We start from the raw sequence: 71,367 nt of genomic DNA, 5'->3' as shown, positions 1-71,367 counted from the left end.
CCAACCTTTTGCAAGCTTTCCCGTTTTGTGTATGTGTCTGGTCCTTATAGACAGATTCAAGAAATAGAATAAATCAATGAATAAATGAGTGAACAAATCTCTAAGCGCTAAACATAAATGAACTGGGGAAAGGTCGTTTTTGCCTTTAGATTCAGGTATTAGTTGCGTGTGTGCACGTTTTGTCAAAAAGCATGATATAGAGCCGTGAGACCATTTCAAAATAAAGGATAAAGATGCTTGTAATCCCCGCGCTTGGGAGGCTGAGACAGGAGGATCGCAAGGGTTCGAAGCCAGCCTCAGCTACTTAGTGAGGCTCTCAGCAACTTAGTGAGACCCTGCTTCCAAATAAAATATAACATAGGTCTGGGAGTATAGCCCGGAGGTAGAAAGCCTCTGAGTTCCACCTCCAGTACTAAAAGAGAGAGAGAGAGAGAGAGAGAGAGAGAGAGAGAGAGAGAGAGAGGGACTGCTGTTTCATTTTCCCACGTTTAACTGGAGACATCCTTTGTGCCCACGTCTCCTCTCTTGGTCGACTGAACAAATCTTCCCACGGCCATTTGCACCAATCCCGTTCCTCAAACGCTTCAATTTCCTTCACTACAAGACTGAGGCAAGAGCTGGAATGGGACACATGAGAAGCACTTGCAAAGAGCTGCCTAGTTGTTTCTGGGCACAGCTGGGAAAAGAATTTATTTCTTCCTTTCACCTCTTTCCATCAGACCTTTTTCCTTTCGGGCACTTGAGAATGAAGCTATCTACTGGGGTTTTCGCTGCTCTTTGATCTCCACAGCTGCAGCCAACACAAAGAAATAAAGCAGCCCCCCAGGAAAGGCCCCAGCATTCCGCTGTGAGGACGTGCAGGGAGCCGCGTTCTTTTGTAAATTGCCCCTCTGCTGTTAGGTGCGATCGGTCCAGGAGGTGACATCTGCCCCGCCTATCTCATCTCACCACTAGCTAACTAGCCCCACTATCAGGAGGGTCATCGCAAAAATAGCTGCACGCCTCACCGGGGCTCCGGAAAGACCCGGAGAACAGAGCTCCAGGCTGAAGTCCTCCTGTGTTTACCCGGTACGCAGAGGAGACAGAAGAGACACCGAAAGATTCCCCTTCTCAAGAAAAATGACCTTTCTGCTAGAGAGAATGAGTAAAACATGGGGAAAGAAGCCAAAGGCCAGAGAGACAAGGAGATAAGAAAGTGTACCTTTGCTTTCTTCATGTGGGCGAGGGAGTGAGCACAAGAGCATTTGGCCTCTGAGCTACACCCCCAGCCCTTTTTAAAAATTTTTATTGTATTCGTGGTATTGGGGATGAAACCCAGGGGGCAATCTTTCTCTGAGCTACACTCTCAGCATTAATTTTATTATTTATTTTGAAACAGGGTCGCACTAAGTTGTGGAGGGCCTCAGTAAGTAGCTGAGGCTGGCCTCAAACTGTGATCCTCCTGTCTCAGCCGCCTGAATGCTGGGATTATAAGCCTGCGCCACCATGCCCGGCTTGTCAATATTAGCTGAGGCTATCCTTTTTTTTTTTTTTTTTTTTTGGTACTGGGGATTGAACCCAAGGGCATTCTACATCCCAGCTATAACCTCAGCCCTATTTGTGTGTGTGTGTGTGTGTGTGTGTGTGTGTGTGTGTGTATGTGTGTGTGTGTGTGTGGTATTGGAAGTGGAGCCCAGGGCCTTTTTTTTTTTTAAACCTCTGGGCTATACTCCCAGACCTATTTTATACTTTATTCGGAAAATGGGTCTCAATAAGTTGCTGAGAGCCTCACTAAGTGGCTGAGGCTGGCTTCGAACCCGTGCGATCCTCCTGTCTCAGCCTCCCAATCGCTGGGATTACAAGGGTGCGTCACCATGCCCGGCTTTATTCTTTAACAGGTTCTTCCTAAATTGTGGAGAGCCTCACTAAGTTGCTGAGGCTGGCTGAGAACCTGTGATCCTCCTGTCTCAGCCTCCCAAGTGCTGGGATTACAGGCTCTGTTAAATCTTTTCAAGTTTGCTTTAAATAAATGTCTCACTACATTGAAGTAATTACTGACAAGATCAAATTTTGTTTTGCTAAGCCGGGTGTCGTGGCGCAGGTTTGTAATCTCAGCAATGGGGAGGCTGAGACAGGAGGATCGTGGTTCGCGGACAGCCTCAGCTATTACTTAGGCCCTTTGCAACTCAGTGAGACCCTGTTTCAAAATAAAGAGTAAAAAATAGGGCTGGGGGTGTAGCTCAGAGGTAGAACGCTCCTGGGTTCCATCCCCAGTACCACACACATACACAAATTGTTTTGCTTTGACAAATGAACGGTGTTAAATTGGACCTTTTTCTCATACCATAGATAAAAACCAAGGCACTGACTCCAGGGGCTTTCTACCTGAGCTACATACCCCACTCTTTTGCTTTGATTTACTTATTTTGGTACTGGGGATTGAACCCAGGGACATTCTACCTCCAAACTATATCCCAGCCCTTTTTATTTTTTATTTTGAAACAGGGCCTACCTAAATTGCAGAGGCTGGCCAAGTGCTGTGATTACAGGGCTGCACCACCAAGCTCAGCTTTTTTGATTCCTTTAATCAAATGTTCCGTATAGCGCCCAGAACTGTCACAGCAACAGGTGTGGAGGGCGCCAGCAGGTCATGGCACTCGGAGCCTCGGTCTGTTGTTGGAGAAGGACGCCCAGTAGGACTACAGGACTCGTTAACTCCACGGGGACACTGCATAGATGCAGATTATAAATCAGGCATGGTGGCACACGCTTATAATCTCAGCATTTGGGAGTCTGAGACGGGAGGTTCAGGGTTCAGCTACATTGTGAGGCTCTTTGCAACTCAGTGAGACCTTGTTTCAAAATAAAGAATACAATTTAGGGCTGGGGGTATAGCTCAGAGATAGAATGTCCCTGGGTTTCATCCCAGTACCACCAAAACAAAAACCCCCAAAACCAAAATTAATAATAATAATTAAAAAAAATAGGCTTAGTTCAGAGGTAGAATGCCCCATCCCCAGCACCACAAAAATAAATAAATAAATAAATAATACAAAATAGAGCTGGGAGTGTAGCTCAGAGGTTGAATGCCCTGGTTCAATCCCCAGCAGCCCCCCCCCCAATAATAAATATTGGGCTGGGGGTATAGCTCAGAGGTAAAATGCCTTTGGGTTCCATCCCCAGCACCACATAGACACACAAAGACTGCAGATTCTGCCTGACGGTGTCTGCATCGTCTACATCACAGGCTCTGAAAGGTGCCGCCCTGGGCTGCCATCTAGCTATGGCATAGCTGGGGACAGATACATACTTAATTCAGCAGGAGGCAGGGGTGAGGGAGTGAGTAAGAAGATTTGCCCTTCGAGAAGCTCATTTGACAAGACCTGAAGGCTACGTAGTAGTTAGTCTGGCCAAGTAAGATGGAAGGAGATCAGAGAACAGCGTTGGGCTGGAGTGCGGTGAGCGCAGGGGCCTGAAGGGCGAATGTGGTGGGCTGCGGCCTGGAGACCAAGGAGGCCAAGAGGCCTGGGGTGGACAGGAGTTATCACAAAGGGCCACAGGTGCCAGCTCCGCCAGGGCAAGGTTGGCCTCTGTTCTAAGTACAGCAGAGCTAGTAGGTGGAGTGTGATGCCATGGTCAGATCTTAAGTTTAGAAAGATCACTGACCGCCTGTACAAATAGTACAAAGGCCGTTACCCCACAGGATGCCGGTGGTTGGGACTGAGGGCTGGCTGTAGGCTCAGAGGATCAGATGGCAAAAAGACAGAAGCAGCACATACAGCCAGGCACAGCGGTGCACAGCGGTGATGCCAGTGCTTGGGAGGCTGAGACAGGAGGATCACAGTTTCAAGGCCAGCCTCGGCAACTTGGCAAACCCGTCAGCAACTAAGGTAGACCCTGTTTCAAAATAAAAAATGAAAAGGGCTGGTGGTGTAGCTCAGAGGTAGAATGTCCCTTGGTTCAACCCCAGTACCAAAACCCAAAATACACCCACAGTCACCCCCCACACACACCATCTATGGCAAACTTTTTTTTTTGTGGTACTGGGGATTGAACCCAGGAGCATTCTACATCCAAGCTACACTCTCAGTCCTGTTTAGTTATTTATTTGTTTATTTATTTGTTTATTTATTTGTTTGTTTTTTTGGTGGTACTGGAAGTAGAACCCAGAGATTTTCTACCTCCGGGCTACACTCCCAGACCTATTTTCTATTTTATTTGAAAACAGGGTCTCACTGAGTTGCTGAGAGCCCCACTAGTAGCTGAGGCTGGCCTTGAACCTGTGCAATCCTCCTGTCTCAGCCTCCCAAGCGCGGGGATTACAAGCGTGCGCCACCACACCTGGCTTTTTTAATTTTTATTTTTTCTGGTCCTGGTGATGGAATCCAGGGGCTTTCTACCTCTGAGCTATACCCCCAGACCTATTTTTTTTTGTGTGTGTGGGGGTCTGGGGATGGAACCCAGGGGCATTTGACCTCTGAGCTCACCCCCTGCCCAATTTTTTTTCTTTATTTTGAAACCGGGTCTCACTGAGTTGCAGAGGGCCTCAGTAAGTAGCTGAGGCTGTCCGTGAACCGCGATCCTCCCCTCCAGGTCTCAGCCTCCCAAATGCTGGGATTACAAGCGTGCGCCACCACGCCTGGCTGTATTTTTTCTTTATTTTGAAACAGGGTCTCACTGAGTTGCAAAGCGCCTCACTCAGTAGTTGAGGCTGTCTACAAACCTCGGTCCTCCTGTCTCAGCCTCCCAAATACTGGGATTATCAGTGTGCTACCACACCTGGTTTATTCTTTATTTTGAAACAGAGTGTCACTAAACTGCAGAGGGTCTCACTAAGTAGCTGAGGCTGCCCGCCAGCCTGCAATCCTCCTGCTCGGCCTCTCAGGTACTGGGATTACAGGCACTTGCCACCACACCTGGGTCAAACCGTATTTTTCAAGTTAACTTCCTTGAGAGGCCAATCTTGTGATTTCTTATTTGATTTTGATTTTCCTCAATGTAGATGGAAAAGATAAGGCATAGAAATAGTAGGGTAAAGCAGGAAAAGCGGCATAGAAACTGACCTTGCGACATCCATTCAATAAATATTTATTGATCAACTATTGTATATCGGGCTATCTCCGCATTATTCTCTGTACATACCTAGAGAGATATCGTGTTCTTATGGCTTAAAACCAAGCCTAAGCTTCTAGGATGTGCTATCTGCTCATGTAGAACAGCTTTTCTGGGCAGCCTTCCTTGTAGGAGCAAGTGTGTGCAGTCTGTCAGCTAATCCCGTTCATTTTCATCTCTGATTGTCTCCTATCACTTTCCTCCCCTGCAGCTTTTATCTCACACAGCCACTCTGGAGCCACAGATAAGACTGGAAAACCTCAGAACAAAAGATATTTGGAATGTTGAGTACTCAAGACAAGGAGAGGTGTCTGGGAGACAGACACGTGCAAAATAGGTGAACACGGAGGCTGATAACCTCCTGGCAGGAGGTCCAAGAACCCTGTGTGGAAGTCCTTGCTTGGCCTGGAGGCAAAAGTCAGGACTCCAGCTCAGAGCTGGGGTCCAGGAGCTCCAGGGATTAGGTGATCAGGGTCCTTTTCAGTTCTGATATTTTATTTTACTTTATTTTATTTATTATTATTATTCATTATTATTATTTGTGGCACTGAGGATGAAACCCAGGGGCATTCTACCCTTGAGCTACACCTCCTGCTCTATTTTTTTTTTTTTTTTTCAGTTCTGAGGATGAAACCCAGGGGCATTATACCTTTGAACTATACCTCCAGCCCTATTTTTTTTTTTTTTTTTTTTTTTTTTTTTTGCGGAGGGCCTCACTAAGTAGCTGAGGCTGTCCGCAAACCGCGATCCTCCAGTCAGCCTTCCTAATGCTGGGATGACAAGCGTGCGCCACCACTCCCAGCTATTTTTTTATTTTTGAAACAAGCCCTTGCTAGGTTGCTGAGAGTTTACCTAAGTTGCTGGCCTCAAACCTGCCATCCTCCTGTGTCAGGTTTCACTGTGCCCAGCTCGCGTCTGCTTTAATAAAGTAATTTTCCCCATCTTGAACTTTCTTGGATCTTCTCTCCTAAAGCTGGTTTTCTTAAAATGTGCCTGGTTTGTTCCTTTTTCTTCTCTACTTATTCTCCTCCGCCCATTACTTTCTCTTAGTTGGGAAAGAAAAGCAGATCTCTACCTCACCTTTAACCTTTGACCCCGAGGCTCCTGAGCCGGAGCCCCTGACAATCCGCACAGCACAGGTGGGAATTATTAACAGGTAGCACCTTATCTTATCCAGGTGATCTTTCCTGTGTGGGTGACAGCAGTGTCTCCAGGCAGCCTGTTATATGTTCACATTCTTGGTTCTGCCTGACCTGCAAAAGCTCAGCAGGGTGGGACCAGGAGACCTGTTGTGTGTGTGTGTGTGTGTGTGTGTGTGTGTGTGTGTGTGTGTGTGTGTGTGTGTGTGTTGTTAGGATTGAACCCAGGGGCGTTCTACCTGGGAGATACACCCCCAACCCTATTTTTACTTCTATATTTTAAAACAGCGTCTGAGTGGCAAAGGGCCTCACTAAGTAGCTGAGGCTGGCCGCAAACCGTGATCCTCCTTTCTCAGCTTCCCAGATGCTGGGATTACAAGTGTGAACCATCTCACCCAGCTACCCCTAACCCTAAATCTTTAATTTTAAAACAGGGTCTTGCATGCCTATAATCTCAGTCCTTGAGAGGCTAAGACAGGAGGATGGCAGATTCACAGCCAGCCTCGGCAATTTAGGGAGATCCTATTTCTAAATAAAAAATAAAATAGGTCTGGGAATATAGCTCAGAGGTAGAATGCCCCTGGGTTCAATAAACAAACAAACAAAAAAATACCCAAACAAATCAGGGTTTTGCTAACTTGCTGAGAGCCTCGAATCTGTGATCTTCCTGTCTCAGCTACCCAAGTACTAGCATGACTAGTATGTGCCACCGTGCCAGGCCTAAGTGATTCTTTTTTGTGTGTGTGTGGTACTGGGGATGGAACCCAGGTGCATTCTACCTCTGAGCTACACCCTCAGTGCTATTTTTTATTCTTTATTTTGAAACAGGGTCTTACTAAGTTGCAAAGGGCCTCACTAAGTAGTAGCTGAGGCTGTCTGCAAACCTGCAATCCTGTCTCAGCCTCCCAAATGCTGGGATTATAAGAGTGTGTCCCATGTTCAGCCCCAAATGGTTCTTTTTTTTTTTTTTTTTTGTGGGTCTGGGGATGGAACCCAATGGCATTCGACCTCTGAGCTACACCCCCTGCCCTATTTTTTATTCTTTATTTTGAAACAAGGTCTAAGTTACCGAGGGCCTCAGTAAGTAGCTGAGGGTGTCTGTGAACCATGATCCTCCTGTCTCAGCCTCCAAATGCTGGGATGACAAGCATGTGCCATCACGCCCAGCAAGTGTGCCAAAGTTTTAGGAGCATCATTTGGTCAACAGACCTTAAGCAAAGTTCCATAGTATATCTCTTTAGCCTAGAATTAAAAAGTAGGATGATTTGAAAAAAAAAAAAAAAAAAAGCAGGAAGCCAGGTGTGGTGGGACATATATTCCCAGTACTTGGGAGGCTGAGATAGAACTGCAGGTTCTCAGCCAGCCTCAGCTACTTGGTGAGGCCCTCAGCAACTTAGACCCTGTTTCAAAATAAAAAAATAAAGAATAAAAGCTGGGCGTGGTGGCGCACGCTTGTAACCCTGTGCTTGGGAGGCTGAGACAGGAGGATTGCACAGGTTCAAAGCCAGCCTCAACTACTTAGTGAGGCTCTCAGCAACTTAGTGAGACCCTGTTTCCAAATAAAATATAAAATAGGTCTGGGAGTATAGCCTGGAGGTAGAAAAGCCCCTGGGTTCCACCCCCAGTACCACACAAAAAGAGAGAAAGAAAGGAAGAAAGAAAGAAAGAAAGAAAGAAAGAAAGAAAGAAAGAAAAAAAACAGGACTGGAGGTGTAGCTCAGAGGTAGAATGCCCATGAGCTGAATTCCCAGTTACTTACACACACACACACACACACACACACACACACACACACACACAAACACAAGAATATTCAAGTTTGGTTGGTGTAGCTCAGAGGTAGAATGCCCATGAGCTGAATTCCCAGTTACTTACACACACACACACACACACACACACACACACACACACACACGAATATTCAAGTTTGGTTGGCATAGAAATATATATTAACACTTTAATTTGAAATTTAAAAAGGTAGACTTTATCTGTAAAGTCTAATTTGCTCATGGGCTTACTCATGAACCATGGCTTCACACTTAAGTTTGTATTTCCATAAATTGAATAAGCTATTTCTGTACTCCAAGATTTTTACAACAACAACAACAACAACAACAACAACAACAACAACAACAACAGTTAAAGTCTACACGGCCTTGGTGTGTGATTGTACAGCTTGGGGAGAAGCAGAGGCTGAAACCCTTCTGTGCAGTTCTTTGGGCTAAGCAGAGCCAAACCCAGCCCCAGCACTGGGGCGGCCTTCAGTGGGGTGGGGGTGCAGGAGCACAGGCTGTCTCTTTGAACAAAGACACCATTCTTTTTCCCTACTGAAGCTCTTTTCCTAATTAACACAGAGGCTCCTGGGGAGGGGAACCATGGCTTTGAAAGCATGCATTAGATAGGGTACACAACAGAAGTTAATCCCTAGCAAGTGTGTGTGTGTGTGTGTGGGGGGGGGTACTGGGGAATGGATCCAGGGGCCTGAAAACTCCAGGATACACCCCCAGACCTATTTTATTTTTTTATTTGGAAACAGGGTCTCACTAAGTTGCTGAGGCTAGCTGAATCTGTGGGATCCTCCTGTCTCAGCCTCCCAAATCCTGGGATTACAAATGTGTGCCATCATCCCCAGACCTAGCACATTTAAACATCATTTATTATTATTATTATTATTATTATTATTATTATTATTATTTTGTGGTACTAGGGATGGAACCAAGGGGCATTCTTGCATTGAGCTATGCCCCCAGCCTTATTTATTTATTTATTTATTTTGCGGGTCTGGGGATGGAATCCAGGGGCATTTGACCTTCGAGCTACACCCCCTGCTCTAAACATTATTATTATATTATTGTTGTTGTTATTTCTAACAGGGCGTGATGGCACACTTGGAATCCCAGGACTTGGGAGACTGAGAGGAGGATAGAAAGTTCACAGCCAGCCGGGAGTGGTGGCCCACGCTTGTAATCCCCGCGCTTGGGAGGCTGAGACAGGAGGATCGCACAGGTTCGAAGCCAGCCTCAGCTACTTAGTGAGGGTCTCAGCAACTCAGTGAGACCCTGTTTCCAAAATAAAACATATAAATGGGTCTGGGAGTATAGCCCGGAGGTAGAAAGCCTCTGGGTTCCACCCCCAGTACCACCAAAAAAAAAAAAAAAGTTCGCAGCCAGCCTCAGCAACTTAGTGAGAACCTTGGGGACTAAGTGAGCCCTTTTTCAAGGTAAGAAGTAAAACAGGGCTGAGGGTGTAGCTCAGAGGTAGAATGTCCTCAAAGCCCAGCACCAAGAAATAAAAACTAAAAACATAAAAAGGGCTGGGGATGTAGATGTAATGCCTGGTGCGGCGGTACACACCTGTTATCCCAGTACTTGGAGGCTGAGACAGGAGGATCTCAGGTTCCAGGATAGCCTCAGCAATTCAGTGAGACGAACAGCAAGCTGGGGAAACTGTTTCAGAACGTAACATAAAATGCCTGGGAGTGTAGATTGGATGTGGAATGCCCGTGGGTTCTTTCTCTCAAATGTTCTCTAATTTACTGTCTCCTCCCAAAGGCCTCGCCAGCGGGTCCTGGTGCCACCCACCAGTTGGCACCCCAAGGTCTGGGCTCAGGGATACCAGGCAGGCTGCCGGCGGCCAGCGCGGAGCGGGAGCACGCAGACACACACCGCCCCCTGGCGGCCGCGGCCGCAGCTCCGCAGGACCGCGGATGCTGCCGGCACCATAGCAACGCGCGGGAGGCTGGTCCGCCCGCCAGCGTGGGTGGGACCCCGCAGCTCCTTCCTTGGCAACGGCGTTTTCTCTGCCTGTAATTTTCTTTCCAAGTTTCCTTCCCTCAGCGTTCTTTTCATCCTTCAAAGCCCGTCGCAAATGCCATTTTCTTCTGTGATCCCTTTCTTATCTTTCAAGTGGGAGCAACTCATTCATCTCCAAGTACTGGATTACGTTCTGCATTTCATCTGTTCAGTATTTCTTTTGAAACGCCCCATTGCCGGCGCCAAACCACTTCTCATCCCCCAATCGCACACAAACAGCTCCTTTGAAGTACACGCCATCAGGACATTGCGATCATCTCTGGGTCGCTTCGCCTCTTTCCCTGACGATTTTAAAATCTGACTCATCCTCTTGGTTTACGCCGCCCCTACTGTCGTCATTCCCGGGCCCTCGTCCATGGCAGAAACTCAGCTACTAGGCTCCTCCACCACGCATCTCCAGCCCCTTCAGTTACTTATCCCCATGGTAACACCCAGCCCTGGTCATTGATAACAAACACACACCTTCCAAAACCTCCACCAATTTTTTTTTTTTTTTTTTTTTTTTTTTTGCGGGTCTGGGGATGGAACCAGGGACATTTTACCTCTAAGCCACACCCCTTCCCCTATTTTACTCTTTATTTTGAAACAGGGTCTCACTAAATTGCGGAGGGCCTAAGTAGCTAAGGCTGTCCACGAACCGCGATCCTCCGGTTTCAGCCTCCCAAATGCTGGGATTACAAGAGTGTGCCACCACGCCCAGCTTCTCAGGGGCATTCTACCTACGAGCTATACCTCCACCCCTATATTTTATTCTTTATTCTGAAACAGGGCCTGAGTTGCAAAGGGCCTCATAAGTAGCTGAAGCTGTCCTCAAACTGCGACCCTCCTGTCTCAGCCTCCTACATGCTAGGATTACAAGCGTGGCCACCGCACCCTGCTCAAAACCTCTACTTCTTGCCTCTCACGCTGGTGGTCATTTCCTCTCCCCAAATTTCATGATAGAAACAGAATCTCTAAGTCTCTAAGTCTCTTTCTCCCCCACTTTCTTTTTTTCTTTTTCTTTTTGTGGTGCTGGGGATTGAACCCAGGTGCATTCTACCTCTGAGCCACATCTTCAGCCCAATTTTTTGTCTTGTGTGTGTGTGTGTGTGTGTGTGTGTGTGTGTGTGTGTGTGTGTGTGGTACTGTGAATGGAACCCAGGGGTATTTTACCTCCAAGCTACACCCTCAGCCCCTATTACTTATTTTTATTCTTTATTTTGAAGCAGGGTCCCACTGAGTTGCAAAGGGTCTCACTAAGTAGCTGAGGCTGTCCTTGAACCGCAACTCTCCTGTCTCTGCCTCCCGAATGCTGGGATTGATTACCTGTGCCACCATGCCTGGCTTGTTCTTTATTTTGAAACAGAGTCTAAGTTGCAGAAGGCCTAAGTAGCTGAGGCTGGCTTCAAACCTGTGATCCTCCTGTCTCAGCCTCCCAAGTACTGAAATTACAAGTGTGCACCACCACGCCCGGCTCTCCAGCTCTGCTCACTACGCTTGCCTGTGCTCGCAAACTAAATCAACACAACTGGAGAAGAATTCAAATCATGGAAACTTGTCTCATGTAAAAATTGGGATACGATGTCAAGCTCAAGCAGTCCCTCAGCACCGCCCTGCGAAGCTTCACTTTCCTAATTAATTCCCGCCCTGTGCCTAAAACAAAAATTTTCCACCTTCTCCTTTGCTAAATCTCCAACGGCCCTTCCTTTCCCATGCTCAGCTGGTAATCTCATTTATTATTTCACAAGAAAACAAAAGCAAAAGAAGAGAATTTCCTTATCTTCCTATTTTCCTAAACATCTTCTGGTTTAATTGTACCCATGTGCACGTGCTCAAAGCCGGGTGTGGTGGTGCACACCTGTCACCTCAGCACTTGGGAAGCTGAGACAAGAAGCTCACAGGTTCAAGGACCTGTGAATGTAGCGAGACTCCCTCAATCTAGAGAGATCCTGTTTCCAAACAATAAATAAATAAATAAAACACGCTGGGCTTGGTGGCACATGCTTGTAATCCCAGTGCTTGAGAGGCCGAGACTGGAGCAACACGGGTTCAAAGCCACCTTGGCAACTTAGGCTCTCAGCAACCTAGTGAAACTCTATTTCCAAATAAGAAATAAAATTGGGTTGGGGATGTAGCTTGGAGGTAGAATGTCTCTGGGTTCAACCCCCAGTACCTATATATATATTTTTTCTTTCAAATACATATATCGATTTTCTTTTATATATATATTTCAAATATATATATATTTCTTTCACACTCAATTCCCGAGTTCTCCTCAAGGCCCATGGATTTAAGTACTATTCATATCCTCAGTCTCCTTTTCTGAGCTGCAGCCTTCATCTGCAAGAATTCAAGGATGGCTAGCAGCCATGCCAAGCTGAAGAGGGCTCCAGGCTCCTGACCTCTCCCGCTCTAAGGGCACTTCACTTCAACTTGCCCATCTCCAAGACTTAAACCAAACACAAAGGAACCAGTCTTCATCGCCACATTTCCTTCATGCCTCTGCCCAATTCTTTGGCAAGTCCTGCCTGATGACTTGGACCACTTTTCCCTGCCCGTCACGACCGCCGCCAGCATCTGTACTGTGGGTTTAGAGAAATGACTGATTCCTCTGCTCCAGTTTCCCTGCCCCAACAATCCATTCTCTAGCAACAACAGCAAGAGATTGCTTAGAGTAAATTTAGCTGCGCGTGGTGGCGCACTCTTGTAATCCCAGCATTTGGGAGGCTTAGACAGGAGGATCATGGTTTATAGACAGCTTCAGCTACTACTTAGTGAGGCCCTTTGCAACTCAGTGAGACCCTGTTTCAAAATAAAGAATAAAAAATAGGGCTGAGGGTGTAGCTCGGAAGTAGAATGCCCCTAGGTTCCATCCCAAGTACTGCAAAAAATAAAAAATAAATAAAAATAGGGCTGGGGATGTAGCTCAGGGGTGGAATGTAGAATGCCTCTGGGTGGTTCAATCCCCAGTACTGCAAAAAAAAAAAAAAAAAAAAAAAAAAAATTTCTCCCCTGATCAAAACTTTTCAGTGGCCTATTATTTATTTATTGTTACTGGGGATTGAACCCAGGAGCATTCTACCTCTGAGCAATACCCTTCGCCCTCTTAAAATTTTTTTTTTTTTTTTTTTGCGGGTCTGGGGATGAAACCCAGGGGCATTTGACCTCCGGGCTACACCCCCTGCCCTATTTTTTATTCTTTATTTTGAAACCGGGTCTCACTGAGTTGCAGAGGGCCTCACTAAGTAGCTGAGGCTGTCCGCGAACCGTGATCCTCCAGGTCTCAGCCTCCCGAATGCTGGGATTACAAGCGTGCGCCACCACGCTCGGCTTTAAAATTTGTTTTTAATTTTGAAACGGAGTCTCACTAAATTGCTAAGGCTGGCCTCAAACCTGCGATCCTCCTGTCTTAACCCCTGCCCCAAGTGCTGGGATTACAGGTGTGCACCACCAAACCGGGCTATCATGTTGAGATCAAAACCTACATCTCTTCACAGACTCAGGCTCTGTATGATCTGGCTCCAAGCTGTCTCCCCGGCTGCATTCCCTAGGCCTCTTCCCCTGGTGTATCCATCCCTACTTGTTGAGGCCTTCATTAAGTAGTTGAGGCTGGCCGCAAACTCACCATCCTCCTGTTTTAGCCTCCCATACTGGGATTACAGGCAGGAGCCGCCATACCCAGCTTCAAGGGGACTTTCTTTTTCTTTTTCCCTTTTCCTTTTTTTCTCCTTTCTTTTGCGGGTCCCCTTGAAGCTGGGGATGGAACCCAGGGGCATTTGACCTCCGAGCTACACCCCCTGCATTATTTTTTATTCTTTATTTTGAAACAGGGTCTCACTAAGTTACAGAGGGCCTCACTATTAGCTGAGGCTGTCTGTGAACTGCGCGATCCTCCAATCTCAGCCTCCCCAGTGCTGGGATTACAAGCATGGCCACCACGCCCAGTGTTCCAAGGTGATTTTCTCAATAATTATACACAAAACAGTTGTGTATAGTTACTTACTGAGGTCTGTTTGAAATGACAATTCTGAACATAATTTTTTTTTTTTCCCTGTAGTGCTGGGGACCGAATCCAGGTGTGGTCTACCTCTAGGCTAAACCCCCCAGCCCTTTTTTATTTTTAAATTTGGAAAAAGGTCTCACTAAGTTGCTGAAAGCCTCACGAATTTGCTCAGGTTACCCTTGAACCTGTGACCCTCCTATTTCCGTCTCCCAAGTACTGGGAATACAGGCATGTGCCACCACACCTGGCCTGAACGTGAGTATTTTATCATTCTGATTGTCCTGGATAATACATAGCAAAGCACAAAAACTCCACAAATGGCAAATACTAGTTAACTGTGAATTTAAAAAATATGGAAATGCATCCAGTCGATCGGCTGTAACAGTCTCTCCCACCCAACTTGTGTACGGCTCGCATTACTGAGCCGAGGTTAGGAAGAAGATAGGAATTAGGTATAACGGGGGCAAATCCATTTGACACCGATGTGACATCAGCTCTTAATACTCACAACGGGTTTCTTGTTCTCCATCTCTGCTATTCTAAGAATTTTCTCTCCGATTCCTCTTCAAGGTACAGCTTCCTGTAAATTTTAATTGGCTTGTTACTTATTCGCTCTAACTAATTGGGTTCCCTCAGAGAAGTAGCTGTGATTCACCCCCCTGGCCAACAGAGCTCTCCAGTAATTACTCCTGGACGGCCAGATCTTCCATAGGATCTTAGATTTACTCAGTTCTGGGCTTCTCAATAAAGCCTTTCCCACATGTTCAGTAGCTGGGGGAAGAATTTCCATCAAGGGTTCTGGGGCAAGGAAAGGGAAAGACAGCGGAGAATGGTCAAAAAGGCACTCTATTTTGAATAGTTTCTCTGTCATGAACTAGTACAGTTTCCCCATTTGGGTTGGATTAGGGGATTTTGCTGAGTAAAACCTGATGATTTAATCCTAAAATTTAAAACAGGCAAGCCAGTGCGCTTGGAATCCCAGCATTCGGGAGGCTGAGACGGGAGGATCGCGGTTCGCGGACACACTCAGCTATTTAGTGAGGCCCTCTGCAACTCAGTGAGACCCTGTTTCAAAATAAGGAATAAAAAATTGGGCAGAGGGTGTAGCTCGGAGGTCAAATGCCGCTGGGTTCCATCCCCACACCCGCAAAAATAAATAAACAGGCATGGTGGCGCATGCCTGTAATCTCAGTACATGGGAGGATGAGACAAGAGAATCGCAGGTCCATAGCCAGCCTCGGCATCTTAGTGAGACTCTGTATTGTTTGTTTATTTATTTATTTATTTATTTATTTATTTATTTATTTATTTATTTATTTATTGGGTCTGGGGATGGAACCCAGGGGCATTCGACCACCACACTACACCCCCTACCCTATTTTTTATTCTTTATTCTGAAACCGGGTCTCACTGAGTTGCAGAGGGCCTCACTAAGTAGCTGAGGCTGACCGTGAACCACGATCCTCCAATCTCAGCCTCCCAAATGCTGGGATTACAAGCGTGCGCCACCACACCCATTTATCTTTATTATTTTGAAACAAGGTCTCACTAAGTTGCAGAGGGCCTCACTAAGTAGCTGAGGCTGGCTGCGAACCGCGATCCTCCGGTCCCAGCCTCCCAAGTACCGGGATGACCAGTACCCTCCAGCCCCTCTCCCCAGCCCTGTATAATATTTTCCTTCCTAACATTTGCCAGGGCCTGGCAGGCAGGTGACCTAAGCCTGAGCATTTGCAGGTGTCTAGGGGGCTGAGGGGCCCCGCACCCCGGGCAGGGCTGGGGACACAGTAGGGGCCCAGCAAGCACTGTCCCCCGCCCCGGGCAGCCTCCCTGGGTGCGTCCCCCACCTGCGGGCCGCCATCCCTACCCCAGGGCTGCGGTTGGGCCTGCGGTTGGGGCCCTCAACCGCCCATCGCCCAACGCCATCGCTGCCTCCCGCGCCTCTGCCCAGCCTGCTCCCGCGCCGCCCCCGTCGCCACCCCGCGAAGGCGGCGCCCCGGCCCGCAGCGGGGACCCCACGGCCCCCAGCCGCGCCCCGCCGCTCACCTGCGCCCCAACGGCCCACCCGCAGCCGCGGCGCCCCAGCGGCATCCGGGAGCGCGGCGGTTCCCCTTTAAGAGCTGCCCGCGAGGGCGGGGCGCGGGCGCAGCCGGCGGGATCCCAGCCCCTGCGGCTGCGGGACCGGCCGGGGTGGCGCAGGTTCGAGGCCAGCCTCCGCCACTTGGCCAGGCCCTCCGCAACGTGGTGAGACCTGATCTCCAAGTAGAAATAGCAACGTTGTGGGACCCTGTTTCCAAATTTAAATTAATTAATAAATGAATAAGCCGTGCGTGGTGGTTGCAAGCCTGTAATTCCAGTACCTGGGAGGCAGAGACAGGAGGATCGCTGGTTCAGGTTCAAGGTCAGCCTCATCACAGAGTGAGACGCTGTTTCAAAATAAAAATAAAATAGGGCTGGGGGGTTGTAGCTCGGAATTAGAATGCCTCTGGGTTCTAGCCCCAGTACAAACGCGCGCGCGCATGCACACACACCAAATACCTTGGTTGGGCGCAGCAATGCACACCTGTATTCCCTAGCTACTTGGGGGGGCTGAGGCAGGAGGATTGAAAATTAGAGGCCAGCCGGTGCAATTTAGTAAGATCCTGTCTCAAAATAGAGATAAATAAATAAGAAAAACTGGGCTGAGAACTAGGTGTGGAGGCCGAGGCTGGAGGATTGTAGGTTCAAGGACAGCCTTAGCAACTTAGTGAGGCCCTGAGCAAGTTAGTGAGGCCCTGTTTCAAAATAAAAAAATAAAATAGGGTTAGATGTAGCTCAGAGGTAGAACACCCCTCCATTGAATCCTCAGCACCACAAAAAAAAGAAAGAAAGAAAGAAAGAAAGAAAGAAAAAAAAAAAGAAAGAAAATAAGGGGTGGGCTGGGGCTGTGTAGCTCAGTGGTAGACGGTCCCTCTTTCAAACCCCAGTACAGGAGGCAGAAATAAAAAAAAAGAAAAAGAAAAAAGAAAAAAAGGAAAAGAAAAGCCTAAAGGCTTGAAGTGTTGATTTGTGCAAGTTCTCAATTTTGTTCAACAGCATTTTATAATCACTATACAAATCACTGGTAGGCATTGGGCAGACCTGGAGAAATGTCTTTGCCTACCAGGAGTTCAGAGGTTTTTTTTTTTTTTTTTTTTTTTTTGGTGGTACTGGGGATTGAACCCTTCTACCTCCGGGCTACACTCCCAGACCTATTTTATATTTTATTTGGAAACAGCGCGATCCTCCTGTCTCGGCCTCTTACAGGCGTGTGCCACCATGCCCGGCCAGAGAGGTTTTTGTTTTTACCAACACACATACCCTCATAAGGTTCTTGTGGGCATGGGGGTGCTAGGATGATCAACTGTCTAGGTTTTCTAAGAACTGAGGGTGGTCCTGGGCAACTTGGGATGGTTGGTTACTCTTAACTCTGAGCTACACCCCCTAGCCTTATTATTTTTATTTATTTATTTTTTTGTGGTACTGGGATGGAACCCAGGGATATTGTAGCTCTGAGCTACACCTCCAACACTACTTTTTATCCTTTATTTTGTTGTATGTATGTATGTATGTATTTATTTATTTATTTATTTATTTTGCAGTACTGGGGCTGGAACCCAGAAGCATTCTACCTCCATGCTACACACCCAGCCCTATTTTACTCTAGCAAAAGCTCAGCCTTGATGCATCTTGGAGCCTGTTGAAGATGCTAACATGTCTGGCACACAGGAGATGCTCAATAATTGCAGCGAATATTTGTTGAATAGAAATGGGGGCTTTTAATAACAGAAATTAAGGCATCTATTCAAGTGAAGCCAGTTGTTGGTTTTATTTTTGGTTCTGGTGGAACAGGAATGGTAGTAAATATGGACTTGGAATAAGTTGAGAAAGGCTTTGAATGCCAGATTGAATAGTATATATTTTTTCTATAGATTGCACCCACAAGGCTTTAAGTGATATTTATTTATTTATTTTTGTGGTACTGGGAATGGAACCCAGAAGCATTCTACCTCTATGCTACGTCCCCAGGCCTATTTTTATTCTTTATTTTGAAACAGGGTTTCACTGAGTTGCAAAGGGCTTTGCTAAGTAGCAGCTGAGGCTATCTTCAAACTGTGATCTTCCTGTCTCAGCCTCCCAAATGCTGGGATTACAAGCGTGGGCCCCCATGCCCAGCTTCTGTATTTTGAAACAGAGTCTCACTGAGTTGCAAAGTGCCTAAGTAGCTGAGGATGAAGCTGGGTGTGGTGACGTATGCTTGTAATCCCAGCATTTGGGAGGCTGAGACGGGAGGATCGCAGTTCGAGGACAGCCTCAGCTACTTAGGCCCTTTGCAACTCAATGAGACCCTGTTTCAAAATAAAGAATAAAAAATAGGGCTGGGGTGTAGCTCGGAGATAGAATGCCCCTGGGTTCCATTCTAGTACCCTCCAAAAAAGAAGAAAGAAAAGAAAAAAGAAAGAAATCAGGCTGGGATATGTAGCTTCAGTCCCCAGCACCCCCCCCCCCCCACACACACACATAAAAAATAAAAAATAGGAACGTACTGAAAAAATATTACTTGTTAATTTGTACACCGTAGAGATCTGAAGAGTAGAGGTGAGACAAGGCTATGGAATCTTGTGGGTTTTTTTTTTTAGGCATGGGGAGTTGAACCTAGAGGCATTCTACCTTTGAGTTATACTCTTAGCCCTATTCTACTCTATTTTTTATTTTCTGTGTGTGTGTGTGTGTGTGTGTGTGTGTGTGTGTGTGTGTTACCAAGGATAATACCCAGGGAATTCTACCTCTGAGCCACATCTCCAGCCCTATATTTTTATGATTTATTTATTTATTTTTGTGATACTGGGGGTGGAACTCAGGGGCTTTTCTACCTCTGGGCTATACTCCGAGACCTATTTTATACTTTAATTGGAAACAGGCTCTCACTGAGTTGCAAAGGGCCTAAGTAGCTGAGGCTGTCTTTAAACCGCTCTCCTCCTGTCTCAGCCTCCGTAACTCTGGGATTACAAGCGGTGCGCTATCCCCCTCAGTTGAACTGTCTCTTTAGAAGTAATTCACCAGCCGGGCGTGGTGGCGCACGCTTGTAATCCCAGAGTTCGGGAGGCTGAGACCGGGGAATCGTGGTTCGTGGACAGCCTCAGCTACTTAGTGAGGTTTCAAAATAAAGAATAAAAAATAGGGCAGGAGGTGTAGCTCGGAGGTCGAATGCCCCTGGGTTCCACCCCAGACCCCTTAAAAAAAAAAAAAAAGTAATTTACCTGCTCGGATACTCTGACCCAGGGTCAACTTAAAACTAAGATCAGAGCCTCAGCTTTCTCATCCTTCTCTATGGACGCATCAAACCCTACATTTTCCTTCCCTCCATCTCATTCATTCTCTTAGGTAATATAAGTAAATAAGGAATCTGGGGCCAAAGGACCAGAAATATTATAAATCTTCCCCGAAGCCTGGGGACGCGCTGACTTCGAAGAAGTAAACAGGAAACCATCGATCTCACACAGGAAATGACCTGCACTAGGGCAACGAAGGCGCGGATTTCCCTCCGTTTTCCCGCAGTTCTCTTCCAAACTCGTTTCCGGGTTTTAATCCGCTCGGTCCTTCCCCACGATAACAGAGTCGGGCCGACAGCGCCGTCCCACCCTGGACTTGGACCAGAGGACTTCCAAGAGGCCCGCCCCTCGGTGGACATCTTCATGCCTTGCTTGACGTCACTGTCGATCTCAGCCAATCAGTCGCTGCGGTAGGCGGTACCAAAATAATCTCCACTTCCTCCCCGAGTGGCCACGCCTCCCCGGGCGTCATCCCGTGATAGACTACGCACAGAGCCAATCAACGCGCAGCCTTGTGCCCAGCCCACCCTAAACCCAGCCAATTGGAGCGAAGACGCGGAACCCGGGGGCGGAGAATGGAAAACTTGCCCCCTCTTTTGGAAAGGCTCCGCCGAGGTGCGTCCCGAGCCAGTGAAGTTACAACTTTGTGCTCGCGCTCGCCGCTCGCCGACCCGTAGGCCTCAGGTGCCCAGATCGGTCCCGCTCCGACCCCACCCCAAGATGGTCCCCGCGGCTCACATTCCACCCCGCCCGCCTGTCCGCACAACTCGCCCCCATCGCTCGAGTCCTGCGGGAAAAGCCCCCACCCCGAGGGCCGGGGCTCCCCGCGCGCTTCCCCGGCCCGCAGCGCAGGGGAGGCAGAGACCTCAGCCTCCGGCGCCGATCTTTCCATCCAGCGCGGCTCTCCTCCCTTCCCCACGTTCCCGGGCCGGCTGACACCGGGTGGGAGGAGCTGTGGGCTGCTGGGTTTGGGGAGAGGCTGCAGCTTCTTAAGGTGGAACCGAGCGGCGGATGGCTGGGCCTCGCCGCCGGGATGCGCCGGCCTCCTGCCTCCCGGCCTCGCTTCCCGCGCGGCTTCTCATCTCTAGCGCCCAGCCTTGGCTCAAGTATTGTTTTTAAGGATCTTAATTAGGTTGAGTAAAGACTATAAAATTAATGTAGAAACTTTATTTTTGTTTTTTATTTGTATTAATTAATTTTTTTTTTTTGCGGTACTGGGGATGGAACCCAGGGATATTCTACCTCCGAGCTACACACCCAGCCTTATTTATTTATTTATTTATTTATTTATTTATTTATTTATTTATTTATTTATTGCTTGCGGGTCTGGGGATGGAACCCAGGGGCATTTGACCTCCGAGCTACACCCCCTGCCCTATTTTATATTCTTTATTTTGAAACCGGGTCTCACTGAGTTGCAGAGGGCCTCACTAAGTAGCTGAGGCTGTCCCCAACCGCGATCCTCCGGTCTCAGCCTCCCAATGCTGGGATTATAAGCGTGTGCCACCACACCCGGCTTGTAGAAAATCTTAAACAGCTATTTATGGGAAATGCAAAGTGTATGGCAGAGAACATTTTCTTTATTCTTTAATCGCTTCTGTTGTTGCTTCAATCTTTTCTCCGGAGATGACTTTTTGAATATAGTGACATTTTTCTGATGTATAAATATAAGCTCAAATTTTGTATGATAAATATCCCAAATGAATCATTTGTACGTTGACTTAGTCCCCCCCCAGCGAGAGTTGATCACAGCCATTAAAGCAAGCGGGACCCCTGTGCTTGGCGGCTGCAGGTGCACGCTCTCGGGTTGCTGGGGGTCTTCAAGAAGCTGGAAGAGTGAGGTGGTCTATTAACAGGACTCTGTGTCTTGGCTCTGGTTCAGTCTTCTCATTGTAGAATGGGGATAATAATCTACTTTCTAGGTTTAGTGGGAATACTAAAAGACAGTGTGGCCAGGTGTGGTGGCACACGCCTGTCATCCCAGTGCATGGGAGGATGAGAGGAGGTTCAAAGCCAGCCTCAGCAACTTAGCGAGACCCTGTTTCCAAATTCAAAAATAAAATAAAATAGGGCTGGGAGTGTAACTCCTAGATAGAATGCCCCTGGGTTCAATCACCAGTACTTCCCCCCCCCCCCAAAAGAGGAGTGGGTCCTTATATTTTTATTTTTTGCATATTCCAGTGGCTTTTTTTTTTTTTTTTTGTATGTGTGTGTGGTGCTGGGAATGGAACCCAAGAACATTCTAGCTCTGATTTACAACCACGGCCTATTTATTTATTTATTTTTGCGGTACTGGGGATGGAACCCAGGGATATTCTACCTCTGAGCTACGCCCCTAGCCCTATTTTTTAGTCTTTTTATTTTTGAAACAGGATTTCACTGAGTTGTAGAAGGCCTCACTAAGTAGCTGAGGTTGGCTGAGAATCTGCAATCCTCCTGTCTCAGCCTCCCAAGTACTGGATTACAAGCGTGCGCCACCACACCCGGCTTCAGTGGCTTTTTAAAATCCTGCTCCAGCGGCGCTTGGTGGCGCACGCTTGTAATCCCAGCATTCGGGAGGCTGATACCGGAGGATCGCGGTTCACCACCAGCCTCAGCTATTTAGTGAGACCCTCTGCAACTCAGTGAGACCCAGTTTCAAAATAAAGAATAAATAATAGGGCTGGGTGTATAGCTCAGAGGTTGAATGGCCCTGGGTTCCATCCTCAGACCCGCAAAAAAAAAAAAAAATAAATAAATAAAATAAAATCCTGCTCCATATGACCTTCCTTACTAGAAAGTAAAGGAAAAATAAATGCAAGTTTATGTTAGGACAAAAGAAAAAAAAAACTTCAGTTTTTAAAAATTTTATTTTAAAAATGACTCAGGCAAAACCCATAAATACACTAAGCATAGATACATTAAAAATGAACATAAATAACCTTTAATTTCTCAGCTTTATCCATCTATGCACACACACATAATGCACATACATATATATTTTGAAATACAACTATATTGATCATATGTGACAAATTTTTTAAGCATGATTTTCTTACTCAAATACAGATATCTAAAAATGGTTCAGTAAAATGATTATACCTAAGCCGGGCGTGGTGGCGCACACTTGTAATCCCAGCATCTGGGAGGCTGAGACAGGAGGATCACGGTTCACAGCCAGCCTCAGCTACTTAGTGAGGCCCTTTGCAATTCAGTGGGACCTGTTTCAAAATAAAGAATAAAAAATTGGGCTGGGGGTATAACTCAGAGGTTGAGTGGCCCTGGGTTCCATTCCCAGTACTGAAAAAAATAAAATAAAATAAAATTACCATACCTAAGGGCTGGGAATATAGCTCAGTGGTAAAATGCTTGACTAGCATGTGTGAGGTGAGGCCCTGTGTTCAATCCCCAGTGCTGCAAAAACAAAACAAAATTATCATACCTATTGCAAAATATCTAAATGATAAAGAAGATATAAAAGTAAAAACCACTACTACTTCTGCAGTTAAGTACAATTGTTCTTAAATGCTAAACGGCGTTCTGTTGCAATTTATTTAATATTTGCCTTATTTTGGAAATATAGGTTTCTAACTTTCCAGGTGCCAATAATGCTGCTACCAGCCGGGCATGGTGGTGCGCACCTGTAATCTCAGAACCTGGGAGGCTGACACAGGAGGATCGAAGGTTGAAGCACAGCCTCAGCAATGAACTGAAACTCTCAGCAACCTAGCAAGACCCTCTCATTTATTTATTTATTTTTATTATTATTATTTTTTTGGTGGTACTGGGGGTGGAACCCAGCGGCTTTCTACCTCCGGGCTATACTCCCAGACCTATTTTCTATTTTATTTGGAAACAGGGTCTCACTAAGTTGCTGAGACCCTCACTAAGTAGCTGAGGCTGGCTTCGAACCTGCGCGATCCTCCTGTCTCAGCCTCCCAAGCGCGGGGATTACAAGCGTGCGCCACCACGCCGAGCTCATGACCCTATTTTAGAAAAAAAATAAGCCAGGCGTGGTGGCACATGCTTATAATCCCAGCATTTGGGAGGCTGAGACTGGAGGATCACGGTTCACGGCCAGCCTCAGCTACTGTGAGGCCCTCTGCAACTCAGTGAGACCCTGTTTCAAAATAAAGAATAAAAAATTGGGCTGGGGGTGTAACTCAGAGGTTGAATGGCCCTGGGTTCCATCCCCAGCACCACACACTAAATAAATAAATAAATAAATTAATTAATTAATAAAAATAATTAAGATATTAAGAATAATTAAGAAATTAAAATAATTAAAAATAAGAAAGGGGCGGGTATGTAGTTCACAGGTAGAATCCCCTGGGTTCAATCCCTGGTACTACACACACAGAAAATGCTGCTCTATATTATATATATAATATGATATGTGATATATAATACATTATAATGTACTATAATAATTATATATAACATATTTTATATCAAATGATTTATCGAGCTTCTAATTTTTTCAAATTTTCAGGGAAAAAGATTTCAATCTTTCCCTAGGCTTTCCATTTATTAGGCCTTCTACCTCTCACCGCTGTCCTCCGAATTCCATACATCGGGAATATTGGAAAGTATTGAAAAAAGAAACGATAACAAAAATAACAGAAAGCCAGAAAGACTTGCTGCTACATTATCTGGATGGGGAAGAATTAATGCCTCAGAGACGGGGAAAAATGATAGCTTTAAACCTAGCTGTTGGAAGGGGAGGGAGAAAAGGCTTAGTGGGGTTTTGCTGCCTTTAAGTTTGAGAATTCTTATTTTTGCAGTCAGTCCTGGGGATTTAACACAGGGGCATTCTGTCTCTGAGTCACACCCCCAGCCCTGTTTTTTATTCTTTCTTTCTTTAGTTAATTAATTAATTTATTTTTGTGGTACTAGAGATGGAATCCAGGGGTCTTCTACCCCCGGGCTACACACCCAGACCTATTTTTTATTTTATTTGGAAACAGGGTCTCACTAAGTTGCTGAGAGCCTCACTAAGTACCCGAGGCTGGCTTCGAACCTGTGCGATCCTCCTGTCTCCGTCTCTGAAGTGCTGGGATTAAAAGCTTGCACCATCATGCCCGGCTTTATCCTTCCTTCCTTCCTTCCTTCCTTCCTTCCTTCCTTCCTTCCTTCCTTCCTTCCTTTCTTTCTTTCTTTGCAGGTCTGGGGATGGAACCCAGGGGCATTCAAACTCCTAGCTACACCCCCTGCCCTGTTTTTTATTCTTTTATTTTGAAACCAGGTCTCACTGAGTTGCAGAGGGCCTCACTAAGTAGCTGAGGCTGTCCACGAACTGCGATGCTCTGGTCTCAGCCTCCCGAATGCTGGAATTACAAGCGTGCGCCACCATGTCTGGCTTTTATTCTTTATTTTGAAAAAGGGCCTCACTAAGTTGCAGGGCGCCTCACTAAATAGCTGAGGCTGGCTGTGAACCTTCAATCCTCCCGTCTCAGCCTCTCAAGTACTGGGATTACAAGAATGTGCCACCAGGCCCAGCTGAGAATGACATATTTCTCTAAGTCTAGGACAGTGATGCAGGGGTCAAGGGCCGCTGTATCATTTGGGCTCATTGGAAGTCCTAACATGGAAGAGTACAACTAGAAGCTGGGCGTGGTGGCGCACGCTTGTAATCCCAGCATTTGGGAGGCTGAGACCGGAGGATCACGGTTCGCGGACAGCCTCAGCTACTTAGGCCCTCTGCAACTCAGTGAGAACCTGTCTTAAAATAAAGAATAAACAATAGGACGGGGGTGTAGCTCGGAGGTCGAATGCCCCTGGGTTCCATCCCCAGACCCGCAAAAAAAAAAAAAAAAAAGAATACTACAACTAGTGATGTGAATGTGTGAATTATGCATACTAATGGCTTGAACTTAGACACAGTATCTCTGAGTCACAGTTTTCCCCATCTGTCAAAAGTATAATAACACTGCTTTCTGGGATTGCTACAATAATCAAATGTGGTAACACATGTAAAGTGCTTAGTTTTAATGCCTGGCATATTATAAATATAACAAAATTATATAATATATATTACACACAGATATATGCATACATATTTATGTATATATTTTAAAATAAACTGTAGTAGAGGATATTTAGCCAGACGACAAAAGACTTTATTAGCCAATGTGGTGATGTATGCCTGTAATCTCAGTACTTGGGAGGCTGAGACAGGAGGATTGCAGGTTCATGGACAACTTCAGCAAATTAGTGAGGCCCTCTGCAACTTACTGAGACCCTGTTTCAAAATAAGATATAAAATAGGGTTGGGGTTGTAGCTCAGAGGTAGAATGTCCCTGGGGTTCTATCCCCAGTAACACACACACACACACACACACACACACAATTTTACTATCTAGAGGTGAAATGTAGTCATCTAGCTGTAATCTTGAGTATGCAGCCTCTTTTGAGCAATTCCAATATTAAATGAGCAATCTTTTTGCCTTCATATTTTATGTGATGGAGCATACAGTAATTATTTTTAATTTATTTAAATAAATGGTACTGGGAGGGGTGTGGAAACCAGGTGCTTTCTCTCTCCAGGTTATACCCCCAGCCCTATTTTATACTTTATTTGGAAACAGGTCTCACTAAGTTGCTGAGAGCCTCACTAAGTAGCTGAGGCTGGCTTTGAACCTGTGCGATCCTCCTGTCTCAGCCCCCCGGAATTCTGAGATTACAAGCGTCTGACACCACGTCTGGCTAGAACATACAGTAATTTGAGAAAAGTTTAGTAAGCCAAAGGGTATAAATACACATGCTTTTACAGCAGAATCAGGAAAGGAGGAAGTGGTTTCCTTGTGACATTTTCTGTGTCCGGATGGAGATTATTCTGGAAGGATCTACTCTGTGTCCCGCAGAACCTTGATACGGATGGCCAAGTGCGCCGAACCACGGTCATATTTTGCACTTGTATACTGTGTAACGTGAAAAACCAATTCCACATAAACCATCGCATCTGATGACTTCAACAGCCCTCTTGGGTAGGCAGACGCGTGTCCAGGTCCCTTCTCCTGGGCTCACCAAGATTCCAGCGCACAAGAGGCCTTGCCCCAACTTGCAGAGCTGGACCCAGGGCGCAGACTTTCTGAGGTTTTATTTCTCCACTGCACGCTCATTTTACCCTTTATTCACCCACTCCATCAGGATGGCATCCACTGAACTCCAGGTTTTGATATCAGGGTAACTTTTTTTTTTTTGCAGTACTGAGGATTGAACCCAGGGAATCATTCTACCTCTGGGCTACCCCCACACCTCAGCCCGATTTTCATTCTTCACTTTGAAAGGGGCTCTCACTAAGTTGCAGAGGGCCTCACTACGTAGCAGAGGCTGTCCTCGAACCTGGCGATCCTCCAGTCTCAAGCCTCCCAAATGTACTGGGCTTACAAGCACGCTCCTGGCTTCAGGGTAACCTCTTAACTTCGCCCCAGTGCCTTACAATTCTTTATAAACTGCGTGTGCGTGTGTGTGCGTGTGTGTGCGTGTGTGTGTGCGTGCGTGTGTGTCCATTAAAGGCATTGCTGGGCAAACGGGGGATGCTCCTGGGTGCGGAGAGCACAGCAGCATGGGGCCGGGCGGGTGCGTGCGGGCCCGGGGTGCAGGGGCAGCTGCCATGGCGGGGCGCAGCGCCCCGGCTCCTCCTTAACCCGCGCCGGGCGGCGGCGGCGGGCGGGGCGGGAGGCGGCGGCGGGCGGCCGGGGAGGAGCCGGGGCCTGCAGCGGAGCCGAGCCCTGCGCCGCCCGTCCGCCTCGGGCGCGGGGAGCCGGGCCGGCGGGAGCCCAGGGGTGGCCGCGCGGGGGCCCCACGCGCCGGAGGCGTCCGATCGCCCGGGACGGGACCCGGGGGGCGCCGCGCGCGGCCCCCGCAGCCGGGATCGCGAGCCCCGGGAGCCGCGGCCTCCGGGACCTGCTGCCCAGGCCGCCCGGGAGCGCGGGGAGCCCGCGAACCCCACCCTCGGGGCGCCCCGGGGGCCGGAGGGAGGGAGACCCGACCCCCGGCCAGGGCGAGCCGGGCGCGCTTCGGGGACGCCCCGCGCCGGCTCCGGAGGGGACCCCCAGAAGTAGAAAGGGGTGCTCCTGTGCCCCAAGGAACTGGAGAAAGAGCGCCCCAGCGCGCCACCGCCACACGCGCAGCTCGGGACTCTGGAGGCAGAGAGGAAGGGGGTGCCATGCGGCTGGAGTAGGCGCCCTCCATCCCACCGGCACCCCCGAGGAGAGGCGGCCTCACCTGCAGAAGCAGAGGGCACTCCGGCGCACCCTAGAAAGAGCCCGCGGGCTCCGGCGTCCCGCCCTCCCGGACAGGGGGAGGCCTCGCCCCTCAACTTCCTTGCACCTAGGCGGTGGAACCGGGGCGAGCCCCTCCGCTACGATCTGCAGCCGACCGAAAGAGCCCTCCGCCCCCGGGAGATCCCGGCTGGGGGGGAGAGGGACTCCCCCGAGGGGGAGGAGACAACTCCGGGGTGGGAGAGGCTCCTCCCCTCCTCCCCAGGGTCTCGGACAGGGTGTGGGGCGTGTGCCACCTCCCCCAGGTAGGACCTCCTTCTCCTCCCCCTTCGGCTCCGCACCTTCTGGGGACCCAGGACCCCCCTCCGGCGTGGGAGGCTCAGCCAAGCGCCCCAAGAGCGGCTGAGGATGAGACGGGACCCCTGCCTCTGACGAGGAGAGCCCCTCGCTCCGCGGACTTCAGCACCAGGTGGCTTCCTGCCGTCGTCGTCGCTGGGGGAACCGGGGAGACAGGTAAGTGCTTTCCTTTCATCTTTCAAGGTCCCCTCCCTCGCAGGTGGGGTCGCAAAGGTGCGGATTTTGGTTTCCTCCCTGGGAAAGTTTGAATGACAAGTCGCAGTCCGCTGGGGCCTGACTTAGGTTCCCGAGAGGACCTTCTGAATTCCAACCCCCATCTTATCACAGAGTCTCTGAGAAATGGGTTTCTTAGTGCTTGGCAGGAAAAGAGATGGGCCTCGTTTGAGGTCCCCGGAGAAGTGGAGGTTTCCAGACCCTGGGCGTAGGGCGCAGGGACAAAGGTTGACCTTTTCCGATGTGTAATGATGATGGATGGACAGAGCCTCACCAGACTCCTGTAGCGTCCACACTACAGGAGTCACTACAGGAGTCTACAAGTCTCCCAGGACGCAACAAGTCATGGTGACATCTCATGTCTTGGCCTTGCCTGGGGCGTGCCTAAGTCAGCTAAGTGTCCGCCAGAGGTGTCTTCTCCAGGTCACTGTGATTGCTGTGTCCTTGACAAGAGAAGTCTGTCCTCACTCACTCTCAGATACCTCATACCTGTGGCCTCCCCTCCTGACATTCCCATTCCGCTAGGTGAATGCTTGTGACTCTCAAATGTCCCGGGGCTAGAAGAGAGAGTGCCGGGGAAGGCCACTTCTGGGTTGAAGTTTTTCTAAATACCTCTTCTGCCCCAGTCCCGACACACCTCCTGTCCTTGGCTGACAGGAAAAACACCAGAAAGAGAGGAGGGGCCTCCTTAGCTTCCTCCAGCTTCCAAACTTGATCACCGAGGAGTTTATCCGCGGCTTCTTCTAGAAGAACACCCAGTAGCCCCATCTTCTTTCTTCCTGTTTCTTGTTCAGTTCTGGGTCCCCAGAACCCTGCACTGAAGTTTTCCTTCAGGAGACGATCAAAATCCAGAATCTTTAGAAAAAGCAGGAAAAAGGCACCAAGGAAGTTTTTTTCTAGCAGACCCTGGGCTGTGTTTTTTGTAGAGATCTGCCTTTTCAACCTGAGTGTGCTGTCTGGGTGCCGGGTTCCTGCGGGTTTGGGGATGGAACCCAGGGGTATTTGACCTCCGAGCTACACCCCTTGTCCTATTTTTTAAATTCTTTTATTTTGAAACAGGGTCTCATTAAGTTGCAGAGGGCCTCACTAAGTAGCTGAGGCTGTCCTCAAAACATGATCCTCCTGTCTCGGCCTCCTGAATGCGGGGATTACAAGTGTGCGTCGCCACACCCGGCTCTGGATAGATTCTTTATCTTCTGTAAGGACCATTCTGTGCCCCACCACAAGACCACACAAGAGAAGATTACTTGTGATCCGTGGTATATGAGGCAGGGCCTGTCATCCAGATTTGTGTGGCTGCGCTATAGAAAAAGCCGCGTGTTTCTTGCTTGCAGTTAGCATGGCTCCGTCTCTGTGTTTTGAGTGAGTGTGGACGTGGGTGCCTGCTTGCCCTTCAGACTCTACTCTGATGTTCTAGAATCGTGTTTCTGGGGGGCCTCTAGGAGCAGGTAACTTGTTTAAGGGACCTAGAGAAGGTGGTTGCTGGGGATGCCCAGGCAGCCTGCTGTGATGATGCACGCCCGTAATCCCCGTACTCGGGAGGCTGGGACAGGAAGATTGCAGGTTCAAGGCCATCCTGGGCAACTTAGTGAGACTCTGTTTCAAAATAATAAATAAAAGCCAGGCCATGCTTGTAATCCCAGCATTTGGGAGGCTGAGACAGGAGGATTGTGGTTCGCAGCCAGCCTCCGCTACTTAGGACCTTTGCAACTCAGTGAGACCCTGTTTGGAAATAAAGAATAAAAAATAGGGCTGGGGGTTTCCCTCAAGGTAGAATGCCCCTGGGTTCCATCCCCAGTACTACAAAAAATAAAAATAAAAATAGGGCTGAGGGTGTGGCTTGTAGGTAGCACCCCCCAGGGCAGTTCAGTCCTGCAGCAGCGGCAGCAGCGCACACAAACACACACCCCTCCCTTGGCCTCAGGGAGCATCTTGTATCTGAAGTAGCAGGAAAGCCCAGGCGCAGGGCAGGACCACGGACGGCTTCTAGGACTGGCAAGGGAGCTTTGTGGTTGCTTCTTCTAGTCTCAAAAGGATGAGGATCCCTGACTCCTAAGTGTAGAACTGCCCCCCTTTTATAAAGAGACAGCTCTGGCGTTTCTTATAAAGCATTTTACCAGATGTAGAGTGCAGTTTCTTTTCCTTTTTTTCTTTTTTTTTTTTTTTTTTCCAGTACTGAAGATTGAGCCCAGGAGCATTCTCCCTCCAAGCTACACCCCAGCCCTATTTTTTATTCTTTATTTTTTTTCCCCTCTCTTTTGCAGTCCTGATAATTGAACCCAGGTGCATTCTACCTCTGAGCTACACCCCTAGCCCTATTTTTTTTTTTTTTTTTTGGTGGTACTGGGGGTGGAACCCAGAGGCTTTCTACTTCCGGGCTATACTCCCAGACCCATTTTATATTTTATTTGGAAACAGGGTCTCACTAAGTTGCTGAGGCTGGCTTCGAACCTGCGCGATCCTCCTGTCTCAGCCTCCCAAGCGTGGGGATTACAAGCGTGCACCACTACACCCCGCTTATTTTTTTTTTAATACTCTGTTTTGCAACAGGTTCTTACTAAATTGCAAATGGCCTCACTAAATAGCTGAGGCTGGCCTCAAGCCTGTGATCTTCCTGTCTCAGACTCCCAAATATTGGGATGACAAGCAGGGCGGAATGTAGCTTTTGAATGGCTTAAGGTGAACTGATCCATAAAGCCCGGCTAGGTTAACCAGCTCCCACGGGGCCCAGGTCCCCCAAGCCCTTTCCCCGCAGGAACCAACAAGAGGCCCATGGCTTTCGGGTTGGATTAATCGTGATCTAGAGACTGTTGTTTTCCAGACCATGTCATATGACTATACCTAATTCTCCCTGAAAAGATAAGAGATGATATTTCCCTCATTCCTTCATTCTTGGAGTTTTCCTGATCTTACTACTGATCAGAACGGTGGAGTGATAAGATCTCCAAAGGAAAAGTTTAAGATTCTGACATTCTAAGCTGGGCGTGGTGGTGCCTGCTTGTAATCCCAGCATTTGGGAGGCTGAGACCCGGAGGATCGAGGTTCGCGGACGGCCTCAGCTACTTAGTGAGGCCCTCTGCAACTCAGTGAGACCCTGTTTCAAAATAAAGAATAAAAAATAGGGCTGGGGGTGTAGCTCAGAGGTCAAATGTCCCTGGGTTTCATCCCCAGACCCGCAAAAAAAAAAAAAAAAAAAAAAAGATTCTAATATTCTGAAAACCACTACAGACTTAGAGTGGGCTTCACAATACACTGGGGCAGGCTTGACGCTACTGGTTTTACTGCTATAGGCTGTCAATTTGCTAATTTTTTGGGGGGGTTAGGAGACACTGAACCCAGGGACATCTACTTCTAAGCTATACCTATACCCCATTATTATTATTATTATTATTATTATTATTATTATTAATTTTGAAACAGGGTTTTGCTAAATTGCTGTGGCTGGCCTTAAACCCACAATCCTCCTGTCTCAGCCTCCCAAGTATTGGGATTACAAGTGTGTGCCACCACGACTTTTTTTTGTGTGTGTGTGTGGTACTGGGGATGGAACCCAGGGGCATTCTACCTCCGGGCTATACCCCATCCCTATTTTTTATTTTTTATTTTGAAACAGGGTCTCACTGAGTTGCAAAGGTCTTCACTAAGTAGCTGAGGCTGTCTGTGAACTGCGATCCTCCTGTCTCAGCCTCCCAAATACTGGGATTACAAGTGTGTGCCACCACACTGGGCTCATGACTGGCTTCTTACTTTTTATTTATTTTTTGGTCTGGTACTAAAGATGGAACCCAAAAGAATTCTACCTCCTAGCTGATTTTATTATTTTATTTTGAAACAGGGTTTCACTAAGTTTTGGAGGGCCTCACCAAGTACTTGAGGCTGGCCGCGAACCTGTGATTCTCCTGTCTCTGCTTCCCAAGTACTGAGATTATAAGCATGTGCCACCAAGCCCAGCTCTGATTTTTAATTTCTAATATTCTCTCTCTTACTTTGGTGTTCAAAACCAAGCCCAAGGCCTTGCACACAAGCTAAGGACACGCTATAACACTAAGCTATACCACAGCCCACTAATATTCTCACTTTTCCCCATTCAAAAATAATATCTTTGCCGGGCATGGTGACGCACGCCTGTAATCCCAGCGCTTGGGAGGCTGAGACAGGAGGATCGCACAGGTTCGAAGCCAGCTTCAGTGACTTAGTGAGGCTTTCAGCAATTTAGTGAGATCCTGTTTCCAAATAAAGTATAAAATAGATCTGGAAGTGTAGCGTGGAGGTAGAAAAGTCCCTGGGTTCCACCCTGAGTACCACCCCCCAAAAAAATATATATATATATATATTTGCCAGGCATAGTTACATATGAATGTAATCCCAGTACTTGGGAGACTGAGATAGTAGGATCACAGGTTTGAGGACAGCCTCAGCAAGTAGTGAGACTCTCATCAACCTAGCTAAACCTTGTTTAAAAAAAAAATAGAAAAGGGATGGGGTATAGTTCAGAGGTAGAATGCCCCTGGTTCAATCCCTACTCACACACACACACACACACACACACACACACACAGCTTCACTTATGTAGCATTAAGTGCTTTGTTTACTGGGAATTGAACCCAGAGGCATTCATATATATATATATATATATATATATATATATATATATATATATAAATTTTAATAGGGTCTAAGTTACAGAAGGCCTCACTAAATTGCTGACTTGCTGAGGCTGATTTTGCGGTACTGGGGATAGAACCCAGGGGCATTCTACCTCTGAGCTATACCCTCAGCCCTCCTTTTAAGTTTTTTGTTTTGAAGCAGGATCTTGGGCAGTTCAGCGATCCTCCTGCCCCAGCCTCCCAAGCACTGGGATTACAAACCTGTACCGCCATGCCGGCCACTAAGTGCTTTAAATATACTAACTTAAGATAATTGCCACCACACTTGTAGGTACAGTTATCCTCTCTATTTTACAGACTGATACATAGAGAGGTTAATTGCCTAGCCAGTGGGTAATGCTGTGGGGATGAAACCCAGGCAGCTTGACTGATCCCGAGGTGCTTAGCCACAGCCCTCTTAGTTTTGGCTCGATGGCGGGGTGGGCGGGCAGTTATCCCTCCTCATCCCTGACTTTGGCACCACGGAGCGCCATTCCCAGCCATTTAAAGTGGGAAGGAAAGCGGGCCAGTTATTTGGGGCCTTGTACCTCTCCCTTGGCATTGGTCGTTCAGTCCTACAGAATGGCTTTCAGTTCTCTCTGCCTTTCCCCCAGTCCGACGTCTTCCTGAGCCATCCCTGGATGTGGTGCAGCCTGACCTTTGGCTGCCTTTCCCAGTTTCGGGGGTATTTCCTTTCAGTCTTCCAACACCACGGAAGAATGTGGCCTGACTCTGCTCTGCCCAAGTCTAGTGGCACCGGGCCCACCTGGAGGGAGAGAGAGGTCTGGGTAACTAGGTTGGTTGGACTGAGAAACGAAACTACCTCGTATTTGCCTTTCTAATAATAGCCCCGGACATTAGCCTCATGCCTCATTATTTTGGGGAGCGCGGAATGTGTGGCAGCCACGAGTTCATTCAGCTTCGTTCCCTACCCTCCAGGGTTAAAGCTTGGGCGGGGCAGGTGACCTCATCTCTTTTAGGCGAAGGGGGAAACTGAGGCCTCCAGACTCCATCAGGAGCCGGGCGTGGTGGCGCACACCTCGTGATCTTAGCATCTGGGGAGGCTGAGATGGAGGGAGCGCACCTCGGCAGTTCAACGAGGCCCTCAGCAACTTAGACCCAAGTGTAGCCCAGAGATAGAACGTGCCTGGGTTCATTCCCCAGCACCACACACACACACACACACACACACACACACACACACACACGAAGACTTCCTCAGGGAGCAAGGGATAGCCAAGGACAGTGAGTGACCAGGCTGAGAATAGAGCTGAGGAGCGTCAGCCAGGCTTGGGGTTCTGCACACGGGGCTGCCCTTAGGGATGGGGAAGCAGGTTGTAGGAGAGTGCGGCTGGGGGTCCGGAAGGAGCAGCCCAATGAGCTGCTGCTTTCCTCCTCCTCCTCCTCCTCCTCCTCCTCCTCCTTCTTCTTCTTCTTTTTTTTTTTTTTTGGTGGTATTGGGGTTCCTGGAAGCCCTTCTACCTCCGGGCTACACTCCCAGACCTATCTTTACATTTTTATTTTGGAAACAGGGTCTCCTAAGCCAGCACGCGTGGCTGGCTTCGAACCTGTGTGATCCTCCTGTTTCTGCCTCCCAAGCGCCACCACGCCCGGCTCCTCCTCCTCCTCCTCCTCTTCTTCTTCTCCTCCATCTTCTTCTTCTTCTTCTTCTTCTTCTTCTTCTTCTTCTTCTTCTTCTTCTCCTTCTCCTTCTCCTTCTCCTCCTTCTCCCTCCTCCTTCTCCCTCCTCCTTCTTCCTCTTCCCTCTTCCTCCTCCTCCTCCTCCTCCTCCTCCTTTCTTTTTCCTTTTATAGTACTAGGGATTGAACCCAGAGCTATATCCCCACCCAACCTTATTTTATGTATGTATGTATGTATGTATGTATGTATGTATGTATGTATTTATTTTGCAGTACTGGGGATACAACCCAGGGGCATTCTACCTCTGAGCTATACCCTTAGCCCTACTTTTAATTTTTTTGTTTTGAAGCAGGATCTCAGTAGGTTGATGAAAGTCTCACTAAATTATTGAGACTGTCTTCAAAACTGTGATCTTCTTGTCTCAGCCAAGTATTGGGGTTACAGGTGTGCGCCATCTTGCCTGCTTTGGAATAGCTTTTAAAGGCGAGCTTTGTATCTGGAGAACTGGCTGTAAGGGTACTGAAGAAAGGTTAAATTTAACACAGTGGCCTAACCGGGTGCTGGGGGAAGGGTATTGAAGCACACAGAACTAGCAAGGATCAAGACTGCTTTCCTTTCAGGAATTCCTGGATTCCTGGCCATTGGCATATGCCAAAGGGATTTTCTTTCTTTCTTTCTTTCTTTCTTTCTTTCTTTCTTTCTTTCTTTCTTTTTTCAAGGTACTGGGGATGGAACCCCGGGGGCATTCTACTTCTTTTTTTTTTTTTTTTTTTTTGCGGGTCTAGGGATGGAACCCAGGGGCATTCAACCTCCGAGCTACACCCCCTGCCCTATTTTTTATTCTTTATTTTTGAAACCGGGTCTCACTGAGTTGCAGAGGGCCTCACTAAGTAGCTGAGGCTGTCCGAGAACCGCAATCCTCCAGTCTCAGCCTCCCGAATGCTGGGATTACAAGCGTGTGTTACCACACCCGGCTTGCCAAAGGGATTTTCTAAACCCGTTAAACATCTGAAATTCACATTCCTGGTTCTGTTCAGTGTTGAGAGAGTTTCCAATGAAATTTCAGCCTAAAGTCTGTGTGTGTGTGTGTGTGTGTGTGTGTGTGTGTGTGTGTGTGTGTGCATGTGTGTACGTGTGTGTGTGTCTGTGTATGTTATATACTAGGGATTGAACTCAGGAGCATTCTACCTCTGAGCTACACCCCCAGCACTATTTTTATTTTTATTTTGAAACAGGGTCTCACTAGGTTGATGAGAATCTCACTACCTGTTGAGGCTGTCCTCAGATCTGCCATCCTCCCCACCATGCCCAACTTTCTGTGTTCTTAAGATGAGCTTTCTGGCTGGTGGTGGCTCACGCTTGTCATTCCAGTACTTGGGAGGCTGAGATGGGAGGATCACATGTTTGCAACCAGCCTCAGCTACTTAGTGAGTTCTTCCACAACTTAGACCCTGTTTCAGAATAAAGAATAAAAAATAGGGCTGGGGGTGTCGCTTGGAGGTAGAATGTCCCTGGGTTCAATCCCCAGTACCAAAAAAAAAAAAAAAAAGGAGGGGGGGAGGGAGGGAGAGAAGAAGAAGGAGGATGAGGAGGAGGATGAGGAGGAGGAGGAGGAGGAGGAGGGAGGAGAAGGAGGAGGAGGCAGATTTCCTAGGACTTTTCAGCAGGTGATGGTAAGGAATCGGGAGCTGAGTACCGTGGCTACACTTTAGTCCCAGCATTTGGGAGGCTGAGGCAGGAAGATCACTTGAGCTCAGGAGTTCAAAGCCAGCCTGGGCAACATAGCAAGACCCTGTCTCAAAGAAAGAAAATGGGGGCTACGGTAAAACTTCTTTACAGATCTCTTCTTCTGACGGGGACCCAGGAGATCCCTGCTCAATGAGCATCTGATCCACAGAATGCTCTTGTTCAGCCAAGAGACTTGGTTGCAGGGCAGAGCTGTTCCCCGGCGTCGTGTTGTAGCTCAGAGGTTGGCGTGTGTGTGTGTGTGTGTGTGTGTGTGTGTGTGTGTGTTACTAGGAATGGAACCCAGGTCATTCTACTTCTGAGCTACACTCTTAGCCATTTTTGTCTTTTGAAATAGGGTCTTTGCTAACTGTTCAGCCGAGGCTGTCCTTGAACTAGCAGTCTCCCAAGTCCTGGGACTACCGGGGTGTGCCACCACACCCAGTGGCTGGGAGATTTGACTTAGCAAAATGCTAGAAGGTGTGTGGTTTGGGAAATAATTGTCACTGTAATTTTCCAGATTTTATTCATTTATTTATTTTTTTTGCTGTATTGGGGGTGGAACTCAGGGGCCTTCTACCTCCGAGGTACACCCCCAGCTCTACTTTTTATTCTCTATTTTGAAACAGGGTCTCACTAAGTAACACAATACCTCACTAAGTAGCTGAGGCTGGCTGTGAACCTGTGATCCTCCTGTCTCAGCCTCCCAAGTTCTTGTAATACAAGCATGCACCACCACTCCCAGCTATTTTTAAAACATTTTTTATTGGCGCATTGTAATTATACGTCTTAATGAAGTACATATCTCTTAATGGTATACATGATGGTAGAGGCATACACGTATACATCACTAATTTAGCCCTTACCCAATTCCCACCCCATTCCCTTTTTATTCTTTATTTTTATTTTTATTTATTTATTTTTTTTGTGTGGTACTAAGGATGAAACCCAGGGACATTCTACCTCTGAGCTACACCCTCAGCCCTATTTTTTATTCTTTATTTTCGAACAGGGTCTCACTGAGTTGCAGAGGGCCTCACTAAGTAGCTGATGCTGTCTGGGAACCACCATCCTCCTGTCTCAGCCTCTGGAATGCTGGGATTGCAAGCGTGCGCCACGCCCGGCTGCTGAAACCTATCGTGATGTTGTTTTTTTTTTTTTTTTTTTTTTTTTTGCAGTACTGGGAATGAAACCCAAGGGCATTCTACCTTTGAGCTACACCCCCAGCCCTATTTTTTATTTTTTATTTTGAAACAAGGTCTCACTGAGTTGCAGAGGGCCTCACTAAGTAGCTGAGGCTGGCCAAGGACAGCAATCCTCCTGTCTCAGCCTCTGGAATGCTGGGATTACAAGCGTGCGCCACCACGCCCGGCTCTGATGCTCTTCATAAACATGCCCCCCACTCTCACCTCCTGTCTCATAGTTCTCTGGGTGGCAGTTGAGCGTCTTGCTGCCCAGTCCCTGGAGGCATGGAGGTGTTCCCTTCAGCCTGGTGGATGGACTGGGTGTGTCACCGGCTGGTACGTGTGTGTACCGGCAGACTGCATGGGTGGGACCTGGGGGAGAAGGGAGTGAGAGATCACAGACCTCAGGAAAAGGGCCTGCCTTTCAGGGACAGAAGAATTCTTGCCAAAGTAGAAAAGCCGATGAGCATGTTGAGGTCAGGAGAGAGGGGCAGGGGGCCCCTCTGGGATTGGGTTTTGACCCGCGGCTGACGTGTAGATCTGAGTGGACCACGCTCAATAAGCTCGTGCATCTCTGGCTGTGGATTTGGGCATCGCCTACCTGCAGAGAGAGAGAGAGAGAGAGAGAGAGACAGACAGACAGACAGACAGACAGACAGAGACAGGCAGGCATGGGGATTCTGAGCTCTGAGGCTCTGACTCCTCCAGGCCACTGCCCTGGTGGGACGCTCTCTGGAATCTGGCAGCTGGGCAGGCACAAACCTGTTAGACAGCAAGGAAGGGCTTCGGGGGTGGCTGGCATCGGCTCTCAGGGAGTGCCAAATGGCTACCGAGGGGTTGCTGCCAGCCTCTCCGGACCCTGCAACAAGGATGTGGCCCCCTCTCTTCTTCGCCTCTCCCCACCCGAACGTCCCTGCACCTCCATGTCTCCTGCGGGAGGCTCCCAGGCGGGGTGGTTGGCAGCGGGCCGTGCAAACATCAGGCGTGGGCGGGCTGGCAGCCTTAGGAGATTGCACGGAGGTTCAGCAAGCCTGCGTGCCGTGCCGGGCTGGGGAGGAAGGCGGGAGGAGGAGGGCGGGGAAGGGGAGCCAGCTCTTAGCCCCAGAGCGCTATTTTTAGCCCGGGTATCTGATTGTCACCGGTGCGCACACAGCTGGGTGTCTCCCAGCGACTGAGAGGTGGGAGGTCCTTCTGCGACTCTTCCTGGTAGCTTTAAGGGTGTGAGGGCGGCAGTGTCCTCAGGACTGCTGGCCCCGTGTGTGACTTGACTCTGTGCTCTCGGTGGGTAATGTATGCTGCCCAGTGCATTGTGCTCCGGCTCTGGGCTTCGCTGTTTGTGGAGAGTCGGTCTTGTATCTGTTCTTTGCAGCTGTCATTTATAATTTATGCCTGGGATATGTGCCTGATACGCCTCATAAGCACACGGCTGTGGGATTAAAAGACGGAATGCTGGTCATGTATCTTTTAAAGTGTTGGTGTGAGTACTTGGGAGGCTGAGACAGGAGGATCGCAGGTTTGATCTTGTGAGCCTTCAGGCTTAGCAAGACCTTGTTTCAGGGAGGAAAAAAAAACAGAAGGAGGAATGTTGGGAGACAGGGGAGTGTGTGTGTGTGTGTGTGTGTGTGTGTGTGTGTGTGTATGCTCATGTACGTTCGGCGTGTACGCTGGTTTATGGGGATTGCATCCCAGGGCATTCTACCTCAGAGCCACACCCCCCCACACCTTGTTTTATTCTTTTATTTTGAAACAGGGTCTCAGTAAGTGGCATAAGGCCTCACTAAGTTGCCGAGGTGGGCCTTGAACCCGGGATTCCTCTTGACTCAGTCTCCCAGGTACTGGGATTACAAACGTGTGCCACGATGGCTGGCCCCTGCAAAGTTTTTATTTTTTTCATTTATTTTTTATTTATTTATTTATTCATTTTTTCGGGTCTGGGGATGAAACCCAGAGGCATTCGACCTTCGAGCTACACCCCCTGCCCAATTTTTTATTCTTTATTTTGAAACAGGGTCTCACTGAGTTGTGGAGGGCCTCACTTAGTAGGCTGAGGCTGTCCGCGAACCGCGATCCTCTGGTCTCAGCCTCCCAAATGCTGGGATTACAAGCGTGCGCCACCACGCCGGGCTCCCTGCAGGGTTTTAAAATAGACCTTGGAACTGTATATAAAGAGAAATGAAGGAATAGGTCAATTCGGTGTGAGGTTTGGCCTCTGGTCCAGCCTTAAAGGAAAGTCTTCGTGGAGATGCTCTGTATGAAGATGTAGGATAAACAGCACTCCATCCTCTGGTCCATGATCAATGATTTACTGGGTTTTCTGGGAACAGCAGCTGAGGACCATCCCAGGAGAGAGGTCTTCTATGGGAATTATGGTGTGAAGAAGCAACTTTCCTGAAACATTAGAAACATAGTATTATATATATATTACAGCTTGGAATATAGTATTTCTTGCCTCCAGTAACCAGCAGTGACACTCATCTCTTTCTTACCCCCCCTTTGCCTTCTTCTCTGCAGAGCCCAGGAATATCATGGCGTCTGACCTGGAGAGTAGTCTCACCTCCATAGACTGGCTCCCCCAGCTCACCTTCCGAGCAGCGACCATCGAGAAGCTGGGGAGCACCGCCCAGGCTGGGCCTCCGGGGGCCAGCCGCAAGTGTTCCCCGGGCTCCCCCACAGATCCCAACGCCACGCTGAGCAAAGACGAGGCCGGAGTCCATCAGGACGGCAAGCCCCGGTACAGCTACGCCACCCTCATAACCTACGCCATCAACTCCTCTCCGGCCAAGAAGATGACACTCAGTGAGATCTACCGCTGGATCTGCGACAACTTCCCCTACTACAAGAACGCGGGCATCGGCTGGAAGGTAGAGCCTTTTCTCTGCTGTTGTTTCCCTTCCTTCCTTCCTTCCTTCTTTTCTTTCTTTCTTTCTTTTTTTTTTTTGTGGTACTGGGGTTCCTGGAAGTCCTTCTACCTCCGGGCTACACTCCCAGACCTATTTTTTTATGTGTGTGTGTGTGTGTGTGTGTGTGTGTGTGTGTGTGTTTATTTATTTATTTATTTATTTATTTATTTATTTTGGAAACAGGGTCTTTTAAGCCAGCGAGGCTGGCTCCGAACCAGCGTGATCCTCCTGTCTCTGACTCCCAAGCGCGGGGATTACAAGCGTGCGCCACCACGCCCGGCCCCTTCCTTTCTTTTTTGCAGTACTGGGGATGGAACCCAAGGGCATTCTACCTCCGAGCTACACCCCCAGCCTTCTTTCTTTCTTTCTTTCTTTCTGGCCTGGGGATGGAACCCAGAGGCATTCGACCTCCAAGCTACACCCCCTGCCCAATTTTTTTATTCTTTATCTTGAAACAGGGTCTCACTGAGTTGCGGAGGGCTTCACTAAGTAGCTGAGGCTGTCCGCGAACCGCGATCCTCCTGTCTCACCCTCCCAAGTGCTGGGATTACAAGCTGCGCCAACACGCCCGGCTTGTTGTTTCCTTTCCGTTCTGTTCAGTTTACTCTGCCTTCTCTCGGAGACATATAAACTTAATCTTTTATTAAACTTTTATTTTTTTCCAAGTTGGACTTATCAGGCAGCCAGGTGTTGGTGGCACGCATCTGGAATTCCCAGTACTTGGGAGGCTGAGACAGGAGGATGGCAGGTTCAAGGCCAGCGTTAGCACCTTAACAAATCCCTGTTACAAAATAAAAAAGAGAGCAGGGCTGAAAGTATTAAATCTCATTAATTTAATGTCTACTTTTCTTTTTGGTACTGGGTATTGAACCCAGGAGTATTCTACCTCCGATCTACACCCCTAGCTCCCTAGTACCATACACAGATACACAAATTAAGATATATCAGGAAGACAGGCATGATGGCACACACCTGTAATCCCAGTATTTGGAAGGCTGAGACAGGAGGATTGCAGGTTCACAGCCAACCTCAGCTACTTAGTGAGGCCCTCTGCAACTCAGTGAGACCCTGTTTCAAAATAAAGAACGTAAAATAGGGCTGAGGTTGTAGTTTGGAGGTAGAATGCCTCAAGGTTTCATCCCTAGTACCTCATACACACACGCACACACACACACACACACACACACACACTAAGGATGGGAGTATAGCTCATAGCTTAGAGGTAGAATACCTCTAGGATTCAATCCCTATAATCCCAGAACTCGGGAGGCTGAAACAAGAGGATCAAAAGTTTGAGGCCAGCCTCAGCAACATAGTGCTGAGTTTCCTCAGCAATTTAGGGAGATCCCTAGCCGGGTGTGGTGGCACACGCTTGTAATCCCCACGCTTGGGAGGCTGAGACAGGAGGATCGCACAGGTTCAAAGCCAGCCTCAGCTACTTAGGGAGACCCCATTTCAAGATAAAAAATAAGATAGGCCAGGGGGCGGGATTGTTGCTCAGAGGTAGAAACACCCCTTGGTCCAACTTCCAGTACCAAAAAAAAAAAAAAAAATCAGAAAGTCTGGGTGTCGTGGCACATGCCTGTAATCCTGTCACTTGAGAGGCTGAGACAGGAGAATGAGACCAGCAAACACCTGCAGCAACTTAGTGACACCCTTTAAATAAATAAATAATAATAAAAGAAAACTACCAGGGAAACTCCGGTGATGCCAAGCCAATAAGCATAGTTTGGGAGATCTCAGGATGCCGTGGCTCATCACACCCTCTTCTGTCTCCCCAAAAAAGACACTCATTCACCTCGCAAATATTTACTCCACTGTGCTACGTTCAAATGACCGTGCCAGGGTCAGACATCACCTGCCCGGAGATGGGACACCCAGCAGTCATCATCTTTTGAAAACAGTCTTCCAAGAAGGAAAAAAAAATACTGTAATTAGGTCCTTTACCATCATCGACCCACCAAACAGGTAATGAGAGGTTAAGTTGTTTGGCTAGAGATGAAGGAAAGGGGGTTCCTTGTCTAAGCGAAGAAGGCAGGCTGGCGCTCCAGTCGTTTGGAGGAGCAGCGTATTTGCCAACTGTGTGTCGTTTTCTCACCCTGTAAATCACTAGTTCACATATTTTTTTGGTGATACTGGGGATTGAACCAAAGGGCCTTTTACCTCTGAGCTATAATTCCAGCCCTATTTTATTTTATTTTATTTTGGTACTGGGGATTGGACCCACAGGCATTCTACCTCCAAGCTACACTGTTGCCCAATTTTATATCTTTTTTGGGGGGGGGTTTGCGGAAGGAATCCAGGGGCATTCGACCTCTGAGCTACACCCCCTGCCCTATTTTTATTCTTTATTTTGAAACAGGGTCTCACTGAGTTGTGGAGGGCCTCACTAAGTAGCTGAAGCTGTCCTTAAACCCTGATCCTCCTGTCTCAGTCTCCCAAATGCTGGGCTCACACGCGTGTGCCACCACGCCTGGCCTTTATTCTTGCTTTCTGATACCCATTCCCTCCATCATCATGCAGCCAGCCGTTAACCCTGATACTTGAACTTTCTTGTGCATTATGCTCTGTGGCGTCCCTCTGTGCCCTCTCGGAAATCGTTCTGCTTTGCACAATGCTCGCTTCTAACTTGCTTCTCCTCTTCCCCAGAATTCCATTCGGCACAACCTTTCTCTCAACAAATGTTTCCGGAAGGTGCCCAGACCTCGGGATGACCCCGGCAAGGTGAGATCCTGCGGGAGGATTTGTGGGGAGGAGTCGGAAGGAGAGGGAAGCCGCCGACAGCCCCGAGTCCTGTGGCAGTTTTAATTATCCAGAAGAGGAAATCATGCTAATTAGAGAAGCATCTTTATTTTTCCTCAAAGGAAGAGCTTGGTTGTCAAGCGTGTGGGGCCCCCACTAGCATGGGTGACTAAGGAGGGTTGTGAAGTCTTTTTTTTTTTTTTTTAATTGGACTCTTTATGGTAAAGTTGACTTTGAGGATCACCTTTCTTTTGTGCTCCACTCTTTCTTCTTCACGTAAAAGACAGATGCATAGAACACATTCCACACGAAGATCTCTAGGTTTCACCCTGGTAAAGGAGCAGGGCCGGGGTCCCCCCTTGGCACATGTGGACGTTAAGGTCTTAACGGTGTTAAGGTCTTAACAGTGTCTTTGTCAGCCCTGTGAACTAAATGCCATTATCCTTCCCCTTCAGAATAACTGAGGCCGAGCCACATTTAATAAATGTTTTAAAGTACTTCAGATGAAACACATATTAAAAAAAAAAAGGCTAAAGAGAGCCGGGCGTGGTGGCGCACGCTTGTAATCCCAGCATTTGGGAGGCTGAGACAGGAGGATCGTGGTTTGAGGACAACCTCAGCTACTACTTAGTGGAGCCCTCTGCTATTCAGTGAGACCCTGTTTTAAAATAAAGAATAAAAAGTACTGCTGGGGATGTAGCTCAGAGGCAGAATACCCCTGGGCTCCATTTCCAGTACTGAAAAAAAAAAAGTAAGAAGAATAACATAGGCCTCTGGGGCACAGGACTAGTTCTGGCACATTCCGTGATCTTGGGGACAGTGTCACTCCTTAGTGACACCCAGGACCCTCAGTGTCCTGCGTGATTGTCGGCACCATTTTTTTTCTGTGGCTCTGGGGTTGGAAGCCACGGCCTTGTGCAAGCTAGGTGCGGCCTCTACCACCGAGCGGCACCCCAGGCCTGGCCTTGCCTCTTCATGTAACTATTGTATTAACCTGGCTATTGGGAATACCTTTATTTCCAAAAGTGGAAACGTCTACAGGTAATGATTTTGTTCTCGGCGGGATCGGGTTCTTCTTCCAGGGCTCCTACTGGACAATTGACACCTGCCCCGACATTTCCCGAAAGAGAAGACACCCTCCCGATGACGACGTAAGTTCGCTCCTCCTGGGGGGTGGGCTGGGGGCTGCTTCTGAGCCAGCCGTTCCTTCTCCCTCTCCTCACCCCCCACCATGGACATTTGTTCAGCAGGAGGGAGCCACGGGTCTTGGGCGGACTTTCCGCTTGTGCTTACAGGTTTCTCTTCCCTCACGACCCTCAGCTATCCCAAGAGGCTCCGGATCAGGAGGCCAGTAAGAGCCCCAGGGGGGGCGCCCCAGGGCCCGGAGAGGCCTCGCCACCTCCAGAAGGGAGGACCCAGCTGTCACTCCAGAGCCCCGCAGCCATAGCCAGCTACAGCCAGGTAGGGGCCAGGTGGTAGGGGGCACGGGGATGGTGGTGGGTGGCTTAGGTATTTCTGCTCAGAGTCTTGTATTGAGCCGGGAAAAGCAGTGCATGCCTGTAATCTGAGTTCTTGGGAGGCTGAGACTGGAGGATTGCAGGCTTGAGGACAGCCTCAGCAAGTATTAAGACTCTCATCAACCTAATGAGACTCTTTTTCCAAATAAGAAATAAAATCAGAGCCGGGTGTGGTGGCGCACACTTGTAATTTCACCATTTGGGAGACTGAGACAGGAGGATCTCAATTTGAAAATAGCCTTGGCTATGTAGTGAGGCCCTCTGCAACTCAATGAGGCCCTGTTTAAAAATAAAGAATAAAAAATAGGGCTGGGAGTGTAGCTCAGAGGTCTAATGCCCCTGGGTTCCATCCCTACTACTGCAAAAAAAAAAAAAAGAAAGAAAAAAAGAAAAGAAATAGAATCAGGCTGGGGGCGTAGCTCAGAGGTAGAATTAATCCCCAGTATCCCCCCACCCCACATACACACAAAAAGAAGAAATAGAGAAGAGAAGGCCGGGCGTGGTGGCGCACGCTTGTCATCCCCGCGCTTGGGAGGCAGAGACAGGAGGATCGCGCAGGTTCGAAGCCAGCCACGCGTGCTGGCTTAGGAGACCCTGTTTCCAAAATAAAAATGTAAAAATAGGTCTGGGAGTGTAGCCCGGGGGTAGAAGGGCTTCCAGGAACCCCAGTACCACCAAAAAAAAAAAAAAAAAAAAAAAAAAAAAAAAATAGAGAAGAGAAGAAAAGATGGGAGAAAAAGACTAGATTCAAAAGAACCAATGAAGGTGGGTGTGGTGGCGCACGCTTGTAATCCCCGCGCTTGGGAGGCTGAGACAGAAGGATTGCACAGGTTCGAAGCCAGCCTCAGCTACTTAGTGAGGCTCTCAGCAACTTAGTGAGACCCTGTTTCCAAATAAAATATAAAATAGGTCTGGGAGTGTAGCCCGGAGGTAGGAAGCCCCTGGGTTCCACCCCCAGTACCACCAAAAACAAAAAAACAAAAAAACCCAATGAGCTGTGTGTGGTGGCACACACCCCTGTAATCCCAGTACCTGGGAGGCTGAGTCATGAGGATTGAAGGTTTGAAGCCAATCTCTGCAGTTTAGCAAGACCCTGTTTCCAAATTAAAAAAAAAAAAAAAAAAAAAAAAAGCTGGGCGTGGTGACACATGCTTGTAATCCCAGCATTTGAGAGGCTGAGACAGGAGGATCATGGTTCGTGGACAGCCTCAGTTACTTAGTGAGGGCCCTTTGCAATTCAAAAATGAAGAATAAAGAATAGGGCTGGGGGTGTAGCTCAGAGGTAGAATGCCCCTTGGTTCCATCCCCAGTACCGCAAAAATAAAATAAAATAAAATAGGGCTGGGAGTGTAGCTCAGAGGTAGAAGCTCCTTGAGTTCCATCTCCAGTACCACATAAATCAAAACACACCAAAGAACCAGCGAGAAAAGAAAGAGTAATGAATGATACATCACTGGCCGGGTGTGGTGGCGCACGCTTGTAAACCAAGCATTTGGGAGGCTGAGTCCAGAGGATCGCGGTTCGAGGACAGCCTCAGGTACTTAGTGAGGCCCTTTGCAACTCAGTGAGACTCGGTTTCAAAATAAAGAATAAAAAATAGGGCAGTGGGTGTAGCTCGGAGGTCAAATGCCCCTGGGTTCCATCCCCACACCCGCAAAAAAAAAAAAAAAAAAAAAAAGATCACTGGATATTTGGGGGAGGACCAGAGAGACGCAGGTGACCGCAGGAGAGCTGTGCTGGCCCCTCTGGGACTCGGGTCAGCGTTTCTCACCTGTCTTTGCAGGGCACGGGGTCTGTGGATGGCGGAGCTGGGGCAGCTGGGGCTCCAGGCCGAGAGAACGCCGAGGCTCCCCCTTCCCTCTATAACACCAACCACGACTTCAAATTCTCCTACTCAGAGATCAACTTTCAGGACCTCAGCTGGTCCTTCCGCAACCTCTACAAATCCATGCTGGAGAAGTCGTCCTCCTCCTCCTCGCAGCACGGTGAGTCTAGAGTCGGGACCAGCGCGTGGACAGACTTACTTTTGTGTGAGGGGTGGTACTAAGGGTTGAACCCAGGGTGTTCTACCCCTGAGCACCCCAGCTTGCTTGCCTGCCTTTCTTCCTGCCTTCCTTCCTTCCTTCCTTCCTTCCTTCCTTCCTTCCTTCTTCTTTTTTTTGTGGTACTGGGGGGTGGAACCCAGTAGGTTTCTACTACTGGGCTATACTTCCATACCTATATTTATTTATTTATTTATTTATTTATTTATTTATTTATTTATTTATTGATACTGGAAGTGGAACCCAGGGGCTTTCTACCTTCAGGCTATACTCCTGTCCATGAACCGTAATTTGCCTGTCTTAGCCTCTCAAATGCCGGGATTACAAGTGTGCACCGCCACGCCTGGCTCTTTTATTCTTTGTTTTGAGATAGGGGCTCACTAAGTTGCAGAAGGCCTCACTAAGTAACTATAGCTGCAAATCTGAGATCCTCCTGTCTCAGCCTCCCAAGTACTAGGATTATAAGCATGTGCCACCACACCCGGCCCTTACTTCTCCTCCTCCTCCTCCTCCTCCTCCTCCTCCTCTTCCTCCTCCTCCTCCTCCTCCTCCTCCTCCTCCTCCTCCTCCTCCTCCTCCTCCTCCTCCTCCTCCTCCTCCTCCTCCTCCTTCTTCTTCTTCTTCTTCTTCTTCTTCTTCTTCTTCTTCTTCTTCTTCTTTTTGCGGGTCTGGGGATGGAACCCAGAGGCATTTGACCTCCGAGCTACATCCCCTGCTCAGTTTTTTTTGTGTGTGTGTGTGCTACTGGGGGTGGAACCCAGAGGCTTTCTACCTCCGGGCTATACTCCCAGACGTATTTTTGGAAACAGGGTCTCACTAAGTTACTGAGAGCCTCACTAAGTAGCTGAGGCTGGCTTTGAACCTGCTTGATCCTCCTGTCTCAGCCTCCCAAGTGTGGGGATTACAAGTGTGCGCCACCACGCCCAGCTCCCTGCCCAGTTTTTTATTCTTTGTTTTGAAACAGGGTCTCACTGAGTTGCAGAGGGCCTCACTAAGTAGCTGAGGCTGTCCGCGAAAGTGATCCTCTGGTCTCAGACTCCCAAATGCTGGAATTACAAGCTTGCGCCACCACGCCCAGCTTCTTATTATTTTTTTTTAATTTTTTATTTTTGGTGATACTCGGGATGGAACTTGGAGCATTTTAACTCCAAGCTATACTCTAGACCTATTTTTATTCTTTTATTTGGAAACAGGATCTCACTAAGTTGTAGATGGGTTTACTCAGTAGCTGAGGCTGGTTGAGAACCTGCGATCCTTCCCTCTTGGCCTCCCAAGTACTGGGATTACAAGCATGTGCCACCATGCCCGGCTATTAGCTTGAGAAAAAGAGCCGGGAGACTGCTGTCTAGAGGCAGGAGTAGTCTTTCCTTTCTCCTCCGTCCTTTGCAGTACTGGGGATTGAACGGAGGATGTGGTTCCTGCAGGCTAGCCTCTGCTCTGAGCTACACCCCACCCCAGGGTGGTGATTTTATGGCACTATCAGGTTATTTACTTATTTATTTTTTGGTGGTACTGGGGGTGGAACCCAGAGGCTTTCTACCTCCGGGCTATACTCCCAGACCTATATTATATTTTATTTGGAAACAGGGTCTCAGTGAGTTGCTGAGAGCTTCACTAAGTAGCTGAGGCTGGCTTCGAACCTGTGCGATCCTCCTGTCTCAGCCTCCCAAAGCGCCGGGATTACAAGCGTGCGCCACCATACCTGGCTTCTAGCAGGTTATTTAGAGAATGACCAGTAGAGGGCAGCAGTAGTTACTTTTATTATGATAAATTATAACCAGATGCTGAAGCACAGTGAATAGAATAATAAACCTTCATATTTCTATCATTCAAACAGTTACCAATTTTTATGTGTGTGTGTGAGATACCAGGGATAGAACCTAGGGGCATTCTACCTCTGAGCTCCACTCCCAGCCCAATTTTTTATTCTTTATTTTGAAATGATTTCACTAGGTTACGGAGGCCTCACTAAGTAGCTGAAGCTGGCTTCTAACCTCTGCGATCCTCTTGTCTCAGCTTCCCAAGCGCAGGGATTATAGTCATGCACCACCACGCCCGGCTAAACCACTAATATTTAATTAATTAATTAATTTATTTATTTATTTTATTTAAAGCAGGTTTTCATTTGCTGAAACTGATCTCAAATCTGCAATCCTCTGGTCTCAGCCTCCCAAGTATTAACCAGCGTTACAGATGTGTGCCAACATACCTGGCTGTCTGATTCTTTTTTTTTTTTTTGTAGTACTGAGGATTGAACTCAGAGGCATTCTACTTCCGAGGTCCACTCCCAGCCTTATTTTATTTTTTATTTGGAAACAGGGTCTCACCAAGTTGCTGAGATCCTTACTGAGGCTGGCCTTGAACCTGCAACCCTCCTGTCTCAGCCTCTCAATTACTGGGATTACAAGCGTGGGCCATCATACCTGTCTGATTTATTTTGAAACTGTGATTCCAGGCCCATACCAAAATCCCTGAGATGCAATATAAAAAGTTAGTGCAAGCCAGGTGTGGTGGTCCACGCTTATAATCCCAGCATTTGGGAGGCTGAGACAGGAGGATCGCGGTTCACGGACAGACTCAGCTACTTAGGCCCTTTGCAATTCAGTGAGACCTTGTTTCAAAATAAAAAATTAAAAAATAGGGCTAGAAGCGTAATTCGGAGGTAGAGAGCCCCTGGGTTCTATCCCCAGGACCACATACACAAAACAAACAAACAAACAAACAAACAAACAAATAAATAAATAAATAAAATAAAAATTAGGGCTGGGAGTGTATCTTGGAGGTAGAATGCCTCTGGGTTCCATCTTCAGTGCCGCCAAAAAAAAAATCTAATTTAGCGCAAACTACATTTTCGACGTCACATGCCTGCTTCTCCTTTGCCCACAGGATTTTCCTCTCTCCTGGGGGACATGCCACCCACTAACAACTACTACATGTACCAGCAGCAGCCTCCACCTCAGCAGCAGCAGGCGCCACCGCCCCAGTCCTCGCAGCAGCCGCAGCCGCCGCCCGCGCAGGCCCAGGGCTCGTCGACTGTAGGGGGCGCCCCTGCATTGCACACCCCGAGCCCTGATGGCTGTAATGCACCGGCCGGGAAGCCGGCTGGGGCTGAAGGCTATGGGCCGCAGTCTGTTATGGCCATGCATCCACCCCCACTGCAGCACGGAGGCTACCACCCTCATCTGCACCATCCGCACGCCCACCAGGCCCAGCAGCCGCCCCCGCCGCAGGCGCAGGGCCAGGCGCCTATCAACAGCACAGGTTTTGGTGAGTAGGAGGCTGCCGAGGGGCACAGAGCCCCTGGTTCCAGTCGGAGATGCAGGTGTTTAGAAAGTTTAAGAGTGGTGTCACAGCCAGGTGTGATCCCAGCGCTTGGGAGGCTGAGACAGGAGGATCACGCAGGATTGAAGCCAGCCTCAGCTACTTAGGGAGGCTCTCAGCAGCTTAATGAAACCCTCTTTCCAAATAAAATGCAAAATAGGTCTAGGAGTGTAGCCCCGAGATAGAAAGCCCTTGGATTCCATCCCCAGTACCATCTCTGTGCAAAGAGTGGTGTCACATGCTTGTAATCCCAGTGCTTGAGAGGCTGAGACAGGAGGCTCGAAAGTTTGTGGCCATCCTCAGCTATGTAGTGAGGCCCTCTGCAACTTAGTAAGACCCTGTTTCAAAAATAAAGAATAAACCTGTCCTGGTAGCGCACTCTTGTAATACCAGTATTCAGGAGGCTGAGACCGGAGGATTGCCATTCAGGGACAAACTCAGCTACTACTTAGGCCCTTTGCAACTCTGTGAGATCCTGTTTCAAAATAATGAAATAATAATCTTTTAACTAAATATTGTTGAAACATAATAATTACATGGAAAAGAATAAAGTTGGACCCTTACCTAATCCCATATACAAATATTAACTCAAAATAGATAAAAGACCTAAATATAAATCTTAAGACTATAAACTTTTAGGAGAAAATCTGGGTCATAAAACCTCACAACACTGAAATTGGCAGTGATTTCTTGGATATGATTTCAATGGCACAGGCAACAGAAGAGTCTACAAACTCCCTAAAAAATAAAAAAGATATTGTATATCCAAAGACAATGTAAACAGAGTTAAAAGTTACTAATAGAATGGGATAAAATATTTCCAAATGCTATATCTGAAGGTATATTAATATTCCAACTAGAAATCCTAAAAATTAACAACAATAAAGGCAAACAATACCCTTTAGAGATAGGTAAAAGACTAACATAAATAATGAATCTCCACAGATAACCAATCTTAGTTGTCTGTTGGATGGAAAATCTTGTTTCTCAAGTTCTGGAGTGTGTTACCTATTTCTTCTTTGTAGTTAATCTCTTTGAGTATTTTCTCTAGCACTGGTTTTGAAGACATAAATTCCTTCAGTTTCTGTTTGTCATGGAAGCTTCTTATTTCTCCATCTAATTTGATAGAAAGTTTTGCTGGGTAGGAAATTTTTGGCTGGAAGTTGTTTTCTTTCAGAGTTTGGAATATGTTACTCCAAGCCCTTCTGGCGCTCATGACTTGGTTTGGGAAGTCTGGAGTGATTCTAATTGGTTTGCCTCTGAATGTCACTTGGCCCTTTGCTTTTGTTGCCTTTAAAATTCTCTGCTTGGCTTCCACATTGGTCATTGTGACAATTATGTGGCGTGGGGATCCTCTTCTCCGATCCTGTCTAAATGGAGTTCTATAAGTTTCCTGGACCTGTGTATCAACCTCTTGCTCTACGTTTGGAAAATTTTCTGCTATTACTTCCTTGAAGAGATTGTTGATCCCTTTGGTTTCACTTTCTTTTCCCTCCTCTATTCCAATTATTCTTAGGTTAGCTCTCTTAAAATGGGCCCATATTTCTTCAATGTCAGATTCCTACTGTTAGATTATTTTTTCTAAATTAGAAACTATGCATTCATTTTTGGAATGATCATCTTCTAAGAGCGAGATTCTGTTCTCCATGTGGTCTAATCGGTTGTTTGTGCTTTGAATTGAGGCCTTTACTTCATTAATTGCATCTTTTATCTCTTTTTTGGCTCTCTCTGAGTTCTTTTCGAAGCACCTCTATTATTTGTACAGTTATTTTCCTGATTTGATCTTCTAGAAATCTCTGAATTTCTGTTTTATCGGGTTCTGATGTTGTGGGGTTGTGGGCATTCATTGCTCCAGTATTATTCCTCTTTCCCATGATTTCGGAAGTTTGTGCCTTCTCTGGTTCTTCCCTTGGGTCACTATGACTTCACTTAAGGTGTTCTGGATCTCGAGTCAGTAGTATCTCAGACCCCACTACTCCTTTACTGGGTTGTATCACAGAGTCTCCGACCTGGAGAGTCGATAGAGGCTGCTTTAGACTGTGGGGGGTGCCAGGTTGCACGTTCTCCTATGGTGTGATATCTCTGCCACTGCCCCTCCCCCACTGGGTCAAGTCCCAGGGAGAACAGTCCCCCCCCACTGGGTCAAGTCCCAGGGAGAACAGTACTGGGATTTCTCTTCTGTGGCCCGCAATTTGACTCACTGTTCTTGAGTACGCAGATGTAGCTGTACTGGATTCGGTGAATTCTCTGCTGCTGCTGCCGGTGGCAATATGGCGCCGCTGCTACGCCCTCGGCCGTGAGGCTGGCGTATTTCATCTTGGTTTTGATTTCCACTCTGAATCCCTGCAGCGTGTGCTGAGCTCAGCCACTGGGAGCTTTAGATTTTACCTGCGGCGAGAAATCCCGCCTGGCTGTACCGCAGCAGCTCACCTCGGCTTGCTGTAGCTGTCCGGTGAAGTCGCAGCTGCCGCGGGCAGTATGGCGCTGCTGCCGCGGCCTCGGGCGTGAGGCCGGTGTATCTCCTCCTTGGCTCTGAGCTCTGTTCTCAGACCGCTTTCTCTCTGGAGCCTGGTGATTTTTTTGTTTCTCTGGTGATGGTGTTTTCTGGCTATGAAAGGCGCTGATTTTGTGGTAATGGAGATTGGTTGTTAGCGGGGCTCTTAAGCCCCGCTTTTCTCGGTCGCCATCTTCCCGGAAGTCCCTCCACAGAGCTCTTCTTATTCAGGATTCGGGGACTGAGGATTCCATCATTTGCCCTCCATGTTTATGGATGAATTAGGTTGACCTTGCATATCCTCCTGCTTAGGAGCTGGGCTGCACCTAGAGCATGAACAACTCTGTGGGTCCCGAGGCTCCTGCAGGGCAGAGAGCCCCAAACTGTCTTGGTGACACGAGGGAGGGCCTGGGTCGGTGCTAGGACCGCGTGTGGCCGTCATCAGTCGATGACGGGCGTAATGCACATCACTCTCCTCTCCCTCTCCACGTTCCTCCTGGCAGCCTTTCCTCCTGACTGGTGCTCCAATATCGACTCCTTAAAGGAAAGCTTCAAGATGGTGAATCGGCTCAACTGGTCCAGTATTGAGCAGTCGCAGTTCTCAGGTCAGTGCATGGAGGACGAGGTCCGAAGGGAAGCGTATGGGAAAGCCCCAGCGGAACCGCAAGCGGGTGGGTCACGGAAGTTGGAAGATTGCTTCATTATTTCCCTTCTGTATTACACAAGACAAATTGATACTGTCTTCAAATTAAGTTTGCCTTAACTCAAAATATGGCAAAGGCTTGCTCTAGTCTTTTTTTATTTTTTGCGGGTCTGGGGATGGAACCCAGGGGCATTCGACCTCCGAGCTACACCCCCTGCCCTATTTTTTATTCTTTATTTTGAAAATGGGTCTCACTGAGTTGCGGAGGGCCTCACTAAGTAGCTGAGGCTGTCCGTGAACCGCGATCCTCCTGTCTCAGTCTCCTGAGTTCTGGGATTACAAACCTGTGCCACCATGCCCGGCTTTCTAGTCTTGACTCTGGGAATTCAGAAATCCCTAGCCACTGTTTGTACTCTTGTCTCCACTTCTTGACCTTGTGACCATAGATGGCTCACTGGGTCTTTTTATGGGTCTGTTTTATTCTTTAAAATGGAGAGCCGGGCGTGGTGGTGCACGCTTATATTCCCAGTACTTGGGAGGCTGAGACAGGAGGATCGCAGATTCGCAGTCAGCCTTAAATACTTAATGAGGTCCTCTTCAACTTAGTAAGACCCTGTTTCAAAATAAAGAATAAAAAAATAGGACTGGGGTATAGCTCAGAGGTACAATGCCCCAGATTCCATCTCCAGTACCGCAACAAAAATAAAAATAAAAAAGAAAGGAAGGAAGGAAAGAAAAAGGAAAGCAAGCAAGCAAGCAAGCAAGCAAGCAAGCAGAAAGCAGAGCTTGGTGGCATGTGCCTATAATCCCAGGACTTGGGAGGCTGACACAGGAGGATTACAGGTTTGTAGCCAGCCTCGGCTACTTAGTGAGGTTCTCTGCAACTTAGTAAGATCCCGTTTCAAAATAAAGTATAAAAAATAGGGCTGGGAATGTATCTTGGAGGTAGAAAGCCCCTGGAATTATTCCCCAGCAAAACACACACACACACACACACACACACACACACACACACACACAGAATAAAATAGGGCTGGGATGTAGCTCAGACGTAGAACACCCTGGGTTCAATCCCTTGTGTAAGTAAACCAATAGATAGGCCTAGGAGTATAGCTTGAAGGTAGAATACACCCTGTGTTCAATCTCCAGTGCCACAGAGGTAAAATAAAATAAGTGTGGTGTGGTAGCATACGCTCGTCATCCCAGTACTTGGGAGGCTGAGACAGGAGGATCACCGGGTTTGTGTCCAGCCTCCGCTAGTTAGTGAGGCCCTCGGCAACTTAATGAGACCCTGTTTCAAAAAATATAGGGTTGTGGGTATAACTCAGAGGGAGAATGCCCTGGGTTCAATCTCTAGTGCTGCAATAAACTAATAAGTAATTTAATAACTAAGTAAAGATGTAAATTACTGTTAGTGCATGCTGACAGGGTATCTCCTGGAGGTGTGGGGGGAGCTGGGGCTTGGAGTCCGGGGCCTCCCAGTCTGCACAACTCCCTTTCCTCTTTGTAGAGCTGATGGAGAGTCTACGACAGGCCGAGCAGAAGAACTGGACCCTCGACCAGCACCACATTGCCAATTTGTGCGACTCCCTCAACCACTTCCTAATGCAGACGGGCCACTTGCCCCCCCCGGGGGGCTCCCACCGGCCGCCAGCCCCTGCCCGCATCTCTGACGCCTGTGCCCTCACCAGTGGCAAACAGGAGCCAGCCATGAACCAAGGTACAGAACTACGCAAGCCCAGAGGAGGTGGAGACGGGTGAACAGGAGCCGGGGTGGGCGGTGACTGGCCAAAGAGAGACGAGGGAGTCACCCCGTGGATAGTGACCCGTCCTGAGCGGTGAGACCAGGGCGCCACACTGACCACCTATTGAATGAGTAAAGCGCTAAAAGATACAGAAGGGAGAGCTGGGCTTGGTGGCACACACTTGTGATCCCAGTATATGGGAGGCAGAGACAGGAGGATCGCGGTTCATGGCCAGCCTCGGCTGCTACTTAGTGAGGCCCTTTGCAACTCAGTGAGACCTTGTTTATAAAGAAAAAAAAAAAAAAAAAAAAAGTAGAGCCGGGTGTGCACGCTTGTAATCCTAGCGTTTGGGAGGCCAGAGATAGGAGGATCGCCTTTTGTGGACAGCCTCAGCTTCTTAGTGAGGCCCTTTGCAACTCAGTGAGACCCTGTTTCACAATAAAGAATAAAAAATAGGGCTGAGGTGTAGCTCGGAGGTAGAATACTCTTGGGTGCCATCCCCGGTACAAGAAAGAAAGAAAGAAAGAAAGAAAGAAAGAGGAAGGGAGGAGGAGGAGGGAGGGAGGGAGGGAGGGAGGAAGAAATAGGGTTGGGGATGTAGCTTAGAGGCAGAAAGCCCCTGGATTCCATCCCCAGTTCTGAAAAAGAAAAAGAAAAAAATAGAGCTGGCATGGTGGCGCACGCTTGCAATCCCAGCATTTGGGAGGCTGAGACAGGAGGATGGCAGTTCCTAGACAGTCTCAGCTACTTAGTGAGGGAGGTCCTCTGCAACTCAGTGAGACCCTGTTTCAAAATAAAGAATAAAATATGGGGCTGGGGAAGAGTGTGGAGGTAGGATGCCCCGGGGTTCCATCCCCAGCACCACACACGCGTACACACAGAAAAGGGAAGACAGTTGCTGTATTAAGTCCCCTTCCAGGCCGTAGCTCAGTGACCCTTAGCTGGACCTTGTCAGGTGGATCGAACCAGCCAGAGGAGAGGGAGCTGACGGTCTTGTTTCTGTACTTGTCAGTCTTCTTGGCCATATCACAGTCCTACTGTCCGTCCCTTTTCTCCCTAAGCGGTGAGCACGGATAGACAGCTTTGGTCCGGAGCCTTCCTGGCGCAGAGCTCAGGAGCGAGGCAGGGGCTGCCTGCTTCTCCTGGCTGCTTCTCCTCCTGCATTGACTCCGTGGTTTCCCACTCACTAACCCTTGTCTCCTCTGGCAGTGAACTCCTATGGACACCCACAAGGCCCCCACCTCTACCCTGGCCCCTCACCCATGTACCCAATCCCCGCCCAGGACTCAGCAGGATACAACCGCCCAGGTAAGAGGCAGGAGGCGGCTTCACTTTCCTGAATGAAGTGTGACTTGGGGCCCAGAGTCCTCCACTCCCATGGTCCTTTAGCTGTCCTCTCCCTCTGCACCTTTGCACCTGCTCAAAGGGGTGAGCCCTCCGGATCCTCAAGGCCGGAGAGAAGGGACGGGCTACTGGCTGGGAGGTGTAAAGCAGGAGGACTAAAGGGGCAGATTTCATTATTTATTTATTTATTGAGTGATGCTAAATATAATATATGAATATAATATAAATATTGGGCATGGTGGCACATGCTTGTAATCCCAGTACTTGGTAAGCTGAGAAAGGAGTTTTGTGGCCAGCCTCTACTACTTAGTGAGGCCCTCTGCAACTTAGTGAGACCCTGTTTCAAACTAAAGGATAAAATAATGGGCCTGGGGTATAGATTGGAGGTAGAATGCCTCTGAATTTCATCCCCAGTACTGCAATATAAATTAAAAAATAAATAAATAGAATATATAAACATATTGTATAAATAGAATCCTAAAGCACTCTTCGACTGAGATATACCCTTTGCCCCAGTTTTACTGTTTTTTTTTTTTCCATTCTACTTCCAAATAATATCTCCAGACTTTTTTTTTTCAGCACTGGGGAAGGAACCCAGGGGCATTCTACCTCCTAGCTAACCCCCTCCCAGCCCCATTTTTTATTCTTTATTTTGAAACAGGGTCTCACTGAGTTGCAAAGGGCCTCGCTAAGTAGCTGAGGCTGGCTGCGAACCCATATCCTCATGTCTCAGCCTCCCAAATGCTGGGATTACAAGCGTGTGCCACCACGTCCAGCTATTCTTTATTTTGAAACATGGTCTCATTAAGTTTGGAGGACCTCACTAAGTAGCTGAGGCTGGCCGAGGACCTGTGATCCTCCTGTCTCAGCTTCCCAAGTACTGGGATGACAAGTGTGCACCATCTCACCTGGCTAAGATTATTTCAAAATAAAAATGGCTAAAGGTTATTTGCCCCTGGACTCAATACCCACTCCCCCAAATGAAAGAAAAATGAAAACTAAGCTTGTCACGACAATAATGGAAGTATAAATATAAACAAATACAGATATGTGGGATACTTATGTCTAGCTTTGGAATCTAGATAGAGATATACTTACTTAGGCAAGTAAAATAAAATGTGTATACAGAGCCGAACGTGGTGGCCCACGCTTGTAATCCAAGTACTTGGGAGGCTGAGACAGGAAGAGTACAGGTTCAAAGCCAGCCTCAGCTACTTAGTAAGGCCCTTTGCAACTCAGTGAGACCCTCTTTCCAAAGAATATATATAAATCTAAGATATATAAAATATCTTATATTTTGTAAGATATAAAATCCCCAGTACCACAAAAAAGATTATACTTATAAGCTGGGCATGGTGGCGCACGCTTGTAATCCCAGCATTCGGTACTGGGGATAGAACCTAGGGGCATTCTACCTCTGAGCTATACCCCTAGCCCTATTTTATTCTTTTTTTTTTTTTTTTTTTTTGGTGGTACTGGGGGTAGAACCCAGAGGCTGGAACCCAGAACTCTGGGCTATACTCCCAGACCTTTTTTATATTTTATTTGGAAACAGGGTCTCACTAAGTTGCTGAAAGCCTCACTAAGTAGCTGAAGCTGGCTTCGAACCCGTGCGATCCTCCTGTCTCAGCCTCCCAAGAGTGGGGATTACAAGCATGTGCCACCACGCCCAGCTTATTCTTTATTTTGAAACAGGTTCTCACTGAGTTGTGGAGGGTCTCACTAAATAACTGAGGCTGGCTAAGAACCGCGATCCTCCAGTCTCAGTCTCCCAAATGCTGGTATTACAAGTGTGTGCCACTATGCCTGACTTTTCTATTTTATTTTTGTGTTTGTTGAGGCTGTCCTTGAGCCCATGATCATACTAGGATTAGAGGTGAGAGATACCACGCCAGCTTAATACTCCTCTTTTTTTTTTTTTAAATATGATACTGGAGATGGAACCCAGGGGCTTTATACCTCCAGGCTACAAACCCAGACCTATTTTTTATATTTTATTGGAAACAGGCTCTAAGTTTCTGAGAGCCTCACTAAGTAGCTGAGGCTGGCTTCAAGCTTGTGATCCTCCTGTCTAAGCCTCCCAAGTACTGGTATTACAAGCATGCACCACCAAGCCTGCTATTTCTCAATCCTTTTCTAAGTCAGGCCTATAACACCAGTACTTGGGAGGCCAAGACAAGAGAATAGTGGTTCGAGGACAGCCTCAGCTACTTAGTAAGGCTCTCTGCAACTTAGTGAGACTTTGTTTCAAAATAAACAAACAATAGGGCTGGGGGTATAGCTCAGAGGTAGAATACTCCTGGGTTCCACCCCTAGTACTGCAAATAAATAAATAAACAAAGGACTGGGGTTGTAGCTCAGAGATAGAATGCCCTTGGTTTTAGCTAGAGGTTGTGGTGCACACTTGTAATCCCAGTACTTGGGAGGCTGAGACAGGAGGATCGTGGGTTCGAAGCCAGCCTCAGCTACTTAGTGATAGTAAGTTTCTCAGCAATTTAGTGAGACCCTGTTTCTAAATAAAATATAAAGTAGGTCTGGGAGTACAGCCTGGAGGTAGAAAGCCCTTGGGTTCTACCCCTAGTACCACACACACACACACACACACACACACACACACACAGAATGGCCTTGATTTCCATCTTTGGTACCAATGTCTTAGGAGGGGTGGGCCAAATCACACACATGCGTCACTGTCATTTTCTTTGGGGGTGGAACAATCGCTAGAATCATGGAACAGCTTCTCATCCAGCCTCCTTTTACTCTGTCTTCCTGACAGCACACCACATGGTCCCTCGGCCTCCGGTCCCACCTCCCGGGGCCAATGAAGAGATCCCCGATGACTTCGACTGGGACTTGATCACTTAAGGCACCATAGAGGTGGACACCAGCCCAGGGCCTGGAGGTGCAGCCTGGCCGCAGGGAAGAGCACCCAGCCCATCTCCTGCCTGTACATAGATGTATCTTCTCCTCTTGGTCTTTCTCTGCCAGAGAAGCCACCACAAGATGCTGCCGAAGATAATCCCCCTCGTCCTTCCTCATTCTTCTCTCTTCCTTCCCCCTCTCCTCGTTCTTTTATTATTCTAATTATATTATTATTATTATTGGTTATATACCGTCCCTAATCTCCTGTCCCTACACCGTGGACTTTGTGCACCACCTTGAGCTTTCCACTGTTTTCTGTTCTGTCTGTCTCAGACCAGGCATGGAGGGGTCATGTTACCGAGTAGAAGGGTCTCAATAGAAGGGTCTCAAACACTGCTTGGCAGGCATGAATGTGCAGGTTTTACTCAATGGTGCTATCTGTCCTTCTGAGCATCTCCTGGTCCCTTTATGCCTTCGATCTGGATCTCTGCTGATGGTCCCCATCCCCCAGCGAGGGTCAGAGCACGGATGGTGGGGCAGGAGGGTCACAGTGGTATCTGAGTGGAGGAGCAGTGGGAGGTAGGGATCACTGCAAAGCTGGGGGTACACTGCCACGCCCCATAAGCGCCCATCAGCCGACTCCCGGGCCCTTCACTGAGGAGATTGGGTCAGTCTTAGCCTGAACTCGGCTCCTGTGATTGGACGCAAGGACGGCTCTTCAGGATAGGTTCAACTTAACCCTCTTGGTCATCCTACCTCTGAGGTATACCCCCAGCCCTATTTTTTATACTTTATTTTTGAAACAGGGTCTCACTGAGTTGCAAAGGGCCTCACTAAGCAGTAGCTGAGGCTGTCCTTGAACAACGATCCTCCCGTCTCAGCCTCCCAAATGCTGGGATTACAAGTGCGCTCCACCATGCCCGGCCCGTCTTGGCTTTTTAAAACAAATTCTCTCCGAAAATTAACCACAGCTCTGAGGTTGCATTTACAGACCATCCTCTGTCGCCTTGCCCTGCTCACCTTGCTGAGCAGAAATTATTTTGCCCTCTTCTTGTTGTCTGCCCCAACCTTTCATTCATCTTCTCTTCCTCCATTTTTTTCTGGGATATTTCAAGAAAGCAAAAATCAGCCATTAATTATCCCTCCGAGTTCCAGCATGTCCTAGACACGGGGTGGGAGGGAGGCAAGGAATGGAAAGGGTGGTTGGATATTTCACCAATGAAACCATATAGGCAGGTGCTTTTCTTGAAATAAAGATCATCGGGGCTGAAGCTTTGGCCGTTGGGCTCTTGAAGGCTGAAAGGAATGTCAGAGGGGAGCGCCCTTAGGTACAGCCAGAAGAAGGTACTGGGACAGCTTAATGCCTTTCACCAGGGATGGCTATGATTTATTGCTGCAAAATTCTTAGTGTACATTTAACTGTCCGCTGTGGCATTTGAGTTAGGAGCGGGGGAAAAACAATTTCTACTTCCATCGTTATTTTTTTTTTCACCAACTTTTGCTTTCCTGAAAGCTGCAGGAAAGGGACGGCCGTGGCCACTCACTCTGTGATTTCAGCTTTGTGTTCTTATTCTGTTATTTATCTGTGACATCCAAGATCCTGGGCTTTCAGCGCTCCGGCTTTCGCCTCTCATTCTCCTCTTTCGTTTCTTTGGAAGGGGGTCATATACACACGATTTTGATGAGAAAGTCCAGGGAGGGGTTGAAGTAAAGGGGCAAGCCGGGGCAGTTACCCAAAGAGCACTTTATTTCTCTGAAGCCTTTGTAAGAAGGACATGGGGGTGAAAGTAGCTTGAATCTCTCGTTGTGTAGGAGGGCGCTTCGTGGGGTTGAAGTATGACCTAATATTTCCCGTTGGGCAAAGGAGCGTTCCTCTTAGAGGATGGCGAATGCCTTTTCCCAGCGTCCCTACCTTAGTCCTCCATTCCTTGTTTCTGCCAACCGAGGAGCATCCTTCCCTTTTCACAAACTAACACTCCTCTTTTCGAACCCCTTTTCTCCCCCAGAACATACAGGGTTAGGAAGGGCAGGCTAAGTCATCCACACGCAGCCCCCTTGCCCATCCTTGTCTTGGGAACATAGCCTCGTGGGCAGTTTGGGGCTGGGATGGAGAATGGCCATCAGGCTTTCTGAGACGCCAGCTCCCCGCTCCCAAGCCCAACTTTGCTAAATGGCACAGGGACAAACCTGACTGCCTCAGTTTCCCCTCCCCTCCACGAATTGGAAAGAATACTACTACTTTTTCTTGTTGGTCCAGCATTGCTGGGCTTTGAGTCTAGTCATTGTGGTCGTATTAGGTGATGTGTACAAAAGTGCAGGAACTCACTGCTTGTGAGGGGAAGTAGGGAGATGCGGAGGAGGGGAACACAGGGACAAGTATTTTTTGGTATCAATCCATTCATACCAGGCTCCCACTCCTCAGCCCCTGTGTTTCTGGTTTGGTGAGTCATTCATACCACCTATAATGTTTTGCGTTGGTGCAGGCTGGGAAAAGGGGGTGTCTGGTCTCACAAGTTGTTGTTGGTTTTTTGCATGCTTTCTTAATAAAAAGAAAAAAGAAGTTGTTGTCTAGTAGTTTTATCTTACTAATACTGGTCTCTACTTTCTTGTTGCCGGGAAATATGGGGAAGCATTTGGCCCAGGTTGTCATTCAGCCCCTCTCTTGCCGTGTGTGTGTGTGTGTGTGTGTGTGTGTGTGTGTGTGTATGTGTGTGTGTATGTGTGTGTGTTACTAGGGAGTGAACTCCAGGGGCATTCTACCTTCCAGCTATCCCCCCACTGGATGGAACCCAGGAGCATTCAACCTCTGAGCTATACACCCTAGCCCTATTTTTTTAAATTATTCTTTATTTTGAAACAGGGTCTCACTGAGTTGCAAAGGGCCTCACAAAGTAGCCAAGGCTGTCCACGAACTGCAATCCTCCTATCTCAGCCTCCCAAATGCTGGGATTCCAAGTGTGCGCCACCACGCCCGGCTGAGCTTCTTGAACTTTTCATTTTAAAACATCACCAGCCGGGTGTGGTGGCTGCTTAGTGAGGTCATCTGCAACTTAGTGAGACCCTGTTTCAAAATAAAGAATAAAAAATGTGGCTTTGCATGTAGCTCAGAGGTAGAATGCCCCAGTGCTATAAAAATAAATAAATAAATACAAATAAAATAAAGCAGAGCTGAGTGTGGTGGCGCACACTTGTAATCCCAGTACTTGAGAGACTGAGACAGAAGGATCGAGTAGGTGTGAAGCCAGCCTCACACTTAGTGAGGCTCTTAGCAACTTAGTGAAACCCTGTTTCCAAATTTAAAAAATATAAAAAAAATAGGTCTAGGATTGTAGCCCGGAGGTAGAAAGCCCCTGGGTTCTATCCCCAGCATTACACAAAATATAAATAAATAAATAAATAAATAAATAAATAAATAAATAGGCTGGGGTATAGTTCAAAGACAGAATGTGCCTGGGTTCAATCCTCAGGAACACACACGCACACACACACACACACAGGAGAGAAAGAAATGGTTTTACATTGATAATCTGGAAGAGGTTTTATTTTATTTATTTATTTATTTATTTATTTATTTATTTATTTGCAGTTCTGGGGATGGAACCCAGGGGCATTCAACCTCCAAGCTATACCCCTAGCCCTATTTTTATTTATTTATTTATTTATTTATTTATTTATTTATTTATTTATTGCAGTACTGGGGATGGAACCCAGGAACATTCCTCTTCCGAGCAACACCCCCAACCCTAGTTTTTATTTTTTATTTTGAAACAGGGTCTCACTGAGTTGTAAAGGGCCTCACTAAGTAGCTGAGGCTGTCCCCAAACCATGATCCTCCTGTCTCAGCCTCCTATATGCTAGGATTACAAGGGTGTTTCACCACACCTGGCTTATTTTATTTTTTTGAAACAGTGTCTCACTAAGTTCCTGAGTGCCTTACTAAGTAGCTGAGGCTGGCAGCAAACCTATGATCCTCCAGTCTCAGCTTCTCAAGTACAGGAATTACAAGCATGAGCCACCATATGTGTAGCTTGGAAGAGGTTCTAGATAATGCTAAAGGAAAAAAAACTAAGCCAGGTGTGGTGGCACACGCTTGTAATCCCCGCGCTTGGGAGGCGGAGACAGGAAGATTGTGCAGGTTCGAAGCCAGCCGCGCTGGCCTAAGAGACCCTGTTTCCAAATAAAAAATATATTAAAAAAATAGGTCTGGGAGTGTAGCCCGGAGGTAGAAGGGTTTCCAGGAACCCCAGTACCACCAACATAAAAAATAAAAGAATGATAGTAATGATGGAAATATTGAAAAACAGACTACATTCCCATTGATCTCACATGGCTTAGGGATAGAAATGAATTAATTGTTATAATGATTCTGAAATTTAGTGTTAATTAGACACAAGACTTGTTAAAACAGTGGGCCTCACTGTACAGGGATTCTGATTCAGCACATCTGAGGTGAAGCTTGAGAATTTTTATTTCTAACAAGTTTCTGGGTGATGTCGATGCCTAAATAGAGACCACACTTTGAGAACCCTTGGATCGATTACTCGGTGCTTTCCGGAATCATCTCCTGCTTGCCACATCCCTCAGCCTTTTGCAAATATTCACTTGAGAACATCTCTGCCTGAGCCAGGCATGGGGGTGCACATCGGTGATCCCAGTACTTTGGGCTCCATCCTCAGTAGCACAAAAATAAAATAGTGTTGAGGGTGTAGCTGAGAGGTAGAACGCCTACACATGCGTGTGCGTGCACACGCGTGCACACACACACGAGAGAGCGAGAGGTCGCATCTGATTACATTGGCTGTTCACATTCTCACACACCTTCCCCGACCTGTTTCTTTCTGGATAGCCCGGTTTTGGGGTGCAGCTGGTCGTGCTCCCTGAAAGCGGCCTCCAGGACGTGCTTCATGGACCTCTTGGCTTCCTTCCTAAAGTGTCTCCCTAAGAAGGCGTACAGGAAGGGGTTGAGGCAGCTGTTAGCAGCGGCCAGGGCAACCGCCACGTTGTTCCAGGACACCACAGAGCACTGGAAGGGGGCTCCCTGGTTAGCGTACAAGGCCAGCACTGCGAACACATGGAAGGGAGCCCAGCAGACCAGAAAGACAGTCACCACCACCAGGGCCACCCGAGAGGTTCTGTTCTGAGGTCTGGTCCCGGGGCTCCGATGCCTGCGGTGCATTCGGGAGACGATGAGGCTGTAGCAGGCCAGCATGGCTAGGACGGGCAGGAGGAAGCCAACGGCGAGCCGGGTGAAGGTGATGGCCACCATCGGTGCTGGCGGTGGATTGTCATACAGGTATTGGTCTAAGTCCTGGTAATATTGAGTTGGCTCAGGCTCGAGGAAGGCATGGCCAGGTGCCGTGGGGGGAAGGTCAGCTCTGTTCTCTGTGGTGCTGGGGATCGCAGAGGGGGTGGGATCCAGATCATAGGCGTAGTCATAGCCGGTTAAGTAGAAACTGTAGATACAAATTTCTTTGTTGCCTACAGGGTACATTTCCCTGTACACAAACTCAGGTATACACAGGGCCAAAGACAGCGCCCAGATGCCGCCGCAGACCACCGAGGCTGTCCTCACGCTGCGATGCTGCTGACCCCACACTGGCATCAGCACCAGGAGACAGCGGTCCAGGCTAATGGCGGTCAGCAGGAAGACGCTGGCAAACATGTTGAGAATCAGCATGGAGGGGATGAGCTTGCAGAGTAACCAGCTGTAGGGCCAGGATCCCTGCTGGCTCACTTGACTTACGGAGAATGGCAGGGAGACGCAGCACAGAGTGTCCGCCAGCGTGAGGTGGACGAACCACACGATGGTCACTGTCCTCCGCATCTTCAGGCTGGCCACCCACAGCACCAGCGCGTTGCTCGGCAACCCCAGTAAACAAGTGAGGCCCAGAATGACCAGAGAGATAATTTTGGGGGTCTCGTGACAAGGCTGTGAGGGTAGAAACGTTGAATTGGTCTCGGCAGAGAAAGACTCCATTGCTAAACTTCTGTAAAAGGATAAAAGAATATATGAAGATACTAAGTTTGTTTGTTTATTTATTTACTTTTTTTGCAGTACCCTGGGGCATTCTATCTCTGAGCCACACCCCCAGCCCATTCTTTATTTTTAAACAGTGTCTCATTGAGTTGCAAAGGGCCTCACTAAGTAGCTGAGGCTGAAGCTGGGCGTGGTGGCACGTGCTTGCAATCCCAGCATTTGGGAGGCTGAGACACGAGGATCACTGGTGGAGGCTGCTCCAGGGTCGCAGCTGGGAAGAGAATTCCGCAGGGCTGGAAAATTCTGGGCAGAATGAAGCCATCATCCCTCTTGATTTTAGTTATAATAATGATAATATTAATAAAATTTGAAAATTGTTTGGAATGGGGATTGCTGTTGTGTAATCATCTGAAAATTGATGTGAATATGACTGGAAAATGCCCTAAGATTTGTGCTAGAAATAACACTAAAAAGAATATGACTATGGGAGAACTTTCAAGAAGCTACATAGAAAAGAGCTCTTTGCTCCTCTGCTTACAACACCTAACTCAACGTTTTAGCCATGAAAGGAAAATTTAACTTTAAGCAAATTATACCTACCATGCAAGGCCCTCCATATGTTGCTTATAAGTTAGGGGGTAGACTGTGATGTGCCCCTCAGGGGGCTAGTGCTAATCAGAATACTTTTCCACCTCCACTTCCCTATACAGGAGTGTATGATGAGTGGCAGGCACAGAGTTAATATTACTGGAAGATGGCTTGATGTCAGGACTCTGCCATTCCTACAGAGGGCTGGGCAGGCAGGGACCACCTTGGTGCCTGTTCACTAAAGCACAAAAGAGTTCCCTTGGTAAACAACTTAATAGGTATTATTAGGTGTAGGCATTGTATGTTAGAGAAATAGGATAAGTTCAGTGGGAGTTTGGTAGTTGAGTCAGAATAAGTTAATAGAATACCTAGTGGCCAAAATAGCAGATAAAATTAGCAGTTAATTTTAGAAGTAGATATAGTAAGTCTAATATTTAGTAGTTAAGATAGAGGATAGGATAAGTTTAGTTAAAGTTTATTATATGTGATGTAGAGTAGTAATATGTTTTGAAGGTCAATTCATTTCAAATTAATAAAAAACAAAAACCAGGAAAAATAGGTGGCTTCGAGGTATGCCTGCTACGTGGAATTCAGGTTAATGAAAAACAATGTATGTGTAATGTGGTTTTGAAAAACTAAATGAAAAACAAAATATGTATGATGTGGCTTGCTGTAACTTGTCAGATTCATGTACAAATAAAGTATATTCTAGGGCATAGGCAGAGATGCCTTCCCCCTGCTACTAAGGCGTCTCTCATCCTTCAGTTTCACTGACCCTACACCTCCTTCAAGACCCCTGGACTGGCCGAGGCTGGACGCCGGCAGATCGCAGTTCACAGACAGCCTCAGCTACTTAGTGAGGCCCTCTGCAACTCAGTGACATCCTGTTTCAAAGAAAAGAATAAAAAAATAGGCCTAGAGGTGAAACTTGAAAGTAGAATGTCCCTGGGTTTTGTCCCCAGTAACACACACACACACACACACACACACGCACACACACACACGCACACACACACACGACCATAACCAGGTTATAATTCTACCTAAAGTGTTGCTACCATTCTGTGTATAACTGAAAATGCACTTATCTTTTCCCTACAAAAGAAGATTTAAAAAATATTTGAATGTTGATTTCTCTTTGATATCTCATGACTACTAGAATCCCAAGTTAAAATTATTTGAATACAGCTGGGCATCGTGGCGCACACTTGGAATCTCAGCATTTGGGAAGCTAAGACAGGAGGATCACGGTTCAAAGACAGACTCAGCTACTTACTTAGTGAGGCGCCCCGAAACTCAGTGAGATCCTGTTTCAAAAGAAAGAATATAAAATAGGGCTGGGGGTGTTCTTGGAGGGAGAATGCCCCTGAGTTCCATCCCAGTACTGAAAAAAAAAAAAAAAAGAATAAAATTGGGCTGGGAGTGTAGCTCAGAGTTAGAATGCACCTGGGTTTGATCCCTAGTACCACATTAAAAAAAAAAAGAGAGAGAGAGAGAGAGAGAGAGAGAGAGAGAGAGAGAGAGAGAGAGAAACAGACAAAATCCCACAAACAAGCTAAATGAATAAACAAAGAAAACTCTGAGTCTCCAGTCTCAGCATCCCAAGTACTGGGTTATAGGCATGTGCCACAACACCTGCCTACAATATGCAACCATTTCTTTTTGACATATTTTTACTTCTCTGAGGGTAAAAAGTCTAGCCATTCCTTTCTGCTGACTCTCAGGGGACTCACACCACAGAAGAGGGCGTCTAAACCCACTTATCTTCTGGATCCAACTTCACCTACCCCTCTGGCTATTGGGATTTCATAAGAGTTGCTGACCCTTTTGTTTCTCTCTCTCTCTCTCTCTCTCTCTCTCTCTCTCTCTCTCTCTCTCTCTCTCTCTCTTTGTGGTACTGGGGATGGAATGCAGGGGCATTCTACCTCCGAGCTACACCCCCAGCCTTATTTTTTATTTTGAAACTGGGTCTCACTGAGTTGCAAAGGGCCTCACTAAGTAGCTGAGGCTGGCTGTGAACCATCATCCTCCTGTCTCAGCCTTCCATGTATTTGGATTACAAGGGTGTGTCACCATGCCCTTCCGTCCCTGTCCTTCCTTCCTTTTCTTTCTTCTCCCTCCCTCCCTTCCTTCCTTTCTCTCTTTCTATCTTTCTTCCTTTTTCTTTCTTTCTTTCTTTCTTTCTTTCTTTCTTTCTTCTCTTTCTTTCTTTCTTTCTTTCTTTCTTTCTTTCTTTCTTTCTTTCTTTCTTTCTTTCTTTTCTTTCTTCTTTCTTTTTCCTGCACTGGGAATTGAACCACAGGGCTCTATCCCAAAGCTACCTCCTCATCCTTTTATTTTTTTGCCTTGAGACAGGTCTCACTGAGTTGCTGAGGCTGGCCTCCAACTTTGTGATCATTCTGCCTGAGACTCCCGAGTTGCTGGACTGTAGACATAGTACCAGGTTGCCCTGACTACTTCAAAATTAAACAAATAAAACCGCACAAATTAACTCCATGAGTAGACAAAGAAAACTTCTTTTTGGTTATGGGAATAGAACCCGGGGACATATTTATTTATTTTTACTTTTTTATGGTACTGGGGATTGAACCATGAGGCATTCTACCTTTGAGCTATATCCCCAACCCAATTCTATTTCTCTAGGTCAATAAGAGTCTCACTACTTGCTGAGGCTGTCCTTGAACCTGCCATCCTTCTGTTTCAGCTTCCCAAGCACTGAACAGCCATGTGCCACCATGCTTGGCCCTATTTTATTTTTTATTTTGAAACAGGTTCTAGCTGGATGTGGTATTGCATGCGTTTAATCCAGTACGTGGGAAGCTGAGAAGTGAGGATTTCAGGCTTGAAGCCAGCTTCAACAGTGTATTGAGGTCCTCTGCAACTTAGTGAGATCTGTTTCAAAATAAAAAAAGTAAGGGCTGGGTATGTAGCTCAGTGGTAGAGTGCATGCCTACCACTCACTTAGTAGTGGGTTCAATCCCCACTACTGCAACGCAAACACATTTTCAATAAGTAAATAATAAAAATAAAATAAAACAGGGCTGAGGGTGTAGCTCAGAAGTAGAATGCCCTTGTGTTCAATCCTCAAAACCATATATACAAAAAAAGAAACAGGAACTCACTGAATTGCGGTGGACCTCGTGGTTGTTGAGGCTACACACTAATCTACCATTCTTCTGTCTGTCTCAGCCTTCCAGGTGCTGGGATTACAGGCATGCACCACCAGGCCCAGCTTAATTTTTTTTATTTTGATACAGGGTCTTACTAAATTGCAGAGGGCCTCACTAAATTACCGAGGCTGACCGACCGTGAATGAACCTGCGAACCTCCTGCCTCAGCCTCTCAAGTACTGGGATTACAGGGGTGCACTGCCACGCAGCCAGTGGCTTTCAGCGAAAGAAGTCCAAAGATAGCAAAGGTTTAGGAATGTGAAAGTCTCAAACCTGCAATCCTCCTTTCCCAGTCTCCCAAGTACTGGGCTTACAAGTATGCTTCACCACGCCCGGTTAACCGCAAGCTTTTGAAATCCTACTTATTCCTCAAAGGCAGGCACAAATATTTTATCTTTTTTGAAATATTCTCTCGTAAGCCCATTCAGAAATTCTTCAGCTTTTAAATTGTGTGTGTGTGTGTGTGTGTGTGTGTGTGTGTCTGTGTGTGTGTGTGTCTGTGGTTGCATCTCTTTTTTTCACTACTAGGAATTGAACTTAGGGTCATTCTACCTCTGAGCTACACCCACAGCCCTAGTTTTTATTCTTTCTTTTGAAATGGTGTCTCACTGAGTTGTGGAGGGCCTCACTAAGTAGCTGAGGCTGGCTGTGAACCACGATCCTCCTGTCTCAGCCTCCCAAATATGCCTGACTGCATTTTTTTTTTTTTTTTTTGGTGGTACTGGGGTTCCTGGAAACCCTTCTACCTCTGGGCTACACTCCCAGATGTATTTTTATATTTTTATTTGGAAACAGGTTCTCTTAAGCCAGCGAGGCTGGCTTTGAACCTGCGCGATCCTCCTGTCTCCACCTCCCAAGCGCAGGGATTACAAGTGTGTGCCACCACACCCGGGCTGCATCTTTTTTTGGTATACTTTGCAATGGTACATTTTTGTCTTACATTATCATTACTATTGTGGCTATCTAATCTATCAGTCTGGTCCGTGTGTGTGTGTGTGTGTGTGTGTGTGTGTGTGTGTGTGTGTGTTACTGGTGATTGAACCCAGGACACTCTGGATTACACCCCCAGCCCTTTTTATTTTTTAATACTGAGGCTGGTCTTAAACTTGCGATCCTTCTGTCTCAGCCTCCCAAGTACTGGGGTTACAAGCGTACACCACCATGCCCAGCTGTCTGGCTGTAACTTTCATAATGGTAAACAAATCTTCATAAATGATTATCCCACAGAATCTGTGCCTTATTTGACATAAAGGCTAAGACTGCTGGAATGATGGATACTCATCATTTCAGGTTTTGGGTTTTTTTTGTTTGTTTGTTTTTCATTTTAACTGTATTTAAAGTTCCAGTTCTTATCTCTGGAATCCTTACCATGATTGCTTCCTCATTCCTACCCTGTCCCTGAAGATTTCTTTTTCATTTTTAAAGTCTCTGTTCTTACAGGATGTAATAACAATTTATACTTTTTATGGGAATGTAGAGTGTTTTTATGACTTGAAAGCAGTTCTGCTGAGTAAGGAAATGTTGTCACAGGGCTATATATGATTAGCAGAAGTTAAAATTACTCATCAACAAAATAAAAAAAAAAGAGGAAATGATTTCCATTTCTTTCTGTGGCATTTTCTACTCAAATATTCAAGTCCTGTCAGGGTCCCTTTCCTCCCTGGTCTAATGTGCCATTCCAACCCATGAATTCACGTACAGACTCACAGAACATTAAAAGAAGAGTCATGGATTGAATGAAAACTTAGCATTCATCATTTCTTCTATTTTTATTTTGCAGTGTGTGTGTGTGTGTGTGTGTGTGTGTGTGTGTGTGTGTGTGAGACCTGGAATGGAACCCAGGGGTATTCTATCGTTGAGCTACACCCTCAGCTCTTTTACTTTTTTTTGTTTTTTTTTGTTTTGACAGGTCTTGCTAAGTTTTGGAGTCTCACTAAAATGCTGAGGCTGGCCTCGAACCTGCGATCCCCCTGCCTTTCAAGCACGGGGGTCGCAGGTGTGTGGGCCTTCATGCCTGGATATTTTAGAGTTTTTGATACTCAGTAAATTAATTTATTTTCACATAGTCATAACTAGGAAGGTTCTCAGAGGGTAAACCCACAGACTGTCAGACCAGATTTTTTTTTTTTTTTTTTTGGTGGTACTGGGGATGGAACCTTTCTACTTCCAGGTTACACTCCCAGACCTATTTTAAATTTTATTTGGAAACAGGGTCTCTTAAGCCAGCTAGGCTGGCTTTGAACCTGCACCATCCTCCTGTCTCCGCCTCCCAAGCGCAGGGATGCATTTATTTATTACAAGCGTGCGCCACCACGCCTGGCTCAGATTTTTTTTTAACAGCACGACATCACATAAGTGAAAACCTGCAGCATCACTAACATGATAGGGTACTGGACTAGTCAAAATACCAAGGTCTCAAGGCGTGGTGGCACACTTGTCATCCCAGCATTCGGGAGGCTGAGACAGGACGACCGCGCAGGCAGACAGCCTCATCCACTTAGTGAGGCCCTCTGCAACTCAATGAGACCCTGTTTCAAAATACAGAATAAGAAATAGGGCTGGGATGTAGTTCGGAGGTAGAATGCCCTTAGGTTCCATCACCAATACTGCAAAACAAATAAATAAATATGTAAGTAAATAAATAATAAAAAAAATTAAAAAGGAGCCAGGAGTTGTGACT

At 47.5% G+C, this 71,367-nt stretch overlaps 2 protein-coding genes across 2 annotated transcripts; one reads left to right on the top strand and one right to left on the bottom strand.

Moving 5' to 3' along the window:
- Window positions 1-33,456: 33,456 nt before the first annotated feature.
- On the top strand, window positions 33,457-58,955 carry FOXJ2 (forkhead box J2; the record flags this gene model as incomplete). The annotated part of the gene is made up of 11 exons (XM_080705190.1): window positions 33,457-33,477; window positions 39,856-40,203; window positions 42,892-42,966; window positions 44,067-44,135; window positions 44,305-44,445; window positions 46,285-46,486; window positions 49,430-49,810; window positions 52,862-52,963; window positions 54,512-54,721; window positions 55,956-56,054; window positions 58,867-58,955. The coding sequence occupies exons 2-11, from the start codon at window positions 39,868-39,870 to the stop codon at window positions 58,953-58,955; spliced, it is 1,704 nt and encodes a 567-aa protein (XP_080561316.1). The 5' UTR covers window positions 33,457-33,477; window positions 39,856-39,867.
- A 4,807-nt stretch (window positions 58,956-63,762) lies between these two features.
- Window positions 63,763-64,929, bottom strand: C3AR1 (complement C3a receptor 1; the record flags this gene model as incomplete). The annotated part of the gene is made up of 1 exon (XM_080705004.1): window positions 63,763-64,929. The coding sequence occupies one exon, from the start codon at window positions 64,927-64,929 to the stop codon at window positions 63,763-63,765; it is 1,167 nt and encodes a 388-aa protein (XP_080561130.1).
- Between the last annotated feature and the right edge of the window lie 6,438 nt (window positions 64,930-71,367).

Source organism: Muscardinus avellanarius, assembly GCF_963383645.1.
Source record: "Muscardinus avellanarius genome assembly, chromosome: 11".
Lineage (NCBI taxonomy): Eukaryota > Metazoa > Chordata > Mammalia > Rodentia > Gliridae > Muscardinus > Muscardinus avellanarius.
Note: the sequence above shows the minus strand (reverse complement) of the source record. Positions and strands in the feature narration are given on the sequence as shown.